Source organism: Trichechus manatus, unplaced genomic scaffold (genome assembly GCF_000243295.1).
Source record: "Trichechus manatus latirostris isolate Lorelei unplaced genomic scaffold, TriManLat1.0 scaffold00008, whole genome shotgun sequence".
NCBI classification, from domain to species: Eukaryota; Metazoa; Chordata; class Mammalia; order Sirenia; family Trichechidae; genus Trichechus; species Trichechus manatus.
The window spans coordinates 26,818,648-26,888,781 of record NW_004443944.1 but is presented as its reverse complement, the minus strand read 5'-3'; the positions used below and the strand labels follow the sequence as shown (position 1 = coordinate 26,888,781).

The window sequence follows — 70,134 nt, the reverse complement described above, 5'->3', positions numbered from 1 at the left end:
TTGATCTTGATTCTCCTTCCCCCTTGTGAAGTTAAAGGAGGTCAGACGCCACCTCCACGCAATTTTTCTAGGCCCAGAGCTCTGGAAAGAGGCCAGGGCTGGGGAGAAGAATCTGGGGTGAAGCTGGTGGGAGTGGGTAGGTGGTGATGTGGCTTGGAGTGAGGAGCTAGATTGAGCCTGGGGAACTCCCATGTTTAATGGGCAAGCTGGAGGCAGGAGCTGAAGACCACAGAGTTCCACCTCAGATTTTCACCCCTTGGCTCTCTGGAGGGAGGAAGCAGGCTCAACTGGGAAGTGAGAGAGAGTTAACGCCCCTGGGGCTTCCCAGAGCCAATGGGGGACCAGAGTGGAGGATAACCCCTCCAGCCTTTTGTCTTCCCAGCCTCCTGTCCTCCTGTCTGTCCTCTGGATAGACATTTCTTGGAGGCATTTTGTGACTTACATGAGGTCTCAGAGGAAAGGAGCCCCTGTTGCCTACAGCAGCGACCTCAGTAACGCTCCCTGTACTGGCTTCCCTCCTTCTCTGCCTCTCTCTTCCTGCTCCCTCATGCCACCTTCCTGGGCTCAATTCCCAAATGCATGCTCTGCTTTGAGAGAATCTGTGAACTAAGATAAAGTCTAGCCAAAGCCACCAGATCTTGGGCTCCTCTTGGGCAGGGACTGGCTGTGTCCTTGGCCCCAAACCCAGGGCCAAGGCAGAGAGGTACCCCCTCCCCTCCACTCTCCCTTACCCTGCTGCCCCAGAGGGTTTGTAGATGTAAGCAGGTTGAGCCAAGGCCAAGAGGAAGGGGAACAGCAGGGTCCCAGAACTTCAGGGAAGGGAACTGGGTGCTTCCCCCTAGAAGTCTCTCTCTTCCTCATCAGGTGGGGCCAGGAGCCAAATGAGAATAAGACAGAAGATCCTGGACAGGGGCCTTGAGGGGCCAGCCAGAGGGGGCAGGGGAAGGCCAAGTGCACCACCAGCCAGTCCTTGAGGATTTTGGCCACCAGGAGCCCTGGGTTGGGGAGCTCTGTAGCCAGGCCTTGCACTTGGGCGTCCAGGCTAGTTGGGGAGAAAAGACCCACTGCAGTCAGAGAGACCTGAGATGGCGCTTTTTAAATAACTTACATTTTTTCTTATTGCCTGATTAACATGAGCTTACTGTAGAAAACTTAAAAAGTAAAGACAAACCCAAAGGAAAAAAATTTTAAGATTATCTGTGATTCCCCCACCCCTAGGACAACTGCTAGTAACATGGCAATGTTTATTCCTTCTATTTTTTCTATGCCCACCTTTTTTTTTTTTTTTTTTAATAAAAATGGGATTATATTGTTAATATTATAACATTTTAATTTACTAATATAGCATGAACTCTTTCCATGACAAAATATATAGCTCTACATTGTTAATTTTCAAGCTGTAATAGTTGTCCAGCTTTATTAATGGAATCTTAGGGTGGCTGCACCAGATTTTAAAATAATAATATCCATCTACTGAACTTCTGGTGTGTACCACACTAGTCATTAAACAGTCTATGAGGTATGTACAATTGTCCCCAGAGTACAGATAAGAGAAGTGAGGGTCAGAGGAGTTAAGTGACTTGTCCAAGGCCACACAGCTATTGAGGCAGGATTCAAATCCGGTTTCTTAGCCTGCTCTTAACCATGATGTTCTGCCACCTGGTGGGTCCCCCTTTGTGGACCCCTATATTTGTTTCTGCCCAGAAAGTCTGAAGAATCTGAGCCCTGTGTGGGTTTTTACCAATTCCATTTGGAAAGAGACTTAAATTTTTTATTTTATTTTATTTTTTTATTGTACTTCAGGTGAAGGTTTACAGAACAAATAGTTTCTCATGAAACAGTAGGACACATATTGTTTTATGTCATTGGTTAACAACCCCACAACATGTCAACCCTCTAACTTCTCAACCTTTTTTTTTTGGTGAAAATACCCATAGCCAAAGATACACCATTTCAAAAATTTCTACATGCTCAGTTCAGTGAGATTGACTATGCTCTTCCAATTGTGCTGTTATTCTCACTTAAGATGAAGGCTTACAGAACAAAATAGTTTCTCATTTAACAGTTACTACACATGTTGCCCTATGACAATAGTTAACAATCTCACAACACATCAACAATATCCTTACTCAACCTTGGGTTCCCTATCATGAGCTTCCTTGTCCCCTTCTGCCTTCTGGCCCTTGTCACTGGACTACTGTACCTCGTTAGTCTGATTTGGTTTTACGGGGCTGTCCACTCCCAGGCTGAACAGTGAACCTCGGAGATAACTTCACCACTGAGCTAAAAGGGTATCTGGGAGCCATACTCTCGGGGTTTCTCCAGTCTCCTTTAGGCCAGTAAATCTGGTCTTTTTTTTTGTGAGTTAGAATTATGCTCTACATCCTTCTCCAGCTCTGTCCAGAATCCTCTGTTGTGATCCTGGTCAGAGCAGTCAGTGGTGGTAGCCGGGCACCATCTAGCTGTACTGGACTCAGAAGAGACTTAAATTTTGAGGAATTATTTTGGAGTTGGCAGAGTAGGGGTGGAGGCAGTCCTCACCATCCCCCTCCCTCCATTCTCCCAAGGCTCCCTGGACATGTCATTGAACCTTTTCCTTTCACAGCTGGGGAAACCACACTGGCCAGAGTGGGGACCCTTGCCCAAGCTACACTACGCAGCGACCACACAGGATGGTGTCCTCATTTCCATTCCCCACCTAGGGCACGGACAAAGCATGCAGGACACACTCGGCTTAGAGGCCCGAGCTCCAAAGGGCACCGGGCATGCCTGTCCTGGTCACTGCTGTGTCTGTCTCCAGCCCTGGCACAGAGTCTGGCATGCAGGAGGCACTCAGGAGCTGTTTGTGGAGTGAATGGGTAAAAAGGCCAGGACAGGGAGGGTCTCTATGGAAGGGACTTGAGCAGGACAACTTCCAGAGGAGGGCCAAAGAGGGTGAGTGGAGTTTAGACTAACAGAGAGAAGGCAATACTGTATGGGCTGATGTGTGGGGCCAGGAAGGAGAGAGGGTATGTTGGTGGGGGGACTGAGGGGGGCAAATGTGACAGTAAGGAGGCTTTAAGTCCCAGCATTTGGAGAAGCCCCACCACCATAGACCCTGGCCGGGTAATTCCTAAATATGAGCAGAAGGAGGAAGTTGTACAAGTGACACTCAGCTGGTGAGTGGGAGGCAGGACTCTGTTCCATTTCCAGACTGTGGAGTTTGTTCGGCCCTGGTGTCTGCCCCCACCGCTGCCTGTCACCTGCTGCCTCCGCCCTTGGCTGGGGCAATGGTGAACCCCAGAGCCCAGAGAGGCCAGGAAGGAGGCATCAAGGCCAAAAGGGGAAGTCCCGTTGTGTGGGAATTCCCAGGGCGAGTGGCCTGACATTTCTCTCCTCTGCTGAACCACACAGTAAACTCCGGAGGCCAGGCCTGCAGCTTCCACATCCTTCCTGCCTGGCAAATGTCTTCCCATCCTTCAAGATCAACCTAAGTGTCCCTTATCTGTGAAACTTCCTTGGGTCTTCCACCAAGAAAAACTGACAAATTGTTCCTTCTCTGAGCTCCTCCAGCACTCAGCCTGGTTCTCTGCTACTACATTTAAAAATAAAAAATCGTTTGTTGAGCACTCCACACCTCACTGGAGCCTCCCAGTGTTGCTGAGCATCAGTCCCATCATTGCCCCCTTTTGACAGAGCAGCAGTGAGGCTCACAGAGGCCATGTGGGCTGCAGCTGGTGGGGCTAGGTGTGGGGACATGGAAGGTCCTGGCTCTCTAGCCTCCTGCTCATGGTGTTTCAGGGTCTGTTTCTACTTCTGGCTGAGGAGCCTCCAGAGGGCAGGGTCTGTGTCCCTTGAGATTTGGCCCAGAGGAGGTGCTGACCCGTGGACAAATCTTTAAATTTCCCCACCTGCCTTCACCATGACAAGGACCTAGGCTGGTGCCTTGTATACAGTAGACATTTAATAAATATTTGTGACATTGAGAAACCTTCTTCCTAGTCCAGGCTCTGTCATAAACTCACAGTGTGACCGTGGGCAAGTCACTTCTCTGGTCCTCAGTTTCCCTAGCTTTAGAAGGAAATGTTTAGAGACAGCTGTCTTAGTTTCCTCCTTGTCCTAAAATTCTGTCCTTTGCTCTAGAACATAAGATGGCTCCCAGTTTCTTTCTGTATCAACTCCTCTGTCAGGCATTTGGACATGCCTCCTCTCCTGACCCTGACCTGCCTGTCCAGTTCCAACTCTTGGCTTCGCATGAAGCCTGCCCCTGCACACATACTTGCTGGGCTCAGTTTCACACCTTTATTTCTGTGGTCCCCAGCCCAGAATGCTGTCTCCATCCAAATCCTCCCATCAGGGCTTGCTTCCTTCAGAAAACCTTTCTTGAGTCCCTAAGCCACCAAGATCTCTTTCTTGACTTACCACCTATGTCAATGCAAATGACTTCCATCTTGATACTTAATTAAATATTATTTAATTGTGTTACTTGTCTTTGGGTTCTATCAGAGTCAGTGTTGCAGGGTGTCAGTAACCACTGTAGACTAGTGGTTGTTATTCTTCCCATTTTACGGATGAGGAAACCGTGACGGGAGGGACTTGCCCATGGTCACTTAGATGAGAAGTGGAGTTACTGGCATTGGACCCCAAGACATTGGACTCTATGCCTTGGGGCCTGAAAACTAGCAAGGACTCAATAAATCTTAGCTGTTGCCATTCCAAGTAAAGCAAGTGTATTATAGAATATTTAGAAAACACAAATGATCAAAAGATAAATAACAAAATATCATTGGTATTCCCATCATTCTGAGGTAACCAGTATTATTTTGGTTATATTCTCTTGGATATTTCTTTGCGTATACAGAGGCTTTCTCATTTGTTTTGAAAAAGGATCATCCTGTATACGCTGTTGTTCAGCATTCTGCTTTTTTTCACTTAGCAACGTTGCACGAGCAAGTTCCCATGATCTTAAATATTCTCCCACACCCTTTGAAATAGCTGCATAATATTCCTTCCTGCGCCTGGGCCAGGGCATAATTAAAAATCCCCTAGTGCTGGGTATTTGGGTTGTTTCTAATTTTTCTTTATATAAACAATGCCTTGATGAATATATTGTAATAATCTTGAGATCATCTCTATTTACTTCCTTAGGACAAATTCCAAGTTTGGATAAAGCAAATGCACATTTTAAGGACTTTGCTACATATTGTTGAACCACCCTCCACCTTACCCACTCCAGCGGTATATAAAGGAGCTCATTTCCCTACACTTTGCCTGAACTGGGCATTAACATTAAAACAAACAAACAAACAATTTTTTAGAACAGTTTTAGATTTACAGAAAAATTGAGAAGATAGTCCCTACACCCTGCATCCAGTTTCCCCTATTATCAGTGTCTTACGTCAACATGGTACATTTGTTATAATTCATGAACCAATGATACATTATTATTAACTAAAGCCCATAGCTTATTCAGATTTCTTTAGTTTTTACCTAATGTCCTTTTTCTGTTCCAGGATCCCATCCAGGATTCAACATCACGTTTAGTTGTCATGTGTCCTTAGGCTCCTCTTGGATGTGACAGTTTCTCAGACTTACCTTGTTTTGATGGCCTTGACAGTTTTGAGGATAATAGGTCAATTATTTTGTAGGACAGCCCTCTGCTGGGATTTGTCTGATGTTTTTCCTCAAGGTTAGACTGGGATTCTGGCTTTTGGGGAGGAAGACCAAAGAGGTAAAGTGCCATTTTTATCACATTATATCAAGCGTACATATATTCACATGATTTTTCACTGTTGACATTGACCTTGATCCCCTGGCTGAGAGGGTGTTTGTCAGGTTTCTCCCCCTCCCTTTCTATTCTGTTCTCTTTGGAAGGAAGTCACTATGCTAAGGAGTTGAGAGTTATGTTCACCCTCCTCGAGGTTGGAGTATGGTATTCACATTTTTTGTTCTTTAGTATCTACTTTCCAAAGTACTCCCACAAAACACTGCTACATTCCATTATCCCAACAGGCGTGGGAAACGTGGAAGATGGAGACACTATTCAACTGATATGGAAGCGAGGCTCAGAGGGGAAATAGCGATTCTCTCTCAGGCCTCTGGGGGGTCTTGCCTCTCTCTCGGACTTAAAACCTGAGCCTTACAGAAGGCTGGAGCAGGACAGAACCTCAGGGTCTGAGCTCCAGATTCAGTAGGGTTTCAATTTTGCCTGGGTTTGAATTTGAGGTCCTGCCCTCCCTCGTTGCACCATACTGCCTCTCTGAGCCTTAGTTTCCGCATCTCTACGATGAGGATAACAGTGGCTCCTACCAAGTAGTGTTGTGAAGAATAAAGAAGCTATACACAGAGCCCCCAGAACAGCGTACTGCTCAGGGAACTCCACCCGTAATAACTGTGAGCTATTGCTATGATTATTATCTTTACCATTATTCTTTCAGGCCCTCCTGTGGCAGACTGTCTCCTGTCTGCTAGGCTGAAAGTTTCTAACCCTTCTTGTCTGTGGGGTCACAGCTTTGGCTTCAGATTTCCGGCCCACCTCTACCCTCCTGCCAGGCAGATCAAGGACCCGACTCCTTTCATCTTTTCTCACAAACATTCTGGGATGTGGCGGAAAGAGGCCTGGGCTGGGGGATGGCTCTGCCCACCAGTAACTCTGTGTGACCTTGGGAGAGTGTCTGTCCCTCTTTGGGCCTCTACTGTGGCTTGAGGAGGTGATGTGGTAGGTGACCGAGTTTTCCTGGCACTTGGCTTTCACACCAGGCCGGTGGGGCCGGGCATTTGCCCCATTTTCAGATGTTCAGGTCTTTTCTGCCTGTGATGTCCTCCATTTTGTCTCCAGACTTCAGGCTGGGTGGAGAAGCGCTTGAGCCTCAGGTTTCCCTTCCCTGTACTGGCCTTAAAGCCCCAGAAGGTGCGGCTGAGGAGATTTGTGATGGTGTGGGGCTGTGCTCAGTGGTTAGCACCATCATTTGGATGTCTTCACTCAGGCTTCTCCGCTGAGGTGCATGCCTGTGGGTGGGTGGGCAGCGGGGATGGAGACTGACCACCCCTCCCGGTGACTGGTCTGAGGGAGAACGTGCCACCTGCTCTTGCTCCTTCTAACTCTTGTGGGGTTGGTGATGCTTCTGCAGCCTCCTGGGTTTTAGGCCTCCTAACTGCCTCCCTCCCTCAATCCATCCTCCACCTCGTACTGACCACAGTGATCTCTCATCTGCTAATGACTCTCCATGGCTGCCCATTGCCTCCAGGACAGGAGCCAAGCCTGGCACTCAGTGACCCTCAGATTCACTCCAGCCCCACTTTCTTGTGCTCCATCGGCCCTACCCTGCTCGTAGCTGTGCTCCTTCAGCACTACCCTGCTCCTAGTTCCAAACACAGTGGTGTTTCTGGCCTCTGGGTCTTTGCTCAAGCTGCTCCCTCTGTGCCATTTTTCACCTGGCAGCTGTCTCCTCAGACTTCTGTGCTCTCCATTGATGACCTCCTTCTTCCACCAGCCTCCCTGCAACACACATGCTGGTATGGAGGCTCCTTCTCCAGGTCTTCCTCCCTAATCACTGTGCCTGACACATGGTCACATGTCCCTGCTCCTACAGGCTGTGAGCTCCTCCAAGGCAGGGGTCAGGCCTTGTTTGTTCACTGCTGTCTCCCTAGCACCTAGCACAGACCCTAGCACATAGTAGGTGCTTAGTAAATACTGACTGAATGGAGGAAGACTAAGCCTTAGCCAGGCCTTAGGGGGTGGGGAACATTCCAGGCACAGGGAGCAGCAAGTGCAGAGGGCTCAAGTCGAGAATGAGCTTCCTGGTGAATCAGCAAGGAGGCAGACTTGGCAGAGGAGGGACAGGGACCAGGGCCTGCAGGGCCCAGATTGGGCGGAAGCTCTGATGAATCGGACATCTCTATGTAAACTCTAAAATGCAGTGCTGTGGGAGGTGCCAAGCTTATTACATATCCTCAGGCTTCCCCCTCCCCCAGTCCATCCCATAGTCCTGAGTCCAGTGGCTTCAGACAGAGGACTCATAGTAAACCATTTGGGGAATGACAGGGCTGGTCTGGAATTTCCTGCTGAGTGCCTGTGATGGCTCCAGCCTCCCAGTGGCTGCTCCAAGGATAAGCTGGGCTGGGGGTGGGTGCAGCAGATAGGCCATCATTGAGCCAGAGCCCCGAGGGCCCTGGGTGAGATGTGGGCGGGGCCCCTGACCCACATCATGGGAAGCCTCTGTCCTGTGGGTCTACCACTAGTTGCGAGCGGCTGGGCCTTACTCCACACTCTCTGTCTTGCCCTCAGTTGTGGCTTTGACCCAGAATGCAGTGGGGAAGGAGGAGAAGAGGAGGTTTCCAGAGACTGAGGACTGTGTACCACCTGTACTCACCCTCTCAATAATGTTGATATCAGTAACATCTGTCATCTGCTGGGAACTTTGGGTTAGGAAATTGTCCTGATCGGTGTCCCAGGCCTGGCCAGGGGCTGTGTATACAGTTGGTGATTAATACATGGTTTCGGTCCATTAATGATGATGAATGGTTTGCCAGCATTAAGCTGGGTATTAAATGATGTACTGATAAATATTTAATAACCAGCTCTCTGGGAAAAAAAAAAAAAGCCTTGATCTGTAGCGTTTGCCGATTTCCAGGGTGTAAGTACTTTCACCATGGCTGATATCAGGCTACCAATGTAACATCAGTGAAGGCAAAATTGAGAAGAGGTGCATGATCAGTCTTGTGGGCAGGTAAGAGTCAGCTCTGGCACACCACTGGATGAATCCCATTCTTAGCCCAGTGTGGCCAGTGAAGGCCTGCAGAAATGTCTGAGGAGTGAACCAGGGCAGAGAAACCTGCTCTTCAGCCAGGGTCCCAGGTTAATCTTTAAGCCAGCCTTGAAAACAAGTGCAGCCATTTTGCTGGCCTCCGTTGGCTTACGGTGCTGCTCTGCTGCTGACTTGCTGTAGGCCCTTGAGCAGCCCCTTCTCCCTCTGGCCTCAGTTTATCAACCACAAGTTGAGCACTACCCAGACCACCCTCACAACTGTCAGCTCTAACCTTCCTAGGAGCCCTTAGAGGTCATGCCCACTCCTGTGAGGAGACTGAGCTGGGCAGGCTGGTGGACCGGCACAAGAATCCACAGCAGGTAGGTGACTAGGTCAGATTTCAGCCCAGATCAGTCTAGCTCAAGGCCTTGCTCATTCCTGGAGGCTGTATTTTACCCTGAGGCCTTTGCTAGCGATCCCCTCTCAGCTGCTTTTAGCAGAGACACTAAAGAAGAACAAGTCCAAGCCTGGTGCCTCTTGGACCTGGATGGGCCTTAGTTTCCCATCTGTGAAATGGGAGAACTTTCAGAGGAGGGAAGTGGAGGTAGGCCGTGGTATTTAAAGCTGGATTCAGGCCCACCTGCCCTGTGCTACGATCCAGAGAGGTCAGGTGAGGAGCCAAGGTGACAAGCTCCATCTCCAATAGGGCAGCACTGGATCCTGGGTTAGGAGGTGGTGGTGGGGTCAGGTAGGCTCAGATAGTGGTTGGGGGAGGCTTTGTGGCCTAAATTGGTATTTTGTCAATGTCCCTTTTCTTTCCTACACTTCCTGCTCCTGTGTCCAGATGTGCTTAGCCTCTTTAGTTACTTGGAAGTGTGATTGTCACTTAAATTCCAGCTTCAACCCCCTGCCTCCCCATGCCCAGCAGTAATATCCTCAACTTGCTGGTCTGATTGGGCCACCATAGTTAATGTTTTTTCTTATGCACATTAAAATGAACACATACCTAGACACATCGAAACACTCTGAGGGACCGAGCTGCTGGGGCTAGGGGCTGGGGACCACAGTCTCGAGGAACATCTAGGTCAACTGACATAACATAGTTCATAAAGAAAATGTTCTACAACCCACTTGGTGAGTAGTGTCTGGGATCTTAAAAGCTCGCGAGCGACCATCTAAGATATATCTATTGGTCCCATCCTGTCGGGAGCAAAGGAGACTGAAGAAAACTAAAGACACAAGGAAAATATTAGCCCAAAGGACTAAAGGACCACACGAACCAGAGACTCCACCAGCCTGAGCCCAGAAGAATGAGATGGTGGTCAGCTACCATCCCCAACCGCTGATAGGGACCACGGAGAAAAATGTAAAACAGAATTCAAATTCACCAAAAAAGACCAGACTTAACTGGTCTGACAGAGACTGGAGGGACCCCTGAGACTATGGCTTCTGGATACTCTGCTAACTCAGAACTGAAACCACTCCCGAAGCCCACTTTTCAGACAAAGATTAGACAGGCAGATAAAACAAAAAATAACACACGTGAGGAATGTGTGTCTTAGTTCAATCAAATATAGGGGACCAAATGGGCAACTTCTGCAGGAATGGACAGGAGCTGCACAAACGGACACAGGGAAATGGGTGGAAAGGGGAAGCCTGCTCTCACATTGTGGGGATTTCAACCAAAAAAGAAAAATAAATAAATAAAATGACAACGTATCTTTTAAAATATAAGTGGCTCTTCCCACTTGCCCCACCTGCCACAGTTCCCACTTTGGCGAACTGGAGTTAAGGCTGGGGTCCGAGGACTTGTTCCTGTTAGGTGATCCTTGCCTTCTCAGCACCTCAGTTTCCTCATCTGTGCAACGGGGATAATTATAGCGCCACCCAGCTCAGTTTGTTGTCAGGATTAGATCCTAAAGTCGACCTGAGCAACTTAGTATGGCGTTTGGTAAGGAGTGAGCGCTCCATTAGGGTCGATGTTATCATTATTACTAATTACTGCAGGAGAGGCGGATTTGGGGTAAATAGAGTGGGTGGGTAGGTTGCGGGAGTTAGGGAGGATATTTTCACCTGGGAGCGGATGGGACGGGGGTCTCCTGGGATGGGGCGTTTTTACAGGGCGGAGTGGAAGGCGGGGCCTTTGTTCCCAGTCCCCGCCACCTCCGCCCTGCCCGGACCCCTGGCTCGGGCTGCGCACGGGTGTCTCCCAGGTCACCAGCAGGGAGTGTGTCCCCGCGCGCTTCCTTCTTCCTCCTCCTCCCGGCGGCCTGCCGGGCCCCTCCTCCCCACTCGCGCTCTCCCTCCCTTCTCTTCCCCTCCCCGGGCCGCCGCCGCCGCCTCCTCCTCCTCTTTCTCCTCCCTTTCTCTCTCGGTCTGTCTCTCCCGACCGGGAATCCATTCCGGCCTGGGAGCCGGAGCGGCCAGGCCGCTGTCTGCCCGATCCCCTGGCCGTCCGGCCGTCCGGCGGTCCGCCCGCCGGTGCGTCCGTCCGCCGGTGCGCCTGTCCGCCGGTGCGCCTGTCCTCTGGCTGCCTCAGGTGAGCGCCCTCCGCGGGCCCCTAGTCCCAGCCGGCGTGGGGGAGGCCCCGCCTGGACCACCCCGGCGTCCGATCGCGGGGCCGCCGGGGCTCCTGCCCACCCCCTGTCTCCCGCCCCCGGGCCGGGCCGCGATCCTGTAGCGCACGGCGGGCGCACCGGGACAAGCCTGGCGCGGCCTTTTGTTGTGATGCCGCGGAGGGAGGGGGCTGGGCGGGGGCGCTACAGTCCTGGCTGTGTGGGGACCCCTCCAGTTCACCCTGCCTCCGCGAGCCCCCCGAGATGCAGGAGAGCTGGCCCGAGCCCCCAGGCCAGGTCTAGGCCAAATCTGAAATCTGAGCCAGTCGGCGCCGCCCCCGGCGGCGACTGCTGGGCCGGGCGCCCCCCGACCCGGGGTGGGAGGTGAGGGGGCGGGGGTTAGGGGTGGGGAGGCAGGCCCGACAGCCTGGGGCGGGGGGCGGGGGGCGCGGGTGAGGGAGCGCCACACCCGGGGCGCCAGGACCTCTTCGTCCTCGTGGGGCCTTGGGTCGGGCCTGGTGCTGCCGGCCTGGAATAAGGGGCTGGGCCAGACTGGGCTTGGTCCCCGCTGCCCACAGCCCCCAGCCTCGCCCCTGGGCAGGCCCAGCGCTGCCCGCTCAGAAGTTGGCAAAAGTTTTGGGTGTCCGCCGCCCGGCAGGTCCACCTGCCTGCCTCGGGTGGGGGTGGGCTGAGGCCAGGCTGGGGCTGCCCCTCGCCCTGCTGCGTGTCCTCAAGCAACTGCCTGTCGTTTCTGAGCCCGGGTCCTCATGAGTGGCAGGTGGGCCTGACTAGGATTGCTGGGCTGGTGGGTGGATGGATGGGAGTGAACAGAAGGGACTTACCTGTGGGGTGTCAGTTCAGGGACTTGAGAGCGGGCACAGTGTGTGTGTGGCCCTGGACAAGTCTTCCTGGGCCTCAGGGATTCTATCTGTACAATGCGGGCAGTGGTCCCTGAGTCACCTGGGGTGAGTCCAGGTCTAGCCACAATACAATTGAGACCAGACTTGGCTTGATGGTGGTCCTGGCTGGTCCTGTTGCTGACCCTCTTCTTGCCCCCTAGGGGGAGCACTGGCTGGGGAGTCAGAACACCTGAGCTTCTTATCTCCCTAAGTGACCTGGGCCACGGGACTACTCCTCTGAGGCACAATATGAGAAACAGGGATGTTCAGGGGAAGACTCTATGCGCCTCTGCATGTAGGGGCTTGACACATAGTAGGTGCTCAATAAATGAGTGCTTTACTGGATGACGGCCTCAGAAATGAAGGTGGGAGATAAGGTTACTGGCCCAAGTGGGGCTCCTCTCTGTGCCCAGAAGAGGGTGGATCTTCTGAAAAACCTACTCATAACCCCTTGAGAAAGAAACAGCCTCAGCCCAGTCCTGCCACAGTAGCTGTGTGACCTTAAGCAACTCATGCTCCCTCTGGCTTCAGTTTTTTCGACAGTAGAATGAGCCAATAATAATGGCAGCTGCTAACATCTACTGAGTACTCCTGTGAGGTAGAGTCTCTTGTTTATCCCCAGTTTGCTGATGGGGAAACTGAGACTAAGGGAGGGGAAGTAATTGACCAAAGCCCTACAGCTTGGAGCTGAAATTAGAACCCAGACCTCAGAGAGCCAGTCTGGCTGCTTTGCACCCTTCCAGTGATGAGAGAGCGGAGGTCGCCCAGCATGGGGCCAGGGCCAGGGCAGTGTTGGCAAAGACTATACTGATGAGTGACCAGCTGGAAGCCACGAGGCTCTTTTGGGCCTGCATTGGTGATACTGTCTTTCCACTCAGAGAAATGATTTACAGTGTGTCACCTCTCTCAGCTGACCGCTTGCCCAGGTCTTCCTGTGTGAATCCTGGGCCTTTGCTCCTGAAGATGTCCCTGCCGGGAGTGCCCTCTCCTCATGAGCTGCTCATCTGCTCAGGTTCTTCAAAGCTTAGCTTAAGGCCCACTTCTCCCAGAAAGGCCCCCTGGCTCTTTCCTCTTCCTCCGGGAGTATGCGTTATCCCTAGCACACAGTCCAGAATCTACTTTGGCTTGTTCCTTGGGTGTGACCCGAGGGGGAGAGGGTCTGGCTCCTGCAAACCCCAGGGGTCAGGGTAGGGATAGTTCAGTGACCCACTGAGCCCTGCCCAGGGCAGGCACATGGAGCTGCTGGGACAAACCACCCCATCTCTTGGTCCCTAACCATGTATCATGTATGCTTGTTTGTCTAACCTTTCCATAAGAGTCGACCTCGTTTTCTCAAACGAGCCCAGATAGAAGCACCCATGACCCCATACTGAGCACCTACTATGTATGAGGACCTCATAACTCAGGCTGAGCAGTGCTGTGATGGGGTTAGCAGTGGGAGCTGTGGGAGATATCAGGGAGCTTCCAGGAGGTAGTGGTGCCTGAGCTGAGGGAGGGCAGTAGATCACCCAACAAACAAGGGGAGAGGGGGCTCTTTCTTCCCTCCTGCTCAGATACCTCTCAGGGCTCCATTTTCTGCCACCCCTACCCCAAGACTGTGGGAGTGATCAGCCTGGTGGGTACTTGCCGGGGGATGATGAGCAAGTCCCTGGCCTCCCAGAAATTTGAATCTGTAGAGTAAGCCAAGTAGCAAACAAGTTGCCAAATAAGTAAATATATTATCGCAGATTGTGTTAAGGGTTCAGAGTGTGAGGCCTGGGGGTACAGAGGAGACTTGAAGGATGCAGGAGAAGTTGGCCAGGCATGGAGCTAGAAGAAGAGCATGCCAGGCAGAGAGAACTGCATGTGCAAAGGCCCTGAGGTGGGGGAGTGTGTGCTATTGTCCAGGAACAATGAGAAAGCCTGTGAGGCTGGAGCACAGAGAATGAGGGAGAGTGGTGAGAGGTAAAGTGAAGGGTGTTTATCAGCAGGGCTGGACCTCTAAGGGAGTTGTGGGCCCTGGGGAGTAGTTTGACCTTCATCTTCACACAGAGGCTGTTTGGTGCCTTCTGTATATACAGCCCCATGTTTGAGACCAAGGGGACTTGAAGCCAGATCTGTGGGCAAGACTCCTTGGCTGCTAGGTATTCTGTGGGGGCCTAAATCAGTTTTCAAGAGGAGAAGGCATTTGAGGCTGGGCTTTGAAGGCTGAGTAGGAGTTCACTAGCAGGAAGGCAGGAGAAGTGAGGGCCAGGGATTGGGGAAGTGCAGTGCAGGTTGACTGGAAGCTGGGAGTGAGATAGGGAGCAGGAAAGGGTCAGCTGGGGAGATGGAGACCAAAGATGTGGTGAGGACCCAGGAGTCAAAAGGCCTAGTCAAGTTCAGATTGCCTGTACTTGCTGTGTGTCTTTAGGTCATTCACTGCATCTTTCTGAGCCACAGTTTCCTCAGCCTGAAACTAGGGACAATAAATATCTCCTTGCCAGGTTAGGACTAAAGGAAGGCTGTATGTTGGGTGCCTAGCACCATAGGTGCTCAGGAAGTGGGACCTGCCTTGTGCTGTGTTACACTGGACGAGTTGGTTGCTATCTCTGGTCTGGCCTCCCCAGCTGTGTGATGAAGGCCTTGAGTGGATGATCTCTTTGAGTCTGAAAGTGCCAGTCTGGGCAAGGCTGGCCTGGGAGAGGATATCGACAGCCAAGGCCACTGATGTGCTGGGTGGCCATGGGTCCTGTTCTCCCTCTCTGTGCCTTCTCTGTCTGCAAGGACGCTGAACTGGGGTGAGCTCCATGGGTCAAGGCCAACCCAGCTTCTTGAAAGCCTGCCTTAGGTGAGATTGGCCTCGTTTCCAGATGTAAACACTGAGGCCCAGAGAGGAGAAGCCACTCACCTAGAGTCTCCCAGTTGCCAAGTGGCAGGGCTGGGCTTAGGCTGTAGGGCTTTGGACTCCTAGTTCAGTGCTTGGCACCATCAGGGGCCTCCCAGCTGTCTGCAGCCCTTAGAGTCACTTCAAAGGGCCCCTACTCCCCTGCTCTGGGCCCTTTAACCAGAACCTCATTTCCTGCCTTGGTGTGGCCTTGTGCCTCTGTCTCTCTTTGGGTTCCCACAGCCCTTCACTTCCTCTCCACTTGCTGCTCCCACCCCCTTATCTCCATGGGAAACCGCTCTGGTTTCCAATTGAACCCCTGTTGAAGAGACTTCCTCTGGGGAGCCTCAGTTTCCTCATCTGTGAAGTAGGATAAGAAGAGCTATGGTTCCCAGGATGTCCAAGAGGACAGAAATAAAGCAGTTAGCCACATTAGGTGCTTAATAAATAGGGGTGGGGAAGAGCCAGATGCTGGCTCAAGTCCTGTCCCTGCTGGCAGCTGACCCCCTCTCTGTGACTCAGTCTCAGAGTAAAATGGGCATGGGGCATGCACCTAGTAGGGCTGAGGGGAGGATGGGCTGAGGCCTATCCTTAGGCCTTCACCTGGTGGCTGGCTCTGTATCACTGTGCCTGGACCCAGGGAACTTCCTTGGGGAGGGCGACCCAGTAGGTGCCTCCCCTTTGTTCAAGTGCCCATTCCCAGCTGTGTGTCCAAAGGCAAGTCACTTGGCCTCTCTAAACCTCAGCCTCTGCACTCCTCTCTTACGAGGATTATAACTTAGCCAACGTACTTCTAGCACCTTGAATCTACTGAATGCTCAGTAAATGTTATGTCCTTCTTTTTCCCTTTCCTTCCCTCATGGGGACTCAGATATCGTCTAGTTGAGGGATGGCCCGGTGTTCAAATCCCCTAGACCTAGAGTGCTGTGTTGGGAAGTATTCTGAGGCCTGGTCTTTGCTTCATGGGAAAGAGGGCTGTGATAGATTAGTAATGTCTGCCATGGGCAGGGGATTAGAGAGTCTTATATGTGTGTCATGTGTTTGGCATTCCCGATCTATTCTGACCTTCTCTTTTCACAGATAGGGAAATTGAGGCCAGAAACACCCAGGGTCACCTAGCATATCATTCAAGCTGGGAGAATGCAGATCTCTTGCCTTTTGATCCGGAACTCTGCCCACCTGATGAACCTGCCCCTTCCCACAGCACAGCCTGGGCAGTACTGAGGCAAGAGATGGATGACTGGGGAAGATTCCAGAGCTGGAAGCTAGAACCCCCATCTCCCTACTCCTTGCTGTGGGACATTAGGCAAGTGACTTCTCCCCAACCTGGACCCTAGTCTCCTGCCCCCTCTCCCTCTCCGTGCCTTCTCTGTATGTAAGGAGGCTGAACTGGGGTGAGCTCCATGGGTCAAAGCAACCTAGCTTCTTGAAAGCCTGCCTTAGGTGAGATTGGCCTCATTTCAAGATGTAAACACTGAGGCCCAGAGAGGAGAAGCCACTTGCCTAGAGTCTCCCAGTCTCCTAGAGTCCCCCTTCCCCTAGAACTACCCAGAGAAGTTTCAGAATAAAATAAAAAGCCAAGTGACCTTAGCCAAGTCCCTTCCGATTCTGGTCCTTAGTTTCCCCGTCTGTGCAGTGAGAGCTCTTCCCTCGTTGAGCCTCTGTGATGGGGATTCTGGTCAGGGAGTTCAGTGGGGCAGGCCTGGCCTCCTTGGTGCCTATACAGGGCAGGAGTGCCAGCGGGGCTGTGAAGTTGTTGAGAGAATGGGTTGTTGTGGGACTGGGTCCTTTTGAGCCCTTGTATCTGCTGGGCTGTGAGGCCAGCACAAGCAGATGTGGGTGCTGGGGGTGGAAACTGGGGTTGGAAAGCACAGCTGCCCACGTCAAGGTCTGATTATCTTCTCTCAGGCTGCCTTGTCCAACTTTAGGGCCTTGACTTTTAGTTTGTCTGCTGTTGCTGTTGTCACATTGTGCCTTTCTGAGCCATAACAAGATGATCTCCTTACATCCCTTCTCCCATCCTATTATACAGAAGGGAAAACTGAGGCTCAGAGAGACCAAGGGCGGGGGCCACAGTCACCCATCAGAGTGAGGTGTGAGCCCAGGCCCCCTGCTTCTGAGTGATTTGTGGGTATCTGATTGAGCTCAGCTGAAATCTTGCCCCAGGTGTAGCGTGGGTGTATTACTGGGAGCAGGTGACCCTGACTCTCTGGGCTTCTGGTTCTGGCTGGTGGATCTCCACTTGGACCCAAGGCACTGGGATCTGGCAGGGAAGCCTGGCTTCCAGGATTGGTATATCCTGGGTGCTCAGTGGATGCTCATGGCATAAAGGGATGCCAGTAGTGGAAGGAGCAAAGCCTTTGGAGCCAGTCGGCTCTGGGTTTGAATCCTGACTCTGCTACTTGTTTGCAGTGGTAAAGTGACAGTCCTGCTCGGAGCCTCAGATTCCCCATCTGTAAAATGGGGTTGACAATGTCAGTACTAGCTTTGACAGGGTGGTGTGAGGATCGCATGAGCTAATGCATGCCATGTGCTTGGCTCAGGGATGGCACACAGTAGATGCTTAATACTTTCGAGTGCCTGTGATTATGAAGGTAATTCCTTCCTTCCCTGAAGGTAATTCCCTGATGTGATTACAAAGGTCATCCCCGGGAGGCAATTCCAGGCCCCTGCAGCCCTATTGATCTGGGGAATCCCTAGGGCGGAGACTGGGCACCTGGATCTGTGGTTGGCTTGTCCTGTGGGGTGGGAATGGAGGATGGTTAACCAGAGATAGACAAGCTTGGTGGCTGGATCGATGGGAAGCCACCAACTCCATCCAGCCTCCCTAAGCCCAGCTCCCGCCCCAGCCCTTGCTTGCCTGTGGCCCACCAAGGCTTCCCAGCTTCCTGACAGCCCTGCCTGGCATTGCATGGGCCCATCTCTCCAAAGGTGGCCATGATTTGGGTGCTGGGTGCTTTGCATCTTTGTCCTCTTGGCCTTGTTTTTCTGGGGAGGCAGCTGAGGCTCAGAGAGAGACAGGATGGGCTGGGCTCACAGCGGGGCTCTCGGGGTGCTCTTCCCTCTGCCCCACCATGGTCATCTCCCTCACTTCCCTTCCACCCAGGGGACCCTCTAGCCTTTCTGAACCATTGGCTATCTTCTTGCCTGCCCTGGGTTGTCTGGCCTCTATGCCTTTGCCTCTGCAGGTCCCACTGCCTAGCATGCCTGCCCTCTCAATACCTTCCCAATGGCTAAGATGCCTCTCTGCTTCCGGAAAACCTTTACTGACCACACTCCCTGCCCCAACCAGCATCCATTCCTCCCCTTCTGTACCCACCTCACCCTTCTCTGCCTTCCACATGGCTCTGCCACATTCTGCCTTGTACACAGATGGCAAGTCATGGGGCTCTTTTTGTCCCTAAAGGAATACAGTGATAATCATCACTCCCAAAAAGCACTTCCACAATCACCCTTGAGCGCCCCCCAGCAAGACTGGGAGGCAGATGGCTACTGTAATGATCTTTGTTTCACAGATGAGGAAACCGAGTCCTTGAGTCAGGGTCACACCAAGTGCTCTCTCTGCTGCTTGGGCAGGTGCAATGGGCAAATGGAACTGGACGCTCCCCCCCACCCCCAGTCACCCCAGCAGAAGCCCCTCTCCCAGAGCCCTGTGAAATCCTGGAGTATTGTCAAAAGGAGCATTTAGAGGCTCAAAGGGGCGAAGTGACTTGCCTGAGGTCACACAGCCAGGATGGAGTAGAGCTGGACTTCTGAATGGAGGATCAGACCTGCCTGAGATCCTGAAGGAACACTGAACCCCAGTGGGCCAGCCCTCAGAGTTCCTTTAATAGTTGTGCGTTCCTTCAACCCGTAGCTAAGCCCTTGCCAAGGGCCAGGCATCTACAAACACTGTAGATCATTCTCAAGCATCCCTGTCAGGTATTGGTTCAGAGGAAACTGAGGCTCAGAAAACAGGCCTTGCCCATGATCACCCAGAATAGACTCTTGAACCCAAGACCTCCTGAGCACTGCAGGTTTGTCCCACCTCATCCAGGCTGAGCCCTTCTCTGCCTCCTGCCTGACCTGTTCCTCCAGCCCCTCCTACTGGTTGTGTGGCTTCAAAGGGCAGCTTGAAGGCAGGAGACTTCTCTGGGAATCTGCCCTGCACCTAGCCCCAGGGGTTTCTCCTCTACCCCTAACTGCTGCCACCCACTAGCTGTGTGACCTTGGGGGATTCAGTTCACTGCTCTGTGCCTTATCTGAAAAATGGGTCTAATGGCAGTACCCACGTCATGGGCCTATTCTAAGGATCAAGTGAGGGATTATACATGATGCTGTCAGAGCAATGCCAGCACATAGTAAGGACCCAATAAATTAGGCTATTTTCTTTATCAATTTGCACCAACCAGGGAAGGAAGGGAATGACAACCTCATTCTCCAGATGGGAAAACTAGACTCAGAGAAAGGAAATAACTTCCACTAGGCCACATTGTGATGTCATAACCAGAAAGTTCCTGGGGCATGTCCTGCTTTCCAGATGGGAAACTGAGGCTTAGAACCCGGGCAGGGACTCAGTCAAGATCCTAGCTTCTTGCCTTCAGACTGAGGCCGCTTATTTGCTCTGGGACTTTGGGCAATTTGCTTTCCCTTGCTGAGCCTCAGTTTCCTTATCTGGAAAAAGAGGGTGATAAAAGTGTCTACCTCGGGGTTGTGGTGAGGATTGGACGCGATCATCTATGTAAAGCATGTAGTGCAAGGCCTGGCCCAAAGTTAGCACTCGACGAATAGATGCAGGGTACGAGTTCCTGTCCCATTTCAGGACTCAGTTCCCCATCTGTGCAATGGGTCTGTGCATATTGTGGGGAGACAGTTCCATCACATCCACCATTGTGGCCCCTCAATCTCTTAACAACCACCCTAGGTAGGGGTGGGGGATGGAAGTGGGAGCAGGTAGGGGCTCCCGTCCTGCCTGGGCAGGTGGAACGGTGCCCTGTGGACTTTGTCCCTGAGCTGTACCACGTCCCCAAGGCTGGGCTTGGTTAGGAGGCTGAACCAGGCCTGCAGGTTCCCTGTGGCTGCCAGCACCCAGGTCCTACCACATCACCTGGTCCACTGCCTCTTCTACTGCATGCCCTGGGCAGATGGCTTCTCTCTTTGAGCCTCAGTTTGCTCATCTAGAAGATGGGGGCAGAAGTCTTGACATCGTAGGGCTGTTGGGAAGGCTTGACAAATTTATTCTTTCCAAATGCCAGCCTGTGCCAGGTTTATAGAAATTGCCATCAGTAGTTATGGATATAAGGATGGGCAGGATTCTGACGGGCAGGAGGGGGAACAGCATTCCAGTCATAGTCACTTAAATGACCATTATGAGCAAAGCTTGAAGGTGGGACAGTTAAGGGTACATCCTGTAGCAAGGTGGGGGTGATTGGGAGAGTATCCCCCCACCCCCAGAATTGGACTGACCTTGAGGGAAGTGGGCAGAGTGTCAGCGCCGGTTGGAGTATGCTGATCCCCTGCCCTCCAAACTTTAGATTTTCTTTCAAAGCCTTGGGAGCAGTTGCCAGCTCTCCCCATCCCCACCCCCACCAGGTGTTCCCGAAGGCCCCAGAACCAGATGAGCCACAGTTCTATTTGGGGACAATTCTGCTGTTCCCGTTTCTCTCCTGTGCCCTAGTTTTAGAAACGACGTGGGTTTGGTTACCAGTTGGCCATTTGCAGAAAGCCCCCCCCACCCCCCCGCCGACTTTGCCTGTACGTTAGATCTGTGGGCAGCACAGGCAAAATAGGAGTCAGTGCTGCCATTGGAGGTGGCTCTTGGGCTCTGCCCCTGGGTTCTCCGGGCAGGGAGTTGGCAGCTGGACTCCTGACTACCTACTGGTGATGTCCAGGGCTTGTGCTGGGTGCTGGGTATAGCAACGATGCACTCTGTGAGCAGCCTGAAGTCTGAGGCTGCCCTGCCTCGGGGTAGGTGCCATATGAAATTGGCAGCACAGAACAATGCCTGGAAGAAGATAGCATGTGCAAAGGACCAGAGGTGGGAAGCAGCCTGGTGTGTGTGTGTGTGTGTGTGTGTGTGTGTGTGTGTGTAGCCTGGGGAGGTGGGAAAGAGGCGGGTCATTAATAAGGTGATGGGAAGGCTGACTAGGTTGATCAAGCAGGGCCTCAAACCTTCACCAGAGTGCTTGGGCTTTGGTCTGGAGTTGATGGGAGCAGGGCAGGTTGTGGGTGGCCTTCAGCTGAGGGTGTGGTGGGAGGACAAAGCGAAGGACCAAACCAAACTTAAGTACTTATTACTGTTGGCCAAGTGAAGGCAGCCCACAGAGGCTGGGGTTTGAGATAGAGATCAAGAACCTCTACCTGGTTCAGAAGGTCAGGACTGGTCGAGGGCCTCTGAGGGAGTGGATCAGGGAAGGCTTCCTGGAGGAAAAGGTATATATGACTCACCTGGAAAGATGAGATGGTTTTCTGAGGGAAGCACAGCTTGAACAAGGGCCTGAAGGTATGGCATGAGCAGCTCCTCTTGTGGAGCTTGGAGGAGGTGCGGAGTTTTAACCTGAGAGGTTGGCTGGTGCCAATCAGTGAATGCTCTGCTCCTTGAGTTTATAAGCTGTCCTCGTGCAGTGAGGAGGGGCCCCTGGGCGGGACTGATTTATCTAGCATATGGGTGGTGACAGGGTCGGTGCCCATCCCATTGACAGTGTGGCTTCAGTGAGGAGGTCCTGGTGGCTTGGAGAGAGGTGGGAGCTGGGGCAAATGGCCAGGCCTGGGATTGACAGAGAAACAGCTGGGAGTGAAGGATGGGGGGCCTCAGCCCCCTGCCCCGCCTGCCTGTACGTCCTTTCCTCCTGGACATCTGGCAGGAGGTGGTGGAGACGTGTTTGGGCCTGGCTGGTAGATTCCAAAGGCATCTGGGGCATAGGCTAAACATGGGGCAAGGGCTCCGGGTTCAGGGCCCAGACTTCCTCCCACATTGGGTAATCCTTGCCAGGGTAAGTGTCCCCCTGCTTGGGTGGCAGGCCAGACATTGTTGCCCACTCGTGCCTCCGTGAAGGCTCCTTCACCCTCTTGAACCTAGAGGGGCCATACTCCACACAGGGTGAGTTGAGAGCTGTCGCTGCTGACTCTTGCCAGAGGGGCCTGGGTGTGAATCCCAGCTTTGTTACTTGCTGGCTGGGAGACCTTGGCCAAGTGACTTTGCCCTTCAGAGCCTCAGTTTCTCTAACTACAAAAGTGGAGGTCATCAGTGGGCTCCAGGGACGATTAAGTGAGGTTTCAGAGGGCTGTGCCCAGCACCATGTCAGCCCCTGGGATCCAGCTTCTGAGCTGCTGCCCCAGCCAGCCGGGGGTGTCAGGACCTGCTGGGGGTGCCAAGGGACTGCTTCCGTTCTGCCCTGGGCTCTCAGCACTGAGGACAAAGCCCCTTTGTAGTAAGACAGATGGAGCCTGGAAGCCCCCACTCCTTGGGGACCAGAGGGCCGCTTGCCCCTCCTTCTCACCCAATTCCCCAGGGTGAGGGGGAGCTTCCTCAGACTGAGAATGGGAAATGAAAGTTATGTTGTGCAGGAGAGGCAGGCCGACTGCAGCTGCTTGGGCCGAGGCCTGCTGGTGACCTTGGCGGACACTTCTTGTCTCTGGGCCACCTTCTTAGGGTCCGGGGCATCATTCACGCACTCATTCATTAATTCATTCATTCACTACCAAGAACCCACTCCATGCCAGACCCTGTGCTTTTGGCCAGTGCCCGTTCTGACTGGATGGTGCCCAGACATCCCAGCTGTTAACTGTTTTGAATATTACACCCACCACAGGGTATTTAGCTGTGAGTGAGATGGACGTGACCTGTGCCTCATGAGACATGTACTCATAACAGTGAGTTATATCATCAGAGCTGCGGTTCATTTGGAAGGAGAAGTTGAAGGTCTTCTTTTGGGCTGGAGGAGTCAGGGAGACCGTTTCCGAGGAGGTGGCTTTTGAGCTGAGACTCCAAGAGAGAGCCAAGTTCACTGGGTGCGTTGCTGTTTGAATAGGATTTTCAGGAAAGGCCTCGCTAAGCGAGTGACATTTGAGAAAAGATCTAAAGGAAATGAGGGAGCAAGGTGTGTAGGTGTCTGGGGGTGTATGCTCTGGGCAGAGGGAACAGCAGATGCAAAGGCCTTGAGGCAACTGTGTGTGAGGTTCTCAAGGAAAGCGGAAGAGACCAATGTAGATGGAGCAGAATAAGTGAAGGGGGTGGGGCTGGTAGGGTCCGATTGTAGGGCCTTAAAGGCCCCAGCTTGGACTTTGTCCTTTGCCTTAAGAGTGTGGGGACCGTGAGGGGTGTTAAGCAGGAGTGAAGGGTTTGTACTGACATTTCCAAAAGGCCCTTTGCCCTCAGTCGGCCAGCCTGGAGGAGCTGGGCCTAGACTGGGGGTGGCCATGGAAGAAAAGGAAGTGGATTTGAGATTTGGGAAGTGGTTTGGAGGTGGGACCAACAGGGCTTACAACTGGGCTACACGGGGGACTGAGAGAGAAAAGGAATTATCCTTCTGCTCTTGGGCTGCTGGAATAACGGTAAGGATGGTGATATTGATAAAAGGTTTAGCCCCCCACAGGCCACTGTGGGCTTCTGGTTCATGTATGGCCCCCCTCCCCAATCCAGCTGGAGACCCATGGACTCAGTGGCTTCCCCACCTTGCCCTGGGGGCTGGACTGAGTCCCCTGGTTCCTACAGCTCCAAACATGGGGAAATGCTATAGGTGAAGCTGGCCACATCCTGCCCATTTTATAGATGAGAAAACTGAGGCCCAGAGTGGTGTATACCCGTGGGCCTGGGTTACACAATGAGGCAGGACTGGAGTTTGGCTTCCAATGGATTTGGGGAATACAGACCCTGCCCCCCCAATTCAAGCCAATATCTGTCTTGGATTGTCTTGGGGAGATGGAGGCTGCCCAACGTGGACCGGGGCCTTGGGGGCAGAGTCAGAGGGCCTGGATTCCAACTTGCCATATGACCTGGGTCTCAGTTTCCTCTGCTGTGAAATAGGCACAGTGATGGTCCCTACCTCATGGGAGGACAGGCTAGAGCATGTGTGTAAGACGCTGAACCCAGTGTGAGGCATGTGATAAGGTTCAGTAAGTAGCAAGTATTTTTATTATTGTTGTCTTTGTGGGGACTAAGGATGTGTGTGTGAGCCTAGGCCCTGGCCATGTCTACCCCTGAGCTGGGCTTTGGGGTAGGGCCTGGAGTTGCTGAGTGGCCTTTTCCAGATAACTCAGCACCCTGAGGTTGAATGTCTCTGGGATCCATGCCCATCATCATTTTTCACATGGGGAAACTGAGTCCAGAAGGGCACATAGATTTGTTCGAGGCTCTTGTGGCAACTCAGGGACAGAACAAGGTTTTGTACCAGGCCACCTGCTGCCCAGCCCCAAGGCTTAGCTCACTTCACTCTGCTCAGCTGGCACCCTCTTCCGGGCTTTGCCCTTCCCTGTAGGGCTTCCAGGCTCTGGATGGGCCCTAGTGGGAAGGGATCCTGCCCCGTACAGGGCAGATCAGGTGCTGGGGCCCGGAGAGGGACCCCCTTCCTGCCCAGGGGGAATCTCAAGAACAGCAGGGGATGGCCAGGGTTGCATCTCAACAGGACGGGGAGTTAGTGGGAATTCCATTGTCCACTTGCTTAGCCCTTGCCACTCCCTGGGCTGTGGGGCCGGTCACCAGCGGCACCCCTCCATCTCTCTTCCAGTGCCAGCCTGAGCCTGCAGCTGCCCCGCCCCAGCCCCACTGGCAGAGCCGGTTTGAAGCCTGCCAGTCCTGAGCGTGTCTGCACCATGAACACAGGACCAGACATGTTCTGGCTACCCTGGCCCGCAGTCAGCCCCTCGCTCACTCTTCAGTCACTCTTTGCTCACTCAGCAAACATCCCCTGTACATGGTCCGTGCCTGGCCCGTGCTGGGTGGGGCTGGGGGCCTGGAGGAGTTCTGGCTTGCACATGTTCCTGTGTGAGTCCGGGTGGTCAGAGGCCCTGCCACGGGGCAGGCCAGGCAGGTGGCAGTAGCCTGCAATGGTCAAGGGCATAGGCTGTGGGGCTGGACAGACTTGGACCAAGGCCTGCCAGCTCTTCATCCTGGGGGCCCTGGCAGGGTCCCTATGTTCATCTGTCTATCCCATCCATCCATCCAACCATCCATCCATCCATCCATCCATCCAACAATATTTACTGAGCACCTACTACATGCCAGACAATATTCTAGGGGCTGGAGATACAGCACAGAACCAGTCAGGCAAAAATCTCTGCTCTCGCGGAGCTGATGTTCTAGTAGGGAAAACAGAAAAACACAACAAACAAGGAAAATATGTGCATAGCCTGTAAGAAGATGATAAGTGCTATGGATCAAACATAAAGCAGGGTGTGGAGGATGGGTTGCAATTTTAGATAGAGCGGCAGGGAAGACCTCACTGAGAAGCTCACATCAAAGGAGAGGAGGGAGGAGCCATGTGGCTCTCTGGGGGAAAAGCATCCGGTAGAGGAAACAGCCAGTGCAAAGGCTCTGAGGTTGGAATGTGCCTAGAGTATTGGAGGAACAGAATGTTGGAGCAGGAAGGAAGGAGAGGCAGGTGGTGGAGTTTCTGAGGTGGAAACAGCACATGGAAAAGGCCTGGAGGCTAGAGGAGAGTTATGAGTTGAAGGGAGGGTTGAGGGGAAGGGAGGAGGATGCATGCATTCCCCAATCCCCCAGCTGGGCCTTGGTCCTGTGAGTGGTGGGCAGGAGCTTTAAGGCTATGGCCATCTTGCTGACCGCTGTCCCCCGACCTCAGTCTCAGATGCCCTTTCCCAAGGAGATCTGCCACTGACCCCATTTTACATATGAGTAAATGGAGGGCTGGGCCTTCCTGAGGTCACACAGCCAGGGTGTGGGCTTTGGCTAGGGGACCTGACCACCAGGTGCTCCTGCCCACTAGTGTCCCAAAGGGAGATACTGCCTGCGTGTGGGCAGGGAGGAGGGTGCACTGCATGTTCCCAAAGCAGAGAAGCAGCCAGAGCTGCTAGCAGGGAACAATGGGCGCTGTGGGCAGGGGTCGGCTGGCAGCTGTCCCCCCAAGGCCCATCAGCCTTCGAGGTTGGGGGTAGCTGGGGCCCAGAAAAGGTGACCTTGCAGAGGCTCAGAGAGAGTAAAGCTTTTGCCTCAGTGTTCCCTGTGGTCATACCCTGTGATACTGGGGGATTTCTTGACGAGCCAGGGCCTCTGTGTGTCCAGGTGCAGATGCGGAGGCCCAGAGAGGGGGAGTGACTTGTCCAGGATCACATAGTGATTCTGAAGGTCTCCTCTGCGCTGTGGCCTTTGGATCATGAGCTGTGCAGGATGCTTCCTGCTCAGTCACGTGGGAGGGCAAGCAGGGCAGGTGGTACCTGGCTAGGTCACTTAGACCTGCCTGGTCTGTGGGTCCCTTGGGGCCAGTGTCTCCTCTTCCGGCTCCTCCTCAGTCCAGTGCTCTTGGGCCTGGTGCCCAATCTTATCTTCAGTGCCAGCCCCCACTGGCCACACCCTCATTCTGCGGGCAGGCCTCACTTTGCTATGTGATCAGTGGCATCCACCTGCAATATTTCACAAAGGCTCCCCTGAGGAGCTATGACCTCCTGGCCTTGTGAGATGACCTGTCCCATCCACCTATGGGGCTGCTTGGTAGGGAACTCTGGGGGTAGAAGCTGGGAGGACGGGAGTGTTGGGTCACTGAAGTCTCCCAACCCCACTGACCTCACCAATCCCCTCTCCAGTGACCTCACTCTTGGGCATGGGCCTTGTAGGAGAGAGAGAGATGTGGGAAGTGTGTATGGGGAAGTTGGAGCCACCCCTGTGCTCCTGTCTTTCCCCTTGTTTTGCTGCTGAGGAAACTGAGGCTTCGTGACTTCAACTGACCTGGCTCATGGCCTAGATGATCCCACGTCTGGGCCTTTGCCCAGGTAGTCCCTTCTGCCTGGCTCACACTCCCTCACCCTCTTTTCACAAACTGCCTGGCCTTTGTCTTCTCCTCTGGGAAGCCCGCAGTGGTTTAGGTGCCTCATCCTGCCCCTCTAGCCCCGGAAGCTGGGGATCATTGTGCCCTGACAGGATAGCCATGGGATAGTGCCTCAGCTCCCTGACCCTCCCCTCCTGGTCCCCTCAGGGGCCTGAGAAAACCTTCATGCCCCACCCCCTCAGTTTTTCAGGCCTTCTTATCTGACTTGCTGGACACACCTCCCTTGTGGCCTCCCCTGGACCCCTCATACCAGGAGCTAGTGGCAACTCAGGTAAGTGAGGACTTATATAGTCTGGTCCTCCCACTCGTTAGTACCCTCTGCCCTTGATATTCCCTTCCTATGCCTTCTTGGAGGTGCAGTGGAGAGAGGCTGGTCTTTGGTGTCCCTCTGATCTGGGTTGGAATCTGGCTCCCCGCTTCCTGGCTGGAGCAGTTTCCCTGAGCCCCCATTTCCTTCTGTGTAAAATGAGTGTGGCCACAGCTCCTTCCAGGGCTGTTGTGAGCATTGAAGAGGTAGAGCGAACCGAGGGGAAAGGCTGTAAGGGGAAAAAGCATGGGTATCCGCACCCTCACCAGCGCTCCCCACTCTATCCCCCAGCCAGCACAGGAGCAGCCTGCAGTGGGTTCTGGGAATGGGACAGAGTTGGCTCTTGGCCCTGCCAAGAAGAGCTAGCCCCAGGCCCCTTCCTTGGGCCCTTCCCAGTGGCCCTGGGTGGCAGCCCCCATTGGGACGAGGCTCAGAGAACAGGGAGGAACTTATCAGCTGCTGAGAAGTAGGGCCTTAGTTACATTATTTAACCTGACTGTGCTTCAGTTTCCTCATCTGTAGAATGGGACACTCAAAAATGGGCAGCTAGCAGGAGCTAAATAAGTATTAGCTGTTATCACTACTGTTATTCCTGGCCCTTCAGTCTGAAGTCATGCTGTCTCTACATTCCAAAACTACTTCTAGAAAAACACCTCAGTCGAGCAGGCACTTCTTCTGAGAGTCTGCAGGAAACAAAGGGAATCAGGTGAAGAGCCTGCTGGAGCACACGAGGCCCTAGGGAGGCAAGAAGAGAAGCCACTGGGCCGAAAGGGATGCAGCCCCATCTGTGAAATGGACTCATTGGGCTGGTGCCCCGTCATGCTCCTCCAGCCTCAGCTTCCACCTCCATGGGGTGGGGCAGTCAGTGCTGGTCTACCTGCCCCAGAGGGCTGTTTGGAGAAGGAGTGAGGGGGCGTCAGAGGAGGATGTGAGGGCCCAGCTCAGAGACTCACTGATAAGTGGACCTTCTTTGGCCCCTTGGCCCAGCACTGACATCCTCGCCCTCAGTACTCTCCAGGGGTGAGAGTGAGAGGTATTTAGCAGCTTGGAGGCCTGGGCCCTGGTCCTGCTGGGTGGCCTTGAGCTTGTCAGTCTCCCTGTCTGGGCCGCTGTTCCCATGTGGAAAATGGGCTGGCCAAGGCGCCAGTGGCCTTGGGAGGAGGAGTTGACAGTGGCCTGGGGCCAGGAAAGCCAGGGGCCCCGGCTGGCCCTCTGCCTGCCTTGGCTGGTGGGCCAGTCACCTGACCTGACTCCTCTGAGTCTCTTTGTGTCCCCTCCTCTGAGAGGTGGGGCCGATCATCCCTGTGTAGCAGGGTTCTGGTAGGACTGGAGAGCTAAACAGTAACAATGAAACAATAGCGTTAGCAGTAATAATAAAGGCTCTCATTTATCAAGCATGGCCCTTGTGCCCAAGCATGGCCCCTGGGTGATTAGCTCACTTGACCATAGCAACTACCTGGAGATGAATGACTGTGGGTGTCTCCATGGTACCAAAGTGGCCACTGAGGCTCAGGGAGGCCGAGCAACTTGCCTAGGTCCTCCGGTGGGCCGTGAGAGGCCCCACTTAACCACAGTGCTACACCCCTGCCTGGCTTGGGCAGGTGCCTGATGGGCCTTTGTCCTCCCCTCTCTCCACTGGCAGGAGGGATGGCCACCAGTGGGCTGTGTCCATACCCGCCTCCTCCTGTCCCCTGTCCCTACACATTCTCCACACAGTATCCACCACCTACTCTGCCCACCCCGGCTCAGGCCTCTGTTATCAGGAGACATTCCTGGACAGGCGAGAGCACTCTCACTTTGGGCTCTTCTGAATGGAGTGTGATTGCTGATATAGGCCCTGCTGGAGCCTCCCTCAGGGGATGGGCCGTGGGCCATGAGGTTGCAGAGCCCAGACAAGCTGGCTTGCCTCCTGGTGCTGTCTCTTTTATGAGCTGCATAACCTTAGGTGAGCAATTGGACCTCACTGTGCCTCAGTTTTCTCATCTACAGAATGGAGCTGACCACATAGAGCTGTGGTGGGATTCAGCTGGGCTCATGCATGTAGATAGAACATTTCTTAGCATGGTACCTGGTATGCAGGAGTCTCTGCCAATCAACTAGCTGTTGTTATTACCTGGCAGCCAATTGTCCCTCCCTTTTGTGGGCCTCCCAGTTTAGAGTGCCCATGAGGAGGGCCCCTGTGGACTTTCTGTTCTCCCGGCCTGTGGAATGTAACGGGGGCTAGAGCCAAGGGAGACCTTTCAGAAGTTGGGAACCTGCTGTGTGATCTTGGAGAGTCCTCCCTCTCTGAGCCTCCATTTCCTGCTCTATGATCTTGGACCTGGGTGAGGCTCTCTCCCAGCCCCTTTTTTGTCCCTGTCACTGCACCTTGTGATTCCTCCCTTGGCCAGTCCAGCCACTTAGTTTTTGCCTATCTTTTCCACTACAGTGCCTGGTACATAGCAGGTGCTCAACTTTGCTTGTTGAAGGAACAAATGAATGGACCAATAATTGAGTGAACACCCAGGGCTTTCTTACTTCCAGGCCTTTGCTTGCACAGTTCCCTCTGCGGGGAACACCCTCCGCAGTCATCTCTACTTGTAGAAATTCTTCTCATCTGTGAAGCCCTTTTCAAATGCTGCCTCCTCCAGGAAGCCTTCCCAGTTTCTCCCAGCCCAAGGGGACGGCTCGGCCTCTGCCCTCTGGTGGTACCTGCTGCAGTCCACCTTGGTATACAGAGTATCAATAATTAACATTAATAACCAACAAGGACTATATACTCATTGTGAGCCAATCATGGTGGGAAGCCCTGTACTCATGTTATTTTACTTAATTTTCCACAACAACCTTGCGAGGTAGGCATTATTATTATCTCTCCCTTTACAGAGCAGAACACAAAGGCTCAGAGAGGTGAAGTGACTTGCCCAGCTATGAGACACAGAGCCAGGATTTGAACCCGGTAAGCCTGTGTTTTTTCTTAGAAAGAAAAGAAAAAGCATTAAAACACACACACACAAATAATTCAAACAGTACAAAAGAAGACAGGAAAAAGTAAGTCTCCCTCACACCCAGGCCTCCTTGCCAGAGGCAACCACTGGGAAGAGTTTCCTGTACGCCCTTCCGGAGAGATCCAGGCATGCATAAACATATACATATAACTATTTTTTTATTCTTAAAACAAATGGTAGCAAGCGATACATCCTGTTCTGCATCTGACTCTTTTAACAGCGTACCTCAGAGATCATTTTGTGCTGCTCCATTCTTTTTCATGGTTGTGTAGTATTCCATTGTGTGAATGGACACCATGCTTTATTTAATTAGTGAAAGGTCCTTTTGTTGTTTACAGTCTTTTGCCTATTATAGACAATTCTGCAATGAATATCCTCAATCATATGCTTTGTGCTCATGTCTGAGGATACTTCTAGGATGAATTCCAAATTGCAGAGTCAGCAGGTATGTGTAGCTGTAATTCTGATGGGTATGGCCAGATCGTCTTTCAGAGAGATTGTGCTGATATACACGTACACCACACCCTCTGGCTACCCTCCCTCTTACCAACACAGGCTGTTACTGAATTGTGGGCTCTTTGCCAGTCTGGTAGGTGAATTGTGGCCTCTGATGTAGGCTTTGTTTTTATTTATTTATTTTTTAATATATCATAGTAAAAAAAACCCAAAAAACAGTTGCCATGAGTAGACTCTGACTCATGGCGACCCTATGTGTGTCACAGGAGAACTGTGCTCCATAGGGTTGTCAATGGCTGATATTTTGGAAGTAGTTTGCCAGGCTTTTCTTCTGAGGCCCCTCTGGGTGGGCTCGAACCTTTCAGTTAATAGTCTAGCATGCTAACCATTTGCACCACTTAGGGACTCGTTCGCATACCATACAATTCACCCACTGAAGATGTACCATTCAATGGTTTTTAGTATCTTCACAGAATTGTGCAATCACCGGAGCCCTGGTGGTGCAGTGGGTAAGAGCTCCGCCGCTAACCAAAAGGTCGGCAGTTCTAATCTACCAGCTGCTCCTTGGAAACCCTGTGCAGCAGTTTCATTCTGTCCTATAGGGTCACTATGAGTTGGAATTGACTCGACGGCAACAGGCTTTTTTTTTTTTTTTTTGTGCAACCATGACCACAGTCAATTTTAGAACATTTTTATCACTCCAGAAAGAAACCCTGTACCCATTAGCAGTCACTCCCCATATCCCTTAGCCCTTCCCCCCGAGCCCCAGTCAACCACTAGTTTACTTTCTGTTTCTATAGATTTGCCTATTTTGGACATTTCATATAAATGGAATCATACGATACGTGACCTTTTGTGTCTGGCTTTGTTTGCTTAGTATAATGTTTTCAGAGTTCATCTGTGTTTGGCATGTGTCAGTACTTTATTTTTTCATTGCTGAATAATATTCCATTGTATGAATATACCATATTTTATTTAGCTGTTCACCAGTTGATGGACATTTGGGTTTTTACTTTTTGGCTATTATGAATAATGTTGCTATGAATGTTCATTTACAAGTTTTTATATGGAAATGTTTTCATTTCCCTTGGGTGTATAACTAGGAGTAGAATTGTTGGGCTATATTGTAACTCTATGTTTAACCTTTTGAGAAACTGCCAGACTATTTTCCAAAGCCATTTTACATTTAAATGTACCATTTTACGTTCCCACCAGCAGTGAATGAGGGTTTTAATTTCTCCATATCCTCACTAAAACTTGTTCTTATCTGTTTTGTGTGTGTATGATAAATATATACGTAACACAGCAATTGCCTTTTCAACATTTTTTACATGTACAATTTAGTGACATTAATTACATTTATCCTGTTGTTCAACCTTCACTACTATCCATTTCCAGATTTTTCCATTGCACTTACCAGAAACTCAGTGTACCCCAAGCAACGAGTCTCCCTTTTCTTCTCCCTCCTGCCTCTGGTAACCATTAATAAACTTTGGTCTCTGTATACTTGCCTATTCTCGATATTTATCTTTTTTATTATGGTCATCCCAGTGAGTCTGAAATGGTATCTCATTGTGGTTTTGATTTGCATTTTCTTGATGATTAATAAACAAGCCCTGGTGGTGCAGTGGTTAAGGGCTCGGCTGCTAACTGAAAGGTCAGCAGTTCAAACCCACCAGCAGCTCCAGAGGAGAAAGATGTTAGCATTCTGCTTCCATAGAGATTACAGCCTTGGAAATCCTGTGGGGTAGTTCTGCTCTTTCCCATAGGGTTGCTGTGAGTCTGAATTGACTCAACAGCAGCAGGGTTGGGTTTGGTTTTTTATATAGTCTGGATTTTAATCCTTTATGAGATATATAATTTCCAAATATTTTCTCCTGTTCTGTGGGTTGTCTTTTCACTCTCTTGATTGTGTCTTTTGATGCATGTAAGTTTTAATGTTGATGAAGTCAATTTGTTTTTTTTCTGTTGTTGCCTGTGTTTTTGGTGTCATATCTAAGAAACCATTGTCAAATCCAAGGTCATAAAGATTTTTTCCCCTCGGTTTTCTTTTAAGAGGTTTATAGTTTTAGCACTTACATTTAGGTTTATAATCCATTGTGAGTTAATTATTTCATATGGTATGAGGAAGGCATGTAACTTTCTTTTGCATATGGATGTCCAGTTGTTCTGTACCATTTGTTGGGGAGACTGTTCTTTCCCCATTGAATTCTCTTGGAACCCTTGGTGAAGATCAGTTGGCAATAAAAGTGAGGGCTTATGTCTGGACTCTCAATTCTGTTCTAATGCTTTGTATTTCTATCCTTTTACTAATACCATACTGTCTTAATTACTGTAGCTTTGTAGTAAGTTTTATAATTGAAAAGTTTGGGTCCTCAAACTTTGTTCTTATTTTCCAAGATTGTTTCGGCTGTCCTATGTCCCTTGATTTTCCATATGAATTTTAGGATCAGCTTGTCTATTTTTTTAAAGGAGCCAGCTATGATTTTGATAGGATTGCATGGAATCTGTAGATCAATTCGGTGAATATTGCCATCTTAACAATATTTAGTCTTCCAGTCCATGAATATGGGACGCCTTTCCATTTATTTAGGTCTACATTAATTTCTTTCAACAATTTTTGTAGTTTTCAAAATATGTTTTACACTTCTTTTGTTAATTTTATTCCTAAGTATTTTATTCTTTTTGGTGCTACTATAAATGGAATTGTTTTCTTAATTTCATTTTTGAATTGTTCATTGCTAGTGTATAGAAATAAAATTGATTTTTATATACAGGTAGTCCCCAACTTATGACATTCAAGTTACAATGAACAGTGCCTATGATTGTCTGTTTTTTTGTTTTTTTTGGTACATCTTTTCGTTAGTAATACGTACTATATACAATGTTAAAATATGTCTAAGTTTATATATAAGGTTTCCAAGCGCCAGAGGCAAGTAAAGATCAGATTTATAAAGATACTGATAATAAAATGTAATAAATACCGATAATGAAAACTAAAAAAAAAAAAAATGATGTATTTGAACTGACTTATGACAGCGTCCTCTGAATGGAGCTCCTTTGTAAATTGGGTACTACCTGTATTGACTTTGTATCTTGTAACCTTGCTGAACTTGTTTGTTTGTTCTAATAGTTTGTTAGTGGAATACTTAAGATTTTCTGTATACAAAATCATGTCATTTGCAAATACATAGTTTTACATCTTCCTTTGCAATCTGGTTGCCTTTTATTTCACTTTCTTCCCTAATTATACTGGCTAGAACCTCCAGTACAGTCTTGAATAGAAGTAGTGAGAGCGAGCATCCTTCTCTTGTTCCTGATTTTAAGGGAAAAGCATTCAGTCTTTCACCATTAACTATAATATTAACCAAAAAACCAAACCCATTGCTGTCGAGTCAATTCTGACTCATAGTGACCCTGTAGTACAGAGTAGAACTGCCCCATAGAGTTCCCAAGGAGCACCTGGTGGATTTGAACTGCTGACCTTTTGGTTAACAGTTGAACTCTTAACCACTACACCACCAGGGTTTCCAAGTATGATATTAGATGTGGGTTTTTCATACCCATTGCCATTGAGTCGATTCTGACTCATAGTGACCCTATAGGACAGAGTAGAACTGCCCCATAGGGTTTCCAAAACTGTAATCTTTATGGAAGCAGACTGCCACGTCTGCTGGTAGGTCCGAACCTTCAACCTTTCAGTTAGCAGCCGAGTGCTTAACCACTATGCAACTAGGGCTCTTCATCAGGTTGAGGAAATTCCCTTCTATTCCTAGTTTTTTGAATGTTTTATCATGAAATTGTGTTGGGTTTTGTCAAGTGCTTTTTCTGCATCTATTGAGATTATCATGTGGCTTTTGTCCTTTATTCTTTTGATTTGGTATATTACATTGATTTTCAGATGTTAAACCAACCTTGTATTCCTGGCATAAATCTCACTTGGTCATACTGTGTAATCCTTTTAATATGCTTCTGGATTCTACTTGCTAGAGGATTTTTATGTTTGTTGAGGATTTTTATGTCCATATTCATAAGAGATATTGGTCTGTAGTTTTCTTTTTTTATGATGCCTTTGTCCGGCTTAGGTATCACAGTAATACTTGCCTCAGAATGAGTTGGGAAGTATTCTGTAGTGAAAAATTGGTATTAATTCTCCTTTAAATGATTGGTAAAATTTGCCAATGAAACCATCTGGTCCTCGGTTTTTCTTTGTTCAGTCTCTTCTAATCTCTTACTTGTTATGAGTCTATTCAGATTTTCTGTTTCTTCATGAGTCAGTTTTGATAACTTGCGTTTCTAGGAATGTGTCCATTTCATTCAGGTTATCTAATGTGTTGGCATATGATTGTTCATAGTATTTCTTTATAATCCTTTTTATTTCTGTAAGGTAGGTGGTAATGTCTTCTCTTTCATTCCTGATTTTAGTAATTTGCAAATTCTTTTTTTTTCTTAGTCTGGCTAAAGGTTTGTCAATTTTGTTGATCTTTTCAAAGAACCAACTCTTAGTTTCATTGATTTTCTTTATTTTTCTATTCTCTATTTCATTAATTTCTATTCTAATCTTTATTGTTTCCTTCCTTTTACACGCTTAAGTTTACTTTACTCTTCTTTTTCCAATGTCTTAAGGTAGAAGGTTAGGTTGTGGATTTGAGATCTTTCTTCTTTTTTAATATAGGTGTTAACAGCTATAAGTTTCCCTTTAAGTACTCTGTGGTATGTTGTGTTTCATTTTCATTCATCCCAAAGCCTTTTCTACTTTCTTTTGTGACTTTTCTTTGACCCATTGGTTATTTAGGAGTGTGTTGTTTAATTTTTCACATATATATGAGTTTCCTAAATTTCTTTCTGTTACTGATTTCTAATTTCATCCCATTGTGGTTGGAGAATATACTTTGTATGATTTCACTCCTTTTAAATTTATTGAGGTTTGTTTTATGGCCTAGCGTATGGTCTATCCCAGAGAATGTTCCATATGCACTTGAGAAGAATGTGTATTCTACTATTGTTGGGTGACTTATATAGTTTTAATTGTATTTCATTTATGAGTAAGATTGAGCATCTTGTCATATGCTTAAGAGACCTTTAGTTTACTTTTTCTGTAAACTGTGGTCATTTTTCTTATTTTGTGGAAGCTTGTTGTTTAATAATGGGAATTATTGTATAATAATGTAATATTGTATATTATGTCATTATGCACATTATGTAATAATGTATATTTCCTATTATGTCTCATTATGTCCATTATACAAGTTGCAAATATATTTCCCAGTTTGTTGTTTGTCTTTTGAATTTGGGCCATGCAGACGTTTTAGATTTTTATATAGATTCATTTATCATTTTCTAATGGTTTTTAGGTTTTGTGTCATGTTTAGAAATGCTTTCTCCATTCTGAGATCAGAAAATTTATCCATCTCACCCCTCCACCACCTTTTTAGAGCTTTCTGGTTTTTGTGGTTTAAACCTGATTGATCCAGAATTTATTGGCATAAGAAGTGAGATCAAGATCCAATTTTATTTGTTTCCTGATGGCAGATCATTTGTCCCAACTTCATTGCAAAAATAGTCCATCTTTGACTCACTGATATGAAATGTTACCTTTATTATGTATATTAAATTCCCATGTATTTGGAGACAATTTTTGGACCCTATATTCTGTTAAATTGATCTGTTTATATGCTGATACCATACAGTTTTAATTACTGTGGCTTTATAGCAAGTTTTGTTTTCTGATTGGTCCATTTCCCCTTCCTTATTCTTTGTAGGATTTTTCTAGCTATTTTTATACTTTTACTTTTCTTATAAACTTTAAAATTGACTTGCCTAGGTTAAAAAAAAATTCTGTTGGAGTTTTTTATTGGGATCACATTCAACTTTTAGACTAATTTGGGAAAAATTGGTATCTTTATAATGTTAAGCTTTCTTTCATTTTGTTTCCTGAGAACTATTGGTATATAGGTAGATTTTTGTATATTAACTTAATTCCTCACCATTTTATATAACTTTCTCTTTGTTTAATAATTGTTCATCAGATTTTCTTGGATTTTCCAGATCTACGTACATAGCATCCGCAAATAATGACAGGCTGTCTCCTCCTTTCTATTTTATTCTTTTCATATTTAATTGCATTGGCAACTATCTAAGAACAAAGTTGACTATTGGACATGCTTGTCTTTTCTAGACTCCTTCCCTCTGAAGAGACCTTTGTAGGCCTGGGCTTCTAATCACCTCCACCAGAAAATTCCTCCAGGACCATGCACAGGGCTCGGCACATAGTAGAAACTTTGGAGGTCTTTGCTGAACTGTAGGAATAGTTAGAAAAGAGGACCAAGGTCTGGAAAGATCTTCCATAGTAATAATGATAAAAAAACCGTTGCCATCGAGTCGATTCCAACTCATAGCAACCCTGTAGGATGGAGCAGTACTGCCCCATAGGGTTTCCGGGGAGTGCCTGGTGGATTTGAACTGCCAACCTTTTGGTTAGCAGCTGAACTCTTAACTATTATGCCACCAGGATTTCCAGTAATAATAATAGCTAATATTTATTGAGTACTTTCTACGTGCCAGACACTTCACAAGTATTACCTCATGTTTTCCCCACGGCAAGCCCTATTAGGAATGATCGCGCTGGCTCCCGTTTTAGAGGGGTAAACCAAGGCCCACCTGAGGCTGCGTGGCCAGGAGGTGGCGAGCTGGCTGTCTGTCTACAGGCCTGTACTTTTGACCCCTCCTTGATGCTTCTCCTTCCCTGGAGGGTCCAGAGAGGTAGGTGGTGATGCCAGAGGCTTGGCTTTGACTCCTGTATGGCCTCTATGTCAGGGTGGTGAAGACAGTGGAGTGCTGGATGCCCCTGGGGCAGTGTGGGCCGTCAGCACAGTAGGCAGGGCACCAGAGGTACATGGTGACGTCGTTCTCCTGAACCCCAAGAGTGAGAGCACCAGAAGCCAGGGCATCTTAGCCCTGCTGCACTCAGTTGCTGTGTGGCCTTGGGCAAAATTCTGGTTTCTCAGAGCCTTGGCCTCATCTGTAAAGTGGGTGCAGTTGTAGTCTCTACTTCATTGTGCTGTTGGATGATTATCAATTGCTTGTAAAGTACTCAGCTCTGTGCTTGGCCCTTTACCCACTGGTGACTCCTTTTACATTACTCTTCTCATCCCCCATAATGATAATGACAGCAGTAAACAACATTGCGTACTGTTTATTGAGCCCTTACTCAGTACGTGGCACATGGACTCTCTCACTTAATGCTCAAGGGTTAGGCTTAGTAGAAATCCCCATTTTAAAGATGAGAAAACTGAGATGTGAAGTGACTTGCCCCCAGGAAAGTAGCTAGAAAGTAGTGGAGCTAGGATTTGAACTCAGGCCTGACTGGAGTCCTCACTCTCAACTCCTAAACTCCCTCGTCCCTTCCATCCTTAGAAGAGGTGGAGGTGATGTTCTTCAGAGCTGGGAAGGAAGGAGGGGTGTATTGGGACTGAACAACAGTGTTGTGAGTGTCTCTGTGCCAGGAGGAGGGCACAGCCTAGGCAAAGTCCAGGAGGTGAGAGAGTGGCACGGCAGAGGGCTGGGGGAGTGATGGGAGAGGCCATGAGAGAGAGAGCAGCAGCACCAAGTGTGTGGGGCCGAGTGGACCCAGGTGAGGCGGTTAGTCCATTTCAGAGGGGAGTGATAGGAAGCTCTTGAATTTTTTTTTTTAAGTCTCATTTATTTATTTTTAAAATTATGACAAAGTAATTTCTAAATGTTTATGTCTAGTGATATGGGATCTAAAGTAAAAAAGGAATGTTTCCTCCCCCTGTCCTACACCTTTTGGATGAAACAATTGTAGAGTTTGGAATCCTTCCAGAACTTTCTCTAAACCTCTGTAGCTCGTGTGTGTGCACGTGTATGTGAGCATGTGTGTGCACAGACATAAACTTAATTTCTTTACAGAAATAATCATAGTTCATGTTTACAGAGTGCCCATTATGTGCCAGGCTAAGCCCCATTGCATGCGTGCATTATCTCATATCACCCTTCCACCAATCCTATGATGTAGGTACCATTATTGTCCCCATTTTACAGATGAGGAAACTGAGGCCCTGTGAGGCCCAGAGGAAATTCTACATTGCCATTTCCTTCTTTTCACATAACAGCATGTTGTGAGCATTTGTCCTCCTCAGGCCACACCGAGTTCTTGCTCTTTTAAACAGCTACACAGCTGTTGAGTCAATGAATGGACCATCATTGCTTGAACCAGCCCTCTCTGGTGAACACTTAAGTTGTTTCTGGTTTTCCATGGACAGTGTTAAGCAGAGGAAGTGTCCGGTCAACTACGTGGCTTACAGAGATGGCTCCGGCTGTAGCGAGGATGGTGGATGAAAGAGGGCTACATGTTGATGTCCAGGCCCAGGAACCACAATGCCCTGGTCTGAGGAAATGGAGATGGGGGGAGGGAGGGATAGATTTGTGGAAGATTTAGGAGCCAGCCACTTTAGAGCTTTGCATGGGCCGGAGCTGTCAGATTTTGACCACTGCTCTGTCCCCAGAGCCCAGCACAGGGCCTGACACATAGTAGGTACCCTGTACACATTTAGTGAGTGACTGAGCAGGGTGAGGGTGAGGTCAGCTTGAGATAGTGATATATGGGAAATGTAGGTTTGGGGGAGATGCAGAGACGGTTTGGGCCCCATGGAGCGTGAAGTGCTGGGGGCCTTGAGGGAGCAGGGCAGTATGGCCACACTCGCCGCCTTGCATGGGATTGGGATAGCACAGGCCTTCTGTGGGGAGGAGTCTGGGGCTGGTGGTCAGGAGTGGCTCCCCAGAGGACAGGGAGCCACCTTCCTCTGAGAGCCTCAGGCACCCCCAGTCCAGAGCCCCCACCACTTCCTCTCAGCCCCTCAAGGACCTATCTCTAACTCAGAGTGTGCAAGTGGCGGAAAAGATGTGGAGGGGGGTTGGTCCTTCTCAAATGGGCAACTAATGGTGACTCAGCGTTTGGGCCCCAGAACCAGGAGAGCCCTAACTGTACCCGTCCTTTCTCAAGCACACTCGGCTTTGCAGAAGGCTGAATCCTCCAGTTTTTTCTAGAATCTGGGCTGGACTGCCCTGAGCCATCCACATCCTTATCTGCTTGCCCTAGACTACCAACGACATCTGGTTGTTCCATGTGAGAGAGAGGCCCCAAGTGCAGGAGTTCCCACGCTGGACCCCTGGATTCCTGCTTGCCTTGGGTTGTTCCTTGGCCCCCCTTCTTTTCACTCTCATTCATCCTTTGTGACCTTCGGCAAGCTTCTCAGCCTCCCAGTGCCTCAGTTTCCTCATTGGTCAAATAGGGACAATATTAATATCAGCCTGATAGATTAGCATGAGAATTTGATGAATCAGTATTTGCAAAGTGCTTACAGCAAGACCCAACACAAGGTTCAGGCTCTGGGCATGTTGAATATTGTGGGATGATACTTGGTGGCAAGGGCCATGTCTTTATAATGTGGCATTGCAGGGACAAAGCAGGGTGCAAATTATACATTTGTGCTCATTTTGTCTTTTGTCTATTCTGCAAATATTTCCCACGCATCTATTGGGTGCCAGGCCCATCCTGGTCACTGGGAATGTGGAGGGAGATCCAACCCAGCCTTGCCCACAGGGAGACCACAGTTAGGGCCAGATGGTTCCCAGTTTTGTTTATAGACATACATTCATATGATGCCTGGAGGGAAAGCCACCATTGTGCCCAGGTGGTTGTCTTCTAGAGCAGGATTATAGGGCATTTTGTTTTCTTTTTTGTATCTTTCTGCAGTTCCCAAAGAATCTACTGGGAATTATAAACGTTACGATTTTATCAGGGGCCGGCAATGTGGCTGGTATGCCGTAAACGTTCCATGTATTTTTTGCACTAATTCTCCCAGCAGCCCTATGATGTGGGTGCGCTTGTTATCCTCAATTGATGGGGGAGACTGAGGCACAGGGTTCCACAGCGAGGGTGGTAGGGCTGGCATTCAAACACAGGTAGTCTGCGCCCACTCTGGCTCTTAACCTCTACTCTGCCTGCCTCCCCAGAAACAGGTGTTACTTGTATAATCAGAATCAACCACAAAGCCCAAGAAACCCCCACAAACAATAAACATTACAATTTGTGGCCCAGGCTACCTTAACCTGGTCTTTGAAGGTCCTTTTATGCTTTTTCTTAGTGCCCCAGGGGGGATCGGTCTCCTTGGCCAGTGTAAAGGCTTTGGGGCTAAGAGCAATGTCTTTGTTTCTCACCTCCCTCCCCCCAGGAGGGCATATTGTACCCTCTTGGCACTGAAAGGGCCTTCAAGGTCCATCCATGGCTCCCCGTCACCCTACATGGCACATCAGCCAAGTACTCATTCTCCTGTTCTTGATTACTTCCAGTGACAGGGGGCTCACTCCTCAGCACAAGTGGTAGTTCATTCTAAAGGAAGTTAGGCTCTTAGAAAGCTCTTCATAATATACACTCACTGGCTTTTGCATTCAAAACCCCACAAACGCATGACGAATGTAGTTAATGTAATGCACATGTAAAAATGTTGAAGTAGCAAATATTTTGTCATATATATTTTTACTACAGTAAAATTAAAAACAACAACAACACCCCAGAACCCCACAAACAGGGTCCCTGCTAGACTGTGGGCCCTCTTAGGCAGGGCCTGGCCGATTCATCTCTGTGTCCCCCTGTGTGACTAGAAGAGGGCCTGCTGCACAATAGGTGCTGTAAATGCTGATCGAGGGAGTAAGTGATGGTGGTGATGGTGGTTGGAATTCAGCTTCCATCAAGCCTGGGGTTTCAGGTAACCGGGTCAGCCGGTCCTGCGGGGCACCAGCCACATGAGTGCTGATGGGCACCGTGACCTCAATGGAATGGGTTGTCATAGAAATCGGCCTTCCCTGTCCCCAGGATCCTTGGCCTGTCCCTCAGGAGGCCCCAGTGATGCCTTGGGCTGTTAAGCACGTCTCCCCAGAGCCTCTCCAGGCCTCATTCTCCCCAGGGATCATGCAGGCCATGCCCGCATTGTGCAGCTGGATGGCCTGAGGCCCAAGGCTGCAGAGACTGGCTAAAGTTCACTTAGGGAGTGGGGTCGCAAAGCTGGGCTTGGCTCTCAGGAGAAACATCCCCAACCAGTCAAAGAGACTTTCCACCAGCCACAGGTCCTCAGAGGAAATCCTGGACCAGTGCTAGGGCTTCCAGCATCCCCCGGAGAAGAATGGGAATCCACCTCCTTGGTGTGTCCAGAAACACACAGTATCAGTAACAGCTGACATGGCAGGGCGGTCTCCTGTGCTCTATATTGCCTCCTTCAGTTATCACTCCAACCTCATCATTTACAGATGCAAGAACAGGGCACAGAGGGAGGTTTAAGTCATGTGCCTGAGGTCACACAGCCACTTGGGGGCAGAGCTGGGATCTGAATCTGGGAGTCTAGCTCCAGAGCCCATCCTTATCTGCAGTGCCATGCTTTGCTTCACTTTTTTTTTTTTTAAATATTTTATTGTGTTTTTTGTGAAAGTATATACAGCAAAACAGGTTCCCATTCAACAGTGTCTACATAGAATGCGCTCTGACATTTGGTTACATTGTTCACACTGTGTCAGCATTCTCGTTACTTCCATCCTAGTTGTTCATTCCCATTAACTTCGTCTCATTGCCCCCCAACCTTCTCATCCCTACTTTAGAGTAACTGTTGACCATTTGGTCTCATATTTTTAAAAGAGTGCAGTACTCAAGGGTGACATTCTTTTCTTTTTAGTTAACCTACTATTTAGTTAAAAAGTGACCTCAGGGGTTAGTTTCACTTCAAGGTTTAACGAGTACCTCAGGGCAATAATCTCAGGGATTCCTCCAATGTCATAGGGCCCATTAAGACTGGGTTGAGAATTTGAAATTCTGTTCTACATTTTTATTCCTTTCTATCAGGATCCATCTACTGTGACCCTGACCAGAACTTTTGGTAGTGGTAGCTGGGCACCATCTAGTTCTTCTGGCCTCAAGGTAGAGAAGGCTGTGGTTCATGGAGACGGTTCGTTCTGTAGATAGATTTTTTTCTCTGATTCTTAGGTTTCCTTCTTTCTCTTTTGCTCTGGGCAAATAGAGACCAGTAGTTGTATCTTAGATGGCCACTTGCAAGCTTTTAAGAGCCCAGATGCTACTCACCATACTGAGAGGTAGAGCATAAACTTGAAGAGCTATATTATGCCAGTTGACTGAATTGCCCCACAAGGCCATGACCCTAAGTTTTAAACCAAGAAAACTGATCCCATGTGGTGACTGGTTATGTGTAAGAGGCCTCAGCATGTGTAGCCCGTATGTGTTTTATTGTAAATACGTGTATATGTACGTATGTAATTTTCTTCGGTGGTTGTTACACAATGATAATAGCATTACAGTTAGCAGCGCAGCCATTTTCTTGGGTACAGCTTAGTGGCATCAGTTACGTAAGGCGAGCTGTGGACACATCACCCACGTTCAGCACTACCTTTCCTATCGCCATAAACAAAAAGTGCCTGCCTCACTCTTACTCACAGAATGTGCGCTGGGAGGGTTGAAGGAGATTTCAGGTCTGGTAGGGCTTGCCAGAGTCAGAGCCTGATAAATAGTGACTCACGAGTCAGTCATTGTAATTTCTTTTTTAATCATATCCGCACAATAGCCCTGAGAAGTCTGCTTTATCCCGGCTTTGCAGATGAGGACTCTGAGGCCCAGAGAGGGGAAGTGACTTGCCCAGGTTCACACAGTTGGGAGAGTGGAGCAGAGCCTCTTGTCCAAGACCTCTGACTCCACACCTGGTGTTCGTGCCGAGACCTCAGGCTGCCTCCCAGGTCCTCTGGGACAGCCCCTGCCTTCCACGAGGTAAGGTGCTGACCCAATCAGGGCTGCTGAAATAGGGGAGCTGGGAGGGGCAGCCATGACGAGTGGGGAAACCCTGGCCAGGCTTGGCAGGACCCAGGGTGAGCCAAGTCCTGTGGATGGGGAAGGGGAGGCAGTAGGGGGAGGGGCAGGGCCATGGGTGTCACTGGGGGAGTTTTCAACTTGATTCCCTCTGTGTTTCAGAAATCTCTGAACTCTTGAATAGTCACTCATTCACTCACTCGTTCATTCATTTAGCTGTTTATTGAGCACCTAGGTATGCCACGCCCTCTGCTAGGCACTGGGGACACAGCAGTGAACAAGACAGACAAAAACCCACAACGGTAATCAAACAGTCACACAAATTAAAAAAATCAAAACTGGGCCACGTGTTATCAAGGAGTGGCACAGAAATCAAGGGGGGGTTTGACCCAATCAAAGGCATCAGGAACGTGTCTTGAGGAGGTGACATTTGACTTGAGAACTGAAGGAGGCCTGGGTTACTGTGGTGAAGTGGACAGGGAAGAGCATTCCAGGCAGAGGAAACAGAGAACTCCCAGTAATCTCTCGTTCTTCCAGGCCTTTCGGCTGGACCACTCCCTTGGTTGCCACGTTTAGTGTTTCCCCTGGTGTTAGACAGTTCCTATCAGCCATGTGTTCATTTAACAAACCATCAGTGAGCTCCTCCTGTGCCAGGTGCCGGGGACATAGTCATGACTCGGATACTGTCCCTGTCCACGAGGGAGGGGCAGAAACATTGACTTGTGGGAGGAGTAGGGAAGTCCAGGGCTTCTGATAGTTTCTTCTGTGCCTGGCCCTGTACCAAGGAAGCCCTTTATAGGTGCCATCATTCCACCCCCATTTTACAGATGAGCAAACTGAGGCTCCAAGAGGCTAACTCACTGAAGGTCTCATAGCACCTCTTTTTGGACTTCAGTTTTTCCATTTGTAGAAAGGGTAGGAGGGGAGGCCATCCATATAAGGGGCCCAGGAGGCCCTGCCTGTGCCCAGAGTGTCCTTTTCACCCAAGGATCCTCTCTTGTCTCCAGCCAGGACCATGGGCAGCAACAAGAGCAAGCCCAAGGATGCCAGCCAGCGGCGCCGCAGCCTGGAGCCCACCGAGAACACCCACAGTGGCGGCGGGGGAGCCTTCCCTGCCTCACAGACCCCCAGCAAGCCGGCCTCCGCTGATGGCCACCGTGGCCCCAACACGGCCTTTGTCCCGGCAGCCGCTGAGCCCAAGCTGTTTGGAGGCTTCAACTCCTCGGACACGGTCACTTCCCCGCAGAGGGCGGGGCCGCTGGCTGGTCAGTGGGCCTGAGTTGAGGGTGCTGGGGTGTCCTGTCCCTCCTGGCCAGGCAGAGGCTGTTCCGCCAGGAGGCTTTGTGCCCCAGCGCAGAGATGCCTCTCTGGGCTGATATTTCCTTCTCTCACTAAAGGGGAAGAGTTACTTGTCCTGGGGAACTTTGGCGGTTTCCTGGAGGCCGTGGGTGGGGAGGACTTTGTAAACTCTTAAGGGTGGTACTTGGTACACACTCTAGGACACTTTTTTATTCTTTGCCTTTGAGGTGAATCAGATGCAGAGTGTAAGGAGGTCTAGAGATGTAGGAAGACCAACACCAGATGGGGAAACTGAGGCCCAGAGATGGGAGTGGTTTAGGCCAAAGGGCTCCTCACGGCCGGGTAGGGACGAGGTCTGAGGCTGCCGCCCCATGGTCCAGGCTTTGCCTCTTGCACAGGTCAGCCCAGAGCTAGGTCAAGATGGGTGGCTGATGTGTGGCAGAGGGGCCCCGTTGGGCAACCCAGGCCCAGCCTGGGAGAGGGAATGGGGAGCCAGGAAGGCCTGGTCCTAAGGTGCTGAGATGCGCCCCTGCGCCCTCTGCTGGCACTTCAGGGCACAGCAGCCCCAGGCAAGCGATGCTTAGAGACGCAGAGTCAGGGGGAGATGGGGTACCTGAGACCCCAGACACAGATATTCACACAAACACACGTGCTCTTCAACACACTCAGACAGAGCCACACACATGTGGGTACATACATGTATTCAAAGATACCCTCACAGGACACATAGTCATGCTTAGCTGCAGACACCATCATAAACACTCATACACAATGCACATACAGACACGCACTCAGGGATACACGGTTGAGTGTGGACCCCTGGGCACAGGCACACACCCGAGTGCAGATGTACAGACACACACACACCCCCTCATATTCTCAGATGAAGATACACCAATGCACGTGCAGCCAGAAACCCACGCGCAGGACACAGACACACGCTGAGCCAGAAACACCACTGGCTCACAGATGCACATGTGCACATCCGTGCCATGAGCGCCCGCAAACACGCAGAGACACATGCTCGGGGACACGGACAGGCACAGACCCTCAGACGCAGACCCACAAACACACCCATTCATTTGTTGAAGACATACTTTTTGGCCCCTACTGTGTGCCAGGACTCTTGGTGCTGGGGTCATAGCAGTGCATAAAACAGACAACACCCATCCCCAGCCCTGTCCCACGGCTGTGGCCCCCGCTGCTCTGACACGCTCCACCCCTCTCCACAGGAGGAGTGACCACCTTTGTGGCCCTCTATGACTATGAGTCTAGGACAGAGACTGACCTGTCCTTCAAGAAGGGGGAGCGGCTCCAGATTGTCAACAACACGTGAGTGCCCCCTTCCCAATTGCCCCCCAGGACTGCCCCCTGGCCCTGGGCCTGGGCCTGAGCCACCTCTGAGCATCCCTGGAGGCCGTGCCAAGTCCAGAGGCAGAGAGCAGCAGGATGGGCAGTGGGCAGAGCCAAGTATCTGGGTTCCAGAGCATCAGGAGGCTCCACGAAGCTGTAATGGGGCTGATAGGGATGGTGATGCGGGTGGTGATTGTTGGCTTGGGGCTCCGGGCAGGCAGGCATCTGGGTCCAGTAACTAGAAATAGGGGGGGCAGAGAATGGATCATCAGAGCATAGCACCCCAGATCCTAGACCCCACAGAGGGGCATGTGGTCAGGGCAGAACTGGGCCCAGGAGCCAGGACTGTGCCCTCATTGGTGACCTGCAGCTGGAGGGCTGGGGCAGCCAGTGAAGCCAGAAGTCTCCAGCTGTGGGGGAGGCGATCATGTTGGGAAGGCTGGGGACAAAATATCCAGTCTGAGAGAGGTCAGGATTGGGCATGAGGATAGGATGTGGGATAGGGTATGGAGGGCAAGGTGCCTTGGGGGTGTCTAGTTCACCTCCAGGACTCCAGCCTTGAGGCAGGGGAGCCTAGAGCCAGGCTGGCCTAGGGGGTCCTGGGAGTCTCCTGCTAAGCTCTGAGGTCCCTGTAGGCAGGGAACAGGGAGGAGTGAGGCTGGGAGGGGTGGGGGGCTCCAGCCTTGGGATGGGGGTTCTTCCCTCCCCTCCCTACTGCTTCTGTCCCTTCTCGTCTGCATGGCCACCAAGAACATAGGGCTGGGTGGGGCATAGCGGGGTGTGGAGGGGTGGGGGGAGAAAAGGAGGTGGAATGCCTTGAGGGGTGACTGAGGCTTGAGGCCAAATGCCAAGCACAGGAGTGGGGCTACCAGCAGAGGGCGGGGCAGAGCCCCATGCCCCACAGCATTCCTGCTGTCCCCTCTATAGGGGACTCCCTGCAGGACTCCCCTTCCCCATCCCCAGCCCACGCTTGCTCCTTCCAGCCCTCTCTCAGCCTCTGCCTCTCTCTGCTTCTCTCTCGCTGGCCCTTAGGAGGAAGGTGGATGTCAGGTGTGTACGCACTGTGTGGGCAGTGGGCTGGGTGGGGCGCTTTGCTGGGTGGGGAGGGGCTGCTGTTCTGCATGTGCTCCCACCCCCAGTGTCCCTGCCTGTGGTCCCTGGCTCCTTTGGCAGTGTCTCCCGCCCTCCCCAGCTTCCCTAGCTTACCTTCACTCCATATACCTGTTTGACCAGGCCCCAGACCCTGACCCCAGGCTGAGGGGGTGGGAGGGTCCTCCCAACATCCCTTTCACTCACCATCTCACCCCCTCCCCCTCCGCCTTCCTACGACTTCACTCCCTCCCCATTCTTTCCCCACATTGAGTGCCAGCTGCGTGCAGAGCCCAGTGAGGCCTGGGTGGAGAAACCCTTGTCCACACCCTCCTGGAGCTGAGTGTGGCTGGAGCCAACTCCAGTTGCCCTAGTCCAGGCTGTGGGGCAGGCAGAGGCTGGAGTCAGTTCAGCTGTTTGGAGGCCCTGCTGTGTGCCCCCCTCTGGTGGTGACACAGGAGCCCTAAAGGAAGCATAGTGAAGTTGTCTGGCAGGTGGAGGGGCCACTCGGAAGGATGTAGGACTGGAGGTGGGTGGATGCCTTCAGGGCCATGGAAGGCAAGGAAGCGCTAGAGGGCAGAGCAGACTCCATCCCTGAGTATCCTCAAAGGCCTGGCTAAGGAGGTGGAACATCACCATCCGCAGTCACACTTGCTTGTTCATGCCTCCCTTCCCTTGGTGCATGCTGTTCCTTCTGCCTGAAATGCCCTTTCTCCCACCTCTGCCTGGCAAACTCCTATTCATCCCTCAAGACCCAGCTCAGGAACCCTTTCTCTGTGAGGCAGAAGAGAATAGAGGTGCCAGGTGTTTTTACCCATGTCCTCGCATTTACTCTTCACTACATTCCTGCCAAGGTATAGTGATAGGGGAGGGTGCTGTCTCCATTTTGCAAATGAGGAAACTGAGGCTCAGAGATGTGAAGGCACTTGCCCAAGGCCACACCGCTACCAAGTAGCAAAGCCAGGACTGGAACTTGGTTAGAAGCTGTCTCCTCTCCCTCAAACTGTTGTCTCTGGGGAAGGAGGCTTCTTCAACCTTCTGTTCCCTTGCTTGTCAGAATCCTGGTACAGCTCCAGCTAGCTCCCTTGTCACCAGCTGCTTCCGTCTGCCTCTCACCTCAGATTGGGAGCTCCTTGAGGGCTGCTCTCTGGTCTGTCTCACTTCTGGGTTCGCATGTCACTCGTCGCTCAGCGCAGGGTTGTGCATTGCGGGTACTCAGCCAGTGTCAGTGAACAGAATGAATGAACAGTGATAAAACTGTCATAATTCACGCCCATACTTCATATCATGCGTGAGCCAAGTCCTGTGCCGAGCACTCTAAGTCACGTTATTTTATATATGCGTCACCACAGCCCTGTTAAGTGGGGACTCTTTTTTGCTCCTTTTTACAGATGAGGAAACTGAGACCCAGAGAGGTAAAATGACTTGCCCAAGGTCACACAGCTAGTATGGCAGAGCTGGGATGGGTGGCCAGGCCGTCTGGGCCATGGCCCTTGTAGGAGGGCTCAGTAGAGGTGCAGAGGAGCTGGCAGGAGGAAAGGCCTGTGCAGGTGAGGTGGCATCAGTATGGTGGCTTTGCGGGACAGGGACAGTCATAGCCTGCAGTGATGGGGAGGGCACCTCAGGTGGGGCCACAGCTTGAGCAAAGGCGTGGAGCCAGGAAAGGTCAAGAAACTTTGGTTCTGTCTCCTTTCTCTATCTGTCCAGCCCCTTCTCTTCCTTCTTCCTGCCTTCTGGGATGGGCTGGGGAAGGTTTGGCCAGGCCTGGAACTGCCGGGCAGGCCAGAAGTGATTGAGTCCCGCCCATGGGAAGCCCCTGATTTGGGGAGAGGGCATAGGTCAGGAGCCCTCCCTCCTATCACAACACTCAGCCGCTCCTTTGCCAGAGAGGTTGCTGCTGGTAGAGTTAGGGCTGGTGTTACAGGAAGACGAGGGATAAAGGGATCTGGGGGGCCTAGTGGAAGAAGGGCCATTCAAATTGGAGGTGTTCAGGTCTCATACCTCACCCAGGGACTACCCTGCTTGTCCTAGCATTATCATCTAGCCCCCTCCCCCACCCACCCACCCCCCTTATGAGTGAGGGGCTTTCGGAGTCCAGCCTGGGAGGCCTAGCCTATGGGGGGCTAGACTGGGGTCAGGGAAGGTGGAGAGCCTGAAGTTGAACTCATCTGTTGTTGGGGTTTGGCAAGGACTGGCTGGGTTGGGGTCCTCACAGTGGCAGGCCTGGGACCTTGCTCCCTGGATCTTTGTGCCGACTGGCCCTGGGTCCTAGTCTTTTGAGTGTTGTGTGGCCCTGGGTTCAAGGAAGCCCATTGGCGTTCGAGGTCTGACTGCCCCGAGCCTACTGATCTGGTATCTGAGTCCCTGGGAGCTGAGGCTCCTTGGGGTCTGCCTCCAGGTTGCTCCCTGAGCTGCCCCTTCCTTCTACCCAAACTCCAGCAGCTTCGTTGGGGGAGCTGTCCAGTGGACACGGCCAGGCAGTAGCACTTCAGCTGTCCCCTGCCCCCTTGTCCTGGGCACTCCACCTCCTCTACCTACCTCAGGGCAAGGTCACCTCAGAGCTTCAGAGCCTCCTCCACAGACCCTGCCCCCGTGCCCTCCTCACGCTTCCTTCGCCTCAGACCACGTGCCTCTGGCCTCAGGGCTTGGAAACTTGGCCAGTGATGATCCAGGCTGCCTGGGCTCCAGCCAGTCTCAGACCTGGGGCTATTGGCTTCAGGGCTAGGCCATGCCAGGCCACCAGCTCATCTGCAGTCCCCAAAGTGTTTCTCTGATGAGTCCCAACAGCCCAAGCGAGTTAAAAATATCAGTGCTCCAGCCTGGCACAACTTTCCAGGTTCTACAGCTGCCCACACCCCAGATCTGCACAAAGATTAGGGTCCAAAAATGAGGACCCTGAGGCTCAGGGAGGTGAGATCACATAGCTAGCGAACAGCAGCCAGGATGTTAACCTGAAGCTTGAAGACTCCTGGTCCAGCGCTTTCTCCTCCTGTCACGGGGCAGGTGAGGGGCCAGGCAGGGAATGGGTGATTCCCTTCCTCCTTTCCCTTCTTTCTGCCCGTCTGATGAGGACCTGGCCCCAGGGAAGACGCTGGGTGCGGTAAATCTGCCCAGCCTGATTAATGCTGCTGTCACTTCCGACTCTGGGCTCGGGATGGTGACCCTACCAGACTGGGCTGCCGTGGGAAGCCGTGGGGTCCCCAGAGGGGAGCAGCCCCAGACCCTGGGCAGAGCTGGCTTGCAGCCACTTGTGGCAGTTTAGAGCCTCCCAGACCTTTGAGGTGGGAAGATGGGGATTGATGCCCCCATTTCACAGGTGGGCAAACTGAAGCTCAGATGGTCATCACACTGCTTATCTCATCACTTCACACGTTTTGCCTGCAAGAAGATTCTGTGAATATGATCTCCTTTTATAGATGAAGAAACTAAGACCCAGAAAGGGCAGGACACTTGCCCGAGGCCACACAGCAAATCCTTGTCAGAGACTGGGACTGAGCTGCTTTGGTTTTTAAAAACGTTTTGGAGGACATCGAGGGGCACTATGGATATACAGATTTAGTTTTTTTTCTTTTTTGGCCAGGTCATGATACTAACAGCTATGGTGTTGAGTATCTACTATGTGCTGGGCCCTCACAACCCCTGTGGGAGGAAAGCATGAGTATCCCCATCCTACAGATGAGAAAACTAGGTGCTGGAGGAACCAGTATGGTGCCCTAGGCAGTCTGACTCTGGGGCCCAAGCTCCAGGACACCTAAAGCTGGGGCCAGGTCAAAGTTGGATCTTGGGTCCTTTATTAAGATATAATACATCCCCATCCCTGCCCCCTGTGAAATAAAACCCCCCAAACTGGACTGTGAAACCCAAACTTGCATATGGGCTGATGTTGTGGAGCTGGACCTCTGCTGGTGAAGTTGGGGTAACATCAGCAGGCTGGGTGCCCCTCATTTCTGGACCCTGCTTGGCTGGCCTCTGGGCACATGCTCCCTGTAGGCCTTCCACTCTGAGCGGGTGGCTTAGGGGCTCCCCGGAGGCCGGCCAGCTCGCAGGCCCTGGCTATATTAAGTCACCTCATTTTGTGACCTCCGACCTTAGACTTTGGCCCTAGGCCTGCTGCTTCCTCCTCTGTCTTCTACATCCCTCAGGGTCTCGGAAACTCTGAGGCCTGGGGGAGGCGCACAGGGCCAGGCTGTTGCACCTGGCTGCAGGCACTCAGGGGCCCCAGTACCTACCCCTGCCCTCCCGTTGATCTGCTGTGTGGCTTTGCACAACTCACTGCCCCTCATCTGAGTCCTTGCTTTGTAGCTTGGGGCAAGTCCCTGCCCCTCTCTGTGCCTCAGTTTCCCCAGCTGTACAAAGAAAGTGCTGGGTTCCTCCAGCCTGGGTGCTGTTCTTGGGCTGGTCCCTGGACACCTCTGAGCCACAGTTTACTCATCTGCAGGGTAGGGCCTTGAGGATCAAACAGGACAGATGTGTGCAGACACCTCCAGGTGGGCACACAACAGGGAAGTGGATGGTGGTTTTGAGCATCTCTGGGCTTCTTTCCTTGAGGTGGGACTTGCTCCTTACTCTGGGACCCTCCCTCTCCCGCAGAGGCCCCCACATGAGGTCATACCCAAGCCTGAATGAGCATACAGGGATTGCACAGTTGGGTCAGGCCGCGCAGCCCCAATTGTACCCCCTTTGCGTCACTCTGGTTCAGCCTTAGCCCACCTGGCTGATCCTCGGTGTCTGGTGCTCACCCGCACTCTTATAGGTCGTTGGAGAGCTCCCCAGCCTTGCCCTCTCACGGCCTCAACTTCTCCATCTTCGAACTGGGCTGAGGAATCTGGCCAGGGGCAGCTCAGAAGAGCTGCGAGCCAGAGACCCAGGTTCGAGTTCTGACTGTGTGACTGTGGGCAAGAGCCTTTCCCTCTCTGGGCCCCAGCAAAGAGGATGTTCTGTTTGCTGTATATCTTCTCAGGGCTACGGGGAAGTGCAAAGGCAGCCTTGGGTTAAGACCAACTCAGCCAGCTATAAAGTCCCACTGTACTCTGTAGGGGAGGGTTCCTTTTTGTCTGGAGTCAGGAGCCTGGGCCTGGCTTTGTGACTTTGAGGAAAGGCCTTTGCTTCTCTGGATTCAGTCTTCCCATCTGTACAGTGGGTGTGGGAGGGGGATTGGACTCTCTTGCCCTGCCATTGACGTCCCCTCATTCCCCATGGACCCGCTCCCTGTCCTCTTTGGTTGCTTTGGATGTGAGGCCTCTGCCAGCTGCCCTGCCCTGTCCCCTGCCCCCAGCACCGCCTGGCTCTCCTGCTCTCTCCCTCGCTCTTTCTGCCTCTCACCACCCCCATCTCTGCCTCTTCTCTCCTGTTGGGCTCTCGCTTTCTCCTCCCTCCTCTGTGTCTCTGGACCCCCGCTCCAGCCAGACCTGGTTCACATTCAGATGGCTGCAAAGGTACTTCCACCCCCTCCCCACTCCCACCCAGGCCCAGGGGACCTGACCGTGCTGGGAAGCTCCTCCTGTCCCCATCCCATCACCTCCTCCTCATGGAGTAATTAGTGTAGAAGCGTCCTGGGTACTAGGGCCTCTGCCACCTCGGCCCCCTCTGACATGATGTGCTGTGTGACTCTGGGCAAGTCCTAACCCCTGGCCTCAGTTTCCCCCTGCAGATGGGCAGCTGCTGGAGGAGGCCTGTAGTGTTCAGCTGAGGGGCCCTTTAGGTGTGACCCGTGATTTGTGACAGGCAAGCATTACTTGAGTTTGCAGGGTTGGGGCCTGGATTGTCATCAGCCCCCAAAAGGGCCACCCCCTTGCATCTCCCCAGGTTTCACCAGCCCCCCAGGACGGGGCTTCCAAGCCTCGGGGCTGGGGAAGCACTGAAGGTCTGATTGACATCCATCTCAAGTAGGAGCCTTCTCTCTGCCACAGCTTGCTTCCCCCTAGAGATGGAGCTCCCTCCTCACTCCCAAGGCAGCTCTTCGCTTTATTGTTGGCTTCCATCTGAAGGGAAGCAGATTACTTCCCTGACCAGGACCCTGTCCCTGTGGATTGGGCCTCAGGCTGACCAAGGTCCGTCGTGGACAAGGCCTGTCTGAACTGGCTTTAGCAAGGAGGCATCTGGGACAGGGAGGGAAAGTGTTACAGGCCAGCTCCACCTGGAGGCTGCGTGGCTCACCTGGTCCACTGCCTCCCTGAGCCTCACTCTGCCTGAGGGGTCCTGCACAGCACCCACGAAGACTGTAGGCTCCGGGGCCACTGCTGATGGCTCCCTCTCTTTTGCTTCCTCCCTCTTCCCTGCTCAGAGAGGGAGACTGGTGGCTGGCCCACTCGCTCAGCACAGGACAGACGGGCTACATCCCCAGCAACTACGTGGCACCCTCCGACTCCATCCAGGCTGAGGAGTGAGTATCAGCCCCCTGGTTGCCTGCCTGCCCACTGTCACTGTGGTCTGAGCATCTCTCCTGAGCTGCCCAGGGCCTCCCGGGCACATCCCAGGGAGAGGTGCTATGGGCGGGCGAAGCCTGGACTGCCAACGCCACCTCTCTCCCTCCTGCCCAGGTGGTACTTCGGCAAGATCACCAGACGGGAGTCAGAAAGGCTGTTGCTCAATACGGAAAACCCACGAGGGACCTTCCTGGTGCGAGAAAGTGAGACCACGAAAGGTACGTGCACTTCTGCTGGCCAGTGGGAACTGGGTCTTTTGTGGGTTGTTGGGGCTGGGTATTGTGGAATGAATAGGAGTTTGTTATATGGAGTAGGGTGGGAAGAACCCTCCAGGTGGAGACACCAGTAGGATCAAAGGCAAGGAGGTCCATTTGAGGAACACTCTGTTATCTGGGGTGGCAGAGGTATAGCCAAAGGTGAGGCTTAGCTTCTCTGGCCTCAGTTTCCTCAGCTTAGGAGTGGGAGCAGGTGGTCAGGAGGTCTGAGAATCACATGGCAAAAGGCTCAGTGTGGGTGCTGATCCAGTGAGCCCCTCTTCCCCTTCCCCAGGGGCCTCTGGGGCTGAACTGGGTGCTAGGACCTGGCTTTGCTCTTCTCCCAACAGTCCTGGCCCGTTCCTCTCCTGTCCCCCCAAGTGGAGAATGCCGATCCCCTTTTCTCTCCAGCCCCTCAGAAAATTGACAACAGGTGCCCCATCGCCATGGTGATGAAGCTGGGCTGCTTCCTGTGGGCTTGGGGCTCATGGGAGCAGAGATGGGTACACATGTGCACGCCACATATAGGTCTAGGCATGTGTATGTGCAGGGGTGGGTGTGGTGCTGTGTGGAGTGAATTGTGAGTTTCTCCTCATGCCCAGGGGAGCGGGGAGTGTGTACCTGTGTGAGTATGTGGGCTGCTGGACATGGCATTCCTGCACGTGTGCACAGGTGGCCCCGGGTTGGCCTTGGGCTCAGGCCTGTGGCTTCTACACACATGGCTTGGGCTGTTTGCAGCAAAGTGTGGTTGCCCGAGTGTGGGCTCTGGAGATCTGGGGTATGGGTTCAAGTCCTAGCTCTGTGCTTGACGTTCTGGGTGACATGAGGTAAGCCACTTTCCCTCTCTGGGCCTCAGTTTCCCCTGCTGTGTATTGGATAGCGTAGCCCCCACCCAGGGACTGTCCAGAAAGAAGGTCTGTTGGAGGTTGGGGGGCTGGGCTTCCAGCACAGTGCTGGCATCCTGCTGGGCTGAGCTCCTGAGAAGGGCCTTCTGTGGCCACTGAGGCCCTCTCTGGCCACTGGGCCGTCTGTTCCCCACTTCCCCTACTCCGGGGCTCAGCCTTGCTTGCTCCCTGTTGCTACCACAGTCATCTTGGGCTCAGGGCATCAGAGGCTTCTAGCCAGGCTGCTGGACATGAGGAAACTTTTCCAGCTGAAAGCTTCTCCAGGCTTAAGGGAAGCAGGGAGGGGCCGCCAGGGCTGGCCCAGCTCAGCCTTGGCAGCCCTGAGGCCACAACCAGCACACAGTCGCCTGCCCATGGCTGCCATAGCCTTAGCCGACTCCTGGCTAAGCCTGGACCCAGCTCAGGAGGGAGGCGGGGCAGGGATATACAGCCACTTGAAGTCATTCCCAGGCTCCCAGCCAACACTTATCGAGCACCTACTGTGTGCCAGGCCCTCTTCTATGTGTCTCATTGAACTTTCGAGGGATCTAGGAGAACCCCCATTGTACAGAGGAAGAAACTGAGGCCCAGAGAGGGCAATCAACTTGTCAAGGTCACACAGCTGGGATGTGCATGTAGGATCCGGAGGTCTTGTAGAGCTAAGGGTGCACAGCGAGAGTCTGGTTCATTTGCTCTCTTGGCCGTGCCTTGGTGGTTGCCCCCAAGCTGGGTGCTGAGGTGGACCAGTGCTGGCCGCTCTGGGCCTCCCTCCCTCCTGTGTCAGGCAGGCGCACAACAACGCTCAGAGGCGGGCACCAGCGTCCCTGGCTATGGCCTGTAGGGGTGGTGGGCATGGTGCTCACGGCTACACTCTGGCCTCACCCTGCAGGCGCCTACTGCCTCTCAGTGTCCGACTTCGACAATGCCAAGGGCCTCAATGTGAAGCACTACAAAATCCGCAAGCTGGACAGCGGTGGCTTCTACATCACCTCCCGCACCCAGTTCAATAGTCTGCAGCAGCTCGTGGCCTACTACTCCAGTGAGTGTCCCGGCGGATGTGCCTGGGCTGGGCCCTCGTAAGGGCTGTGAGGGAGTGGGAGGGGGCTCAGGCCTCAGCGGCAGACCTTGAGGAGGAGGCTTTGGGGCCAACAGGGGCTGAGGACGCTGGGTCTCCTGCTCTCCCTCCCCACGCCTTTCCCACTTCTTCCTATTCCCTCTTCTCCCCCTTCCCTGTCCCCCCTCTTCCTCCTACCTCCTTTCTTCCCTCTCCCCTCCTCCACTGCCCCCTCCTCCTCCTTTGCAGCTGGCTGGTGAGGAGGGGGCTGCACCGAAGGCGCACCAGAGCTGAGAAGGGAGGGAGCATAGGCTGGTGTCATCTGTCTCTGCAGCCCCAGCACCGGTCTGAACCGGTTACTGGGAGAGAGGAAGGGGCGGATGGATCCAATCGATTGCAGCAGAGAGCAGCAGAGGAAGAGAGAGCGCTCATGGTGTTCACGTGTACAGGGCATGTGTGCCAGGGACGCGTGTGTGTGGGGGGCCTGTACGTGGGGCACATGCAGGGTTTGTGTGAGGAGCATGTGTGGGGGCATGTGTGTGAGCCATGTGTGCAGGGTATGTGGGGGGGGGGCATGTGTATACAGTGCACATGCAGGGGCGTGTGTGAGGAGTGTGTATGGAGGGCGTGGGTGCGGGGCGCATGTGTGGAGCGTGTGTATGCAGGGCGCATGCAGGGGTGTGTGTGCGGGGTGTGTGTGGGGTGTGCATGCGAGGCGTGGGTGCGGGGCACATGTGTGGAGCGTGTGTGTGTCGGGTGCATGCGGGGGTGTGTGTGCGGGGTGTGTGGGGCGTGCATGCGAGGCGTGGGTGCGGGGCACATGTGTGGAGCGTGTGTGTATGGAGTGTGTGTGCGGGGCATACGTGCAGCAGTGTGGCCGATCCATTGGCATGTCTAGGGCTTCTGGTGCCCGTGGTGCCATGGGCCTGTGTACCCACAGTGGTGGTCTCCATGGGCACCCCTCTGTATGCCTATCTGGAGAAGCAGCTACGCTCCACCTGTACCTCCTCTTCCTCTGTCGCCCAGGCCTCCCGACTCCCTCTAGGATCTGTCATTACTCTCCATCCCCTTGACCACCACTGCAGGGTTCATTCTGAATCTTAAATCAGATCATGGCGCCCTGCAGCCCCTGATCAGAACCCTCTAGGGTTCTGATAAAGACTCCAGTGCGGCTTCAAGGCCCTGGGGGGTCTGAACCAGCTGGCTCCCACCTTCACCGCCTGCCACTCTTTTCCCCATGCACTCCCCAGCAGCCTCTCTGGCCTCCTTTCAGCTCCTTTCAGGGCCTTTGCACAGGCTGTGCCTTCTTGAAGTGGTTCCCTAGTTAACTGCTCACCCTCCTGCAGACCCAAACCCAGCTGTCACTTCCTCTGGGAGGTCTTCCAGGACTCCATCAAGCCTACCTGCTCTCACACTCACAGCCCCGCAGAGCTCTCCTCTGCCACATTTGTGGTCCTGGAAGGTGGTTAAGGGAAGTTAGACTCTGCCCTGGACTGTGACTCCTGACTTGTCCCCTTCTGGATTCCTAGCACCAGCCTAGGTGGCCACCTCTTAAAGTCTGATGAATGAATGAATGAATGACTCAGTGAGCAGATCCCTGAGGCAATGTGGCCTGCGTGGGGGGGGTGTGTACACAGGTGTAGACACCTGGTTTTGAGGATATCCTGTATGTCCCCAAAGCCTGTGTGCACACAACGTGTAGTACACACACACCGTGTGAAAGGGAGGCCCCTGGCGGGGAGCCCTGCTTGAACTCTACCTCCCTGCCTCTGTCCTCAGAACACGCTGATGGCCTGTGCCACCGTCTCACCACCGTGTGCCCCACGTCCAAGCCGCAGACTCAGGGCCTGGCCAAGGACGCCTGGGAGATCCCCCGGGAGTCTCTGCGGCTGGAGGTCAAGCTGGGCCAGGGCTGCTTCGGAGAGGTGTGGATGGGTAAGACCTTGTCCCCTGCCTTCCGTTCCCTCCGGAGAGACCACGGCCTGAGCACCAGGCAGATGTCCATCTGGGGCCCCTCAAAGCCCCTTTGGCCCCCTTTCCCTTCTCCTCCACAAGCCAGTCACCTCTACTGAGCAATGGGGCCCTGTTTCAACTATGGAAATCCCCCAGTGATGGCTGGACCGAGTTGGGGTGTAGCCCCCCCTGCCCAGAACTGTACTGGGCACTAAGGTGGGCAGGTTGGACTCGCCATCGCCCACGCCTCTGCACATCCAGCACTGTTTGTCAGGCCGAGCCTGGGTACTGGGAACTCCCGGTCGCCTGCTGTGTGGTCTGAGCAGGTGGCTTCACTGTGAGCCTCAGTCTTCTCAACTGTAAAATGGGGCTGGTGATACCAGGACCCACCTGCAGGGTTGTCGTGTGAGAACACTGACCCAATGTGTGTCCCACACGTTAGCACTTAGCCATGGAAGGAGAAGCCAGCTCGCGGAGGGGAATGCTGGAAAGCCTGGGGCCCGGTGTGTTCTGTTAATGATCTCCTGTCTAACCCTGGTGGTGCCCCCTCTTTCAGTGGGAGAGATAACAAAGCCGTCTTGGCAAACAAACACCACACAGCTCTGATAAAACCCAGGCCCCTCTTTTGCTGACTGGTTTCTGCTGACACAGAGGATTTCCAAGGTCAGGTGGAGGTGTGCGTGACAGCTGGGAGTCTGTGGATTCAGCGAGGGATCATGGTTTGCCGTGTTCAAGGTTGTTTCGTCTGAGCCACAATATTTACTCAATATCACTGTCTCCACTTTTCCTCCCTTCAGAGGGCTGATAGAGAGGAGCAGAGAGGGGCCCCGGGTGGAAGGCACCCCGAGGGCAAAGTCCTGGAGGCTGGAAGTCAGGCCAAGCCAGGGAAGGGGAGGCATGGGCTTTGCGCTGATGAGCGGGGAGAGGGATGAGAAACTAGTGCCTAACCACAGACGCTGCGGGGACTTGAGCAAATCTGGATAAACCCGTGGTGTCAGCCCTTCTGGTGGCTGCAGAACTCATCCCTGGCTGGGGTGTCATTTTGAGGTAATTTCAGAAGTCACCCACTTCCTCCCCGGCTGCACCACGTGGGCCACAGAGACGGGCCTGAGCCCAACCCTGGCAGTGAGGCCCAGGAATAAGCAGAAGTGGGCCCAGCTGGAACAAGAACCTGAATTAAACACTCTGGTTTAGAATACAGCTTCCCCCATGGCCCCACCATGAAAAGACCAGATACTAATAACAATGCTAACTGCAGCTGTTATTTACAGAGCCCTCGCAGTACAGCCTGGCCCACTGCCTAAAGTCTCATTTAATCCTTGAAAAGCCCCATGGGGTAGGCACTACGTTGTTGTTAGGTGCTGTTGAGTCGGTTCCAACTCATAGTGACCCCATGTACAACAGGACAAAACAATCCATCCTCACAATCGTTGCTATGTTTGAGCCCATTGTTGCAACCACTGTGTCAGTCCATCTCCTTGAGGGTTTTCCGCTTTTTCACTGACCCTATACCAAGCGTGATGTCCTTCTCTGGGGACTGGTTCCTCCTGATAATATGTCCAAGGTATGCGAGACGAAGTCTCACCATCCTCCCTCCTAAGGAGCATTTTGGCTGTACTTCTTCCAAGACAGATTTGTTCATTCTTCTGGCAGTCCATGATATATTCTATATTCTTTATCAATACCGTAATTCAAAGGCATCAATTCTTCTTTGGTCTTCCTTATTCGTTCGCCAGCTTTTGCATGCATATAAGGTGATTGCATATCATAATACCATGGCTTGGGTCAGGTGCACCTTAGTCCTCAAGGTGACATCTTTGCTTTTTAACACTTTAAAGAGTTCTTTTGCAGCAGATTTTCCCAATGCGGTACGTTGTTTGATTTCTTGACTGGTGCTTCCGTGAGTGTTGATTGTGAATAAAGTAAAATGAAATCCTTGACAACTTCAAGTTGTCACTATAGCATAGTAGGCACTATAGCAGCCCCATTTTCCAGATGAGGAAACTGAGGCTTAGGGGAAGGGAAATGACTCACCCACAGTTTCACTGCTGGCAGGAGGCAGAGGTGGGAGTTAAGCTCCTGCTGGTCAGACCTTGAAGCCTTGAAGCCCTTATACTTAGCTCGATGCCTTAGTCTTTGGGGCATCTGGGCTCCAGAGGTGACCTCTGCTTCCAAAGGTCTCAGCTACCCCTAGGCCAGCTCCTCCGTCATCCCCGGCCCCACCATACACACTTGAGTTTGCCAGCCCATGAGGCACCTTTGATGTCCTGCTGAGAGACCCACTGAGGCCCTAAGATCACCCAGGTGGGAGCATGGTCTCCCATCTCTCAGGCTAGTGTGCTGCTTTTTAGGACATTGCGAATACTCATAGTCCTAACAACAGCTACTGTTTCTTGAGTGCCAGAGACTCATTGAATCCTTGTGACAGTCCTGTGAGGAGCATGCTGTGATTGTGCCCATTTTATAGATAAAGTCACTGAGGTGCAGAGAGGGCCTGGGCCTTGGCTTGGCTGGTCACATGGCTAAGGAGGCCAGAGGTGAAATTGGCACCCAGACAGGTGGATCTGGGTTCCTGTGAGATAGGAATGGGGGTCATATCTGAGCCAGCCTGTGCCCCTCCTCACACAGGGACCTGGAATGGCACCACCAGGGTGGCCATCAAAACCCTGAAGCCGGGCACGATGTCGCCAGAGGCCTTCCTGCAGGAGGCCCAGGTCATGAAGAAACTGAGGCACGAGAAGCTGGTGCAGCTGTACGCGGTGGTGTCCGAGGAACCTATCTACATTGTCACCGAGTACATGAGCAAGGGTGAGGCCTGAGCGACTGAGTCGGGGCAGCCCAGAGACAGGTGTTCTCACAACCGGGCTGGTGGGGACGGCTTCACTTCCCCCCAGTCTAGAACGTACATCTTTATGGAATGAAATGGAATCAAATTCTCATGTCAATGGATGGCCTCACGTCAAGGATGGCCTTTTCCGTTTCAATCCCCCCCGTTCATCTTGTCCCCAGTTTGCTGGTTTTCTAAAGCTGTTTGCCATTCTGGGGCCAGAAGAGAACTCTCCCAACCCTCCAAACTGGCCACATCCAGGTTGAGTCCCTCACTGGACCTTTAGTTAATGTTTAAATTAGTTCGTTTGTAAAATTCCACTTGGTTGAGGTATAATTTGTATGTGGTTTTAAGTGTTGAGTTCAATGAGTTTTATCAGATGAATATTCGTGTATCCCTTATTACAGTCAAGATATAGAACATTCTCCATCACCCTGAAAAGTTCCCTTGGACCCCTTTGCAGAAAGTAGCTCCCAGCCCCAGCCCCAGGCAACCACTGGTTTGCTTTCTGTCGTTTTCGCTGTTTTGCCCGTTCAGAGTGTCACATATGTAGTTTTTTACAGCTGCGATTCATGCACGTTGTGTGTATCGGTAGTTTAATCCTTTTTATTGCTGGATTGTACTCTATTGTGATAGGAGCCCTGGTGGCGCAATGGTTAAGCTCTCAGCTGCTAACGGAAGGGTTGGTGGTTCGAACCCTCCCAGTAGCTACATGGGAGAAAGACCTGGGGATCTGCTTCTGGAAATTTACAGCCAAGTAAACCCTACGGGGCAGTTCTACTCTGTCACATGGCGTTGCTATGAGTCGGCATGACTTGAAGGCACACAACGACGACGTTCCTCTGTGTGGCTGTGCCACAGGTTGCTTGTCTGGTCACCTGGAGATGGTTATTTAGGTTGTTCCCTGTCTGCTTGCTCTTTAAGTGACACATGCTGAGTGAGGGAGAGACTTTATTCAGAGATGGGTTTACACACAGTCTGTTGTGCTTGTTAAAGGGAGGCCAGCCTGCTTGGGTGGATAGGACCAGCAATCACTGCTCCTGCCCAGGGAGGGCAGGGCAGGTGGGGCAGGGGCTGTAGCGATGTCTCTCTCTGTCCAGGGAGTTTGCTGGACTTTCTCAAGGGGGAAACGGGCAAGTACCTGCGGCTCCCTCAGCTAGTGGACATGGCTGCTCAGGTGAGTCCAACCCTCCCACTGCCCCACACCCTTGTCCCTTGAGCCCCCATCCTGGCTTAGCCAATGCCTGCCTCCTGAGTGTCCCCTCCAGGAAGCCTGCTTTGGTCATCCCCACACTTGCTGATCTCTCTGCATGTGCTACTGGGGCCACTTACAGGGGCTGTGAGTGGCGGTTCTGGGCAGAGAGAAGAGCCCCGCCACCCTCCCCAGGGAATCAGAAGTTACTGACTCACTATGGGTTCAGGCTTCATTTCTCTTCTCTATAAAGTTTATTTAGTCATTCAACAAACACAAATTAGTGCTTACTGTGGGCAGTGCTCAGCAACCATTCTTCATTTAATCTTTATCACAGTTGGGAGGTAGGGATGGCTATTATTTCCATTTGATAGACGGGAAACTTCCTCTCAGAGAGGGGCTCAGAGAGTGCTCAGAGAGGTGCAGCAGGCAGGACTTGGCACACGTCTGTCTCTGTGAGGCAGCTGGGCTTCCTTTGCATGGCCACCTACCTCCCTGGCTGCATCTTGTCTTGTGCCTCCCCTTAGCCTTTTGCCCTGTGTTCCTTCCTCCTCTTTATGCCAACAACATTTATTGTAAACCGACTTCACTTGCCTGAAGAAGTGTAGGGTAGGCAGAAGTTTGGTTGGCTCTCTGCCGCTGGGGATGACCCCAACCCTGAGCATTGCCCTGTGACCCTGGGAGGGGCGTGGAGTGGTCCCTGAGCCAGGCTCTGGGGGTTCTCCTGCAGATCGCCTCAGGCATGGCGTACGTGGAGAGGATGAACTATGTCCACCGGGACCTCCGTGCTGCCAATATCCTGGTTGGAGAGAACCTGGTATGCAAAGTGGCTGACTTCGGGCTGGCTCGACTCATCGAAGACAATGAGTACACCGCCCGGCAAGGTAGGCAGGCCTGGGCAGTGGATACTGTGTGGCCTTGGGCAGGTCATGCCCCTTCTCTGAGCCTCAGTCTCCTCTCACGAGGGGATGACAATGGTGCTGATCTGGCAGAGCAGTTGTGAAGTTCTGATGAGCCACCCTGACCTTTCTCACTGCTGCAGGTGCCAAATTCCCCATCAAGTGGACGGCTCCAGAAGCTGCCCTGTACGGCCGGTTCACCATCAAGTCGGACGTATGGTCCTTTGGGATCCTGCTGACGGAGCTCACCACGAAGGGACGGGTGCCCTACCCTGGTGAGAGGGGTCCCCGGAGCCCATGTTTGGTCCCTGATTCCCTCTGCCTGGGTAGTCTTGGATAAGCCACACCCCCTCCTGGACCTCAGTTTCCCCACCTGTATAACAAAGGGATTGAGCATCTGATTTTAGGCTCTCTGTGGTCAGTGCTCTCAGCCTTGGGGATGGGACTTGCCCTCGGTCACACTGGACCTGTCCTATTTGGGAAGCCCTCTTTGTTGTCCCCCTCTACTTTCCCCCACCTCCACTTTCCTCACTGAAGCCACCCCACTCACGCCTCCCTCTGCCCCCAGGGATGGTGAACCGAGAGGTGCTGGACCAGGTAGAGCGGGGCTACCGGATGCCCTGCCCGCCCGAGTGCCCTGAGTCCCTGCATGACCTCATGTGTCAGTGCTGGCGGAAGGAGCCGGAGGAGCGGCCCACCTTCGAGTACCTGCAGGCCTTCCTGGAGGACTACTTCACATCCACCGAGCCCCAGTACCAGCCCGGCGAGAACCTATAGGGAGCAGGCCCCAGGGCCGGACTGGCCTCTCGGCTTGGATCCTGGGCGGGCAGCCCCTCACATGGGGTCCTGCCTCCCTCTGCTGCCCCCCACCCATCCTTCCTCCGTGGGGCTGAATTGCCAGTGACAAAGCCCCTTCCCCTTTTGTCGCTGGAAGGGCTTGGGAGTCTGGGGCAGTTCTGGAGGCGGGGTCGAGGCTGGCACGGTGACTGTGTCTCTCAGCTCCTTCTCTAGCCACAGGCCTCCCGCCTACATTCCGTCCTTGAGCTCTGCAGCCTCTGGAAGAGGAACTGGAAGAAGGGCTGGGATGGGGCCCCTTTACCCAGCCTCAGCCAACTCCACACACTGACTCCTGCTCCGCTTCCCATGCCACCCCAGGTCTGTCTCAAGAGCTGGCCAAAGAGCCTTTCCAAAGAGGAGTGATGGGCCCCCGGCCCTTGGCCTGCCCCCTACCTTGCCCCTGCCATCCATTTCTGAAACATCTGTTGATGGAAGCCACTGGGTCCAGACCCCTCTGCTCTCTACTCTCTGGCTGGGCAACCTGAGGCCCAGCTTGACTTGATGGTGGGTGACATGGCTACCCCCTCTCAAACCCTGCCCTGCTTAGACCTGAGGGACCCTTAGAGATCATTGAGTTCTTGTCCCCATGGGGAAACTAAGTCAAGAGAGGGGCTGTGACTTGCCCAAGGCCACAGAGCAGTTCAGGCTCGAGGTGGGATCAGAACCCGGTACTCCCCCTGTCTTCCTCAGGAACCAATGAGGTTTGTCCTTGGAGGCTTCTTGGACAAACTGGGGCAGCCCAGGGATCAAGGGGCCTGATGACGGGTTAGAGATAGCAGAGAGAGAGTGCTGTCACCACTCCTGGCTGCAGATCTCAGCACGGCTGTCATGGGAAGAGAGTGGAGGGGGATGAGTGGGACTGGGGTGGAAGCTGCGGGGAAGACAGGCTTTAATCAGAATGTGGGTGGTTTTTGATCTTCGGAGCTAGTCAACCATTAAACGGAGTGAGCTCTCAGACTCCGGAGGCAATCAAGCAGAAATAGAAGACCCAAGAGTCTGGGAGGTCCTGACCTGGCCTTAGCAGAGGCCAAAGGTCCTCCTTTCCCTAGTTTGTCCTGGCATTTCAAGGCCTGGCCCCTGCTCTTCTCCCCACTGGCCTCTCTGAACTCCCGAGTAGGGAACCGAGTGCAGGGCTGAGGTGAGAGGACAAAGGTGTCCCCTGCCATGCACTAGGACCTCCTTCTGTGGCCATGGCCTCCACAACTGCTTAGCTCCTGTCCAGACCCTGTGGCCTGGCATCCCATAGTGAGTCCAGCCCCAGGGGCGTCAGGAGACTGTGTTTTGGCCATAGCTCTGCTGTTCAGCCTAAGGTATGTGGTGGTCCTTCCCTGGGCCTCAGTGTGCCCATCTGTAAAAGGGGTAGCTGATAGTTTGTGGGCATCTTGCCAAGGGCCCCGTATGTGTATGTGTGTATGTGTGTACACGTGTGTGTGCCTCCATGTGTGTCCATATTTAACATGTAAAAATGCCCCCACTCTGTCCCACCCCCACCCCCGACACGTTGTACATTTCACCCACGGCTGCCATCATAGCAATAACATTCCCGCTGCCTGGGTTTCTCGAGCCAGCCAGGCCCTGCCAGCGGGGAAGGAGGCCAAACAGTGCCTGCCTATGAAATTTCGACTTTGCCTCTCATTCATGTTTATTACCAAGTCTCCCATCCGTCCCAGTCCAATCTGGGCTTGCTCACCCCAGCGTGCTCTCAAAACTCCCTCCGACTGCCCAGGGCCCTTTGTACAAGGTGTCCTTATACTGTTTTTTTTTTTCTTTTCTTTTTTTTAAACGAACAGTGTTTTGTAGATTTCAGATGACTATGCAGAGGCCTGGGAGAACCCTGGCTCTGGGCAGGGCCTTGGGGTCCCACATTCCATGGCCCAGACTTAGGGGGAAGGAGGGACCTAGAATTGGTTGTAAATACTTTGCATATTGTCTGATTAAACACAAACAGACCTCAGTGTTTGGCCAGTGGTTTATTGAGCATCTACTGTGTGCTGGAAACGAGAGGGGCCAGGATGTAAGAACAGGCTGTGTGTCCAGGGGTTCTTTGTCCTGGAAGCCATGGTGGCTATAGGGTTTCAGGCAAGGGGGCAACGTGATCAGATGGGCAAGAGCAATTGGCATGGGGCTGTGTGTGCACATCTGTACCTGTGTTTGGGAGTGGGCATATCCAACAGAAGGAGGCTCAGGGCTCCCAAAGCAAGGGAGGTGCATGGTGGAGGGTCTCGACACTCAGGGTCCTGGACAGGGCTGCAAGGCCTGCGTGGAGCTGCTGGTGAGTTCACAGGGAGATCACAAATATGAGAATACGGCTGTGTGTGTGTTATTTTTGTGTTTCCTAGAAGTGTGTGTGTGTGTGTGTGTGTGTGTGTGTGTGTGTGTGTGTGTGTGTGGCGGGGGTGGGTATCAACAAAAGTATTAGACACAGGAAAATCCAGAGACCCTTCCCCTTTCCCTCCTCTCCCACCACTAAAGAACAGTCTGTAAAGCTGATTTGCAATGGTCTATAAAGTTGGCACAGTGGTTAAGAGCTTGGCTGCTATCCAAAATGTCACCAGTTCAAATCCACCAGCTGCTCCTTGGAAACCCTATGGCACAGTTCTCTTCTGACCTATAGGGTCACTATGAGTGAGAATTGACTTGAAGGCAATGGGTTTGGTTTATTTATTTATTTATTTGTGTGTAGGTAAAGTAAGGAGCTCTGGTGGTGTAGTGTTTAAATGCTTGGCTGCTAACCGAGAGGTTGGCAGTTTGAACCCACCAGCCGCTCTGCAGGATAAAGATGTGGCAGTCTTCTTCTGTAAAGATTACAGCCTTGGACAGCCTATGGGGCAGTTCTGTTCTGTCCTATAGGGTCACTGTGAGTCAAGATCAACTGCACAGCAACAGGCATAGGTAAAGTATTAGTTTTACATCAAATCACACACCTATGTGAGTCATCTCCGGCCCTAACATCATTGCTTAATTAAAAACAAAATAAAAAAATTGTTTCTGAGTTCAATGTTATTTTCACAAAACAGCTCAAATGCGTAGTGTCCAGGTTGGAACGGATGCCCAGAGGCCCTGTGGGTGTGCATGTGTCCTGGTGGGCGGAGACGGGAGTGTGGAGATGCGAGTTGGTGGCATGTCTTCTGTTTGCTCATGGGGGTGAGTGGGTGGGGAGGCGTGTGTATTGCACGGACTCGGAGTGGTTGTGAACCTGTGGTCTCCTGGGGCCTGTGGGCACTGATGTGTGTGGGTTAGTGTGGACGTGCATGGTGGCAGCATGTATACCTGAGTGTGTGTTGTCTGCATGGACTCAAAGTGCACACATGGCGCTGGCCACTCCAGCTGGGACCAGTGTGCTCGGGGCACAGGGACACGACTGAGCACCGGGGACATGCCCCAGCCTTGGTGGGGTCAAAACATTTGCCTGCAAGAGAGGCCACCGTACAGGCGAGGGGACCGCTCCCTCTCAGCGGGCTGCTTGCTCTCTGAGCCCGTTTTCTCTTTCCTGTCTATCTCAGTGTGTTTCTCTCTCTTTCTCTTTTTCTATCTGTACTTCTCGCTCTGTGGCTCAGAGATTTTCCGTTTCTTTCCATCTCTCTGTTTCTCTGTCTCTCACCCCATGTCTCCGTCTCTGTGTGCTTCAGAGTTTCTGTTTCTATGCGTGTCTCTTTCTCTGTTGCTTGTATCTCTCTTGTCTGTGCCTTTCTGCCTGTGTCTCTAGTCTCCTGCAGTTCACCCTGCATTTCTCTATGTTTCTGTCTCAGAATTTCTTCCCCGAGTCTCTCCACATCTGACCTTTCCTCCCTGTCCACCTGCCCCAGCCCTGCCTGCTGTCTCTTTTCCTCTCTCTGCTCTCTATCCCCTCCCTCTCTCTCCCCTGACATGTCTCCCACCCCTATGGTTTCATCTTCCATCCTCCCTCCTCAGCTTCCTCTAGCCCCGCCACTGAACCAGCTGCTCCCAGACGGCAGGGACCTCAGCCTCTGCTGGGATAACTTCCTCCCCTGCCTTGGTGGTCCCGGCCCGGGCTCAGCATTCCTGGCCCATAGCCTCCCCCGGCCCTCCGGCCTTCACTGAGCTCATCCCCACCCTCAACCACCCTCCCACTGCCTATCCTCATTAACCCAGCCAATGGGGCACTCTCCAGCTCAGAACCCTGCCATGGCTCCCTACTGCCCCAGGAGGAGTCCAGGGACCCCTGGGCCCTCCCCTAGAGGCTCCCACGATCCCATCCACTCCTCCAGGTGCAAGCCTGCACTCACCAGGCCCTCCCATACCTCTGTGTCTTTGCCCAGGTTGTTTCCACCACTGGAAATGCCCTTTCTTCTCTCACTGCAACCTGGCAAACTCCTATTGATCCTTCAGAACACATCTGGCTCCTCTTGTCTCAACTCTTTCACTCTGGGCCTCTGTTCAGTTTGTATTTGCCCCTTCCTTGCATATGAGAGAGATAGGGATAGACATGCAGAGACAGAGTGGAGAGATGAGAGACGCCCACTCACCTGGGCCACAGTCTCCTGGCCCCTCCTACAGACAGCCTTATCCGGTTTCCGCAGCCCGTTCACCTTCCCTTTATGGTTTCAGCTGGTTTTGCTCTTGTACTATACACATTTTTTCCTTTTGAAAAAAGGTGTTTCCCCCCATGACTTAGAGGATAGGCATGTTTCCAGGGGGCATGTGTCTGTCTGGCCTGTCACCTGCTCTCTGCCTCTAGGCCTCTGTCTCCTTGTCTCTGTCCCTGCATCTCTCCGTCTCTGCCCCACTCTCCTCTGGACCCTCATTTACCGACTCTCCCTCTGGGCTGCCGGCCTGTTCATTTTTGATTCATTCATACATAAAAGTTTCATAGACGATTTACCCTGGGCCCACCCCTGCTGTGGGCCCATTACCTGTGTACGCGTGCTTGTGTACCTGTGTCAGTCCTCTGTACCCAGGTCTGTCTGTCTTTCTGCAGCCCCCTCTCTCCCTCCCTCCCTCCATGAGTTCATTGACCGCCCTGCTCCCACCGTTGCATTTCCAATGTGTGTGGTCTCTGCCATGTGTGTTATGTGTTGTGAGCACAGTGTGTGGTGTGTATGTGCTCTGTGGGCTGTGTGTGTTGTGTGCATGGTGTGTGGTGTGTATAGTATATGTGTGTTGTGTGTGCACAGTGTGCAGTGTGCTGTGTGTTGTGTGTACAGCGTTTGTGTGCTGTGTGCATGGTGTGCGATGCATACTGTGTGTGTGTTGTGTGGAGGGTGTGGGGTATGTGTGGTATATTTGTGTGTGCTATATATTAAAAATTACATTTTACAACCGCATTGGCATGAAGATGATTAATATTATATATTAAAACAGTTGCTTGGAGCTAAAAGTTCTTTTTTTCTCTTCTCATTTTGAAAAATATTAAAACATTTTTGTGGGCCCCTAAAAGGGTTGCGGGCTGCAGATGTGCCGAGTGCCTCGTCTGTGTGGGGCCTGGACGGGTGCTGCTCCTGGCAGCTGTGTGTCCCCTGCACCCTCTGCCCTCTCCGTGTCTGCCTCTCATTCTGCTCCTGCACTGCCCTTGACTTCAGAGTGAGTGCGTCAAAGCCGGACGACGCGTGAATGTGTGTGTGTGTGTGTGTGTGTGTGTGTCACATCCTCCCTCTCCGTCTCTGTCTCTCTGTCTCTGTCTGTCCATCTCTCTCATCCTAGCAGGTTTGTTCCTTTCTCTGAGACCCCCCTCGTTTATTCATTCACTCCCCCAACAAACACCTGTGGCCTTTGTGTCTGTGTGTCTGCCAGGGAGCCAGCTCTGGCTTCTTGTCTGCTGTCTGAGCCTCCTGCCCTCTCGAATCGGCAGGCTTGTTGAGGTTCCAGTGGGGGCTGTGCTAGAGGCAGCCCTCTCCCCTGCCTGTCTGCTTCTCTGCAGCTCCAGCTTTGGGGGTGACCGCCATCGGCTGGGGATTTTGTTTCCTTTCATTCCCCAGGCTCTTGCTAAAACTCTCAGTGTGGAGCAGCTGCTCCTGCCCGGCTGTGTGTGTGTGTGTGTGTGTGTGTGTGTGTGTGTGTGTGTGTGAGTGTGTGTGTGTGTGTGAGAGGGTGAGAGGTCACCTAGGCTTTTTCTCTGTGTTTTATCTTCCATTTCTCTTCTTCCCTCTTCTGCCTCGGACTTTATTGAAATTTTGTGTTTTCTCTGAGCTTCCTATGTGTGTGTTGCATGGTTGTTTTGTGTGTGTGTGTGGTCTGTGATGTATGTGTGGCACATGGGTAGCATGTGTATAACGTGGAATGTGCTGTGGTGTGTAGGTGTGGCACGTGTGTATGTCTGTAGTGTGTTTGGCATAGCATGTGTGGCTCACGTGTGGTGTGTATATGGTGGATGTGATGTGGCAAGTGTGTGACGTGTGTGGTATATGTGTGGCGTGTGTAGCAGGGTGTGTGTGGCGTGTGTAGGGGGCACGTGTGGGGCGTGGCTTGTGTGTG

At 52.1% G+C, this 70,134-nt stretch overlaps 1 protein-coding gene across 1 annotated transcript; it reads left to right on the top strand.

Moving 5' to 3' along the window:
- The first annotated feature begins 43,480 nt into the window (after positions 1-43,480).
- On the top strand, positions 43,481-63,642 carry SRC (SRC proto-oncogene, non-receptor tyrosine kinase). The gene is made up of 13 exons (XM_012558810.2): positions 43,481-43,597; positions 44,644-44,901; positions 46,168-46,267; positions 47,321-47,338; positions 53,661-53,759; positions 53,917-54,020; positions 55,830-55,979; positions 57,774-57,929; positions 60,576-60,755; positions 61,875-61,951; positions 62,697-62,850; positions 63,009-63,140; positions 63,434-63,642. The coding sequence occupies exons 2-13, from the start codon at positions 44,652-44,654 to the stop codon at positions 63,640-63,642; spliced, it is 1,629 nt and encodes a 542-aa protein (XP_012414264.1). The 5' UTR covers positions 43,481-43,597; positions 44,644-44,651.
- Positions 63,643-70,134: the final 6,492 nt, after the last annotated feature.

Excerpts from the sequence above, each read along its gene's own strand:
- SRC (XM_012558810.2), top strand. The coding sequence starts at position 44,652 with ATGGGCAGCAACAAGAGCAAGCCCAAGGATGCCAGCCAGCGGCGCCGC. Across the intron at positions 54,021-55,829 it reads AGAAAGTGAGACCACGAAAG|GCGCCTACTGCCTCTCAGTG; the intron begins GTACGTGCACTT and ends CTCACCCTGCAG. Across the intron at positions 62,851-63,008 it reads TGAGTACACCGCCCGGCAAG|GTGCCAAATTCCCCATCAAG; the intron begins GTAGGCAGGCCT and ends TCACTGCTGCAG.